General features: G+C 32.0%; 3 protein-coding genes, 1 long non-coding RNA gene and 4 pseudogenes across 9 annotated transcripts; 3 read left to right on the top strand and 5 right to left on the bottom strand.

Moving 5' to 3' along the window:
- Window positions 1-7,806: 7,806 nt before the first annotated feature.
- On the top strand, window positions 7,807-9,046 carry LOC146930679 (uncharacterized; annotated as a pseudogene).
- A 454-nt stretch (window positions 9,047-9,500) lies between these two features.
- Window positions 9,501-13,261, bottom strand: LOC146930678 (ubiquitin fusion degradation protein 1 B-like). Of its 2 annotated transcripts, XM_085702143.1 has the most exons (10): window positions 12,876-13,261; window positions 12,624-12,674; window positions 12,061-12,408; window positions 11,393-11,417; window positions 11,259-11,291; window positions 11,050-11,171; window positions 10,824-10,954; window positions 10,160-10,383; window positions 9,842-10,062; window positions 9,501-9,730 (listed from the first exon to the last, which is right to left on the bottom strand). In XM_085702143.1, exons 2-10 carry the CDS (start codon window positions 12,624-12,626, stop codon window positions 9,650-9,652), a joined length of 1,188 nt encoding a protein of 395 aa, XP_085558269.1. In that variant the 5' UTR covers window positions 12,627-12,674; window positions 12,876-13,261; the 3' UTR covers window positions 9,501-9,649. The 2 variants fall into 2 exon arrangements, with proteins under 2 accessions (XP_085558269.1, XP_085558270.1); XM_085702144.1 differs by lacking the exons at window positions 12,061-12,408; window positions 12,624-12,674; window positions 12,876-13,261 and having other exon boundaries at window positions 11,393-11,927.
- Window positions 13,262-24,792: 11,531 nt separating this feature from the next.
- LOC146930677 (scarecrow-like protein 30 pseudogene) lies at window positions 24,793-27,378 on the bottom strand (annotated as a pseudogene). The gene has a single exon (XR_015006444.1). The product of XR_015006444.1 is annotated as a scarecrow-like protein 30 pseudogene (transcript).
- Window positions 27,379-30,401: 3,023 nt separating this feature from the next.
- Window positions 30,402-32,934, top strand: LOC146930676 (scarecrow-like protein 14 pseudogene; annotated as a pseudogene). The gene has a single exon (XR_015006447.1). The product of XR_015006447.1 is annotated as a scarecrow-like protein 14 pseudogene (transcript).
- Window positions 32,935-35,792: 2,858 nt separating this feature from the next.
- Window positions 35,793-38,538, bottom strand: LOC146930675 (scarecrow-like protein 34). Of its 2 annotated transcripts, XM_085702142.1 has the most exons (3): window positions 38,469-38,538; window positions 38,186-38,315; window positions 35,793-38,152 (listed from the first exon to the last, which is right to left on the bottom strand). In XM_085702142.1, exons 2-3 carry the CDS (start codon window positions 38,300-38,302, stop codon window positions 36,095-36,097), a joined length of 2,175 nt encoding a protein of 724 aa, XP_085558268.1. In that variant the 5' UTR covers window positions 38,303-38,315; window positions 38,469-38,538; the 3' UTR covers window positions 35,793-36,094. The 2 variants fall into 2 exon arrangements, with proteins under 2 accessions (XP_085558268.1, XP_085558267.1); XM_085702141.1 differs by having other exon boundaries at window positions 35,793-38,315.
- A 2,271-nt stretch (window positions 38,539-40,809) lies between these two features.
- Window positions 40,810-43,316, bottom strand: LOC146930674 (scarecrow-like protein 14 pseudogene; annotated as a pseudogene). Its single transcript, XR_015006446.1, has one exon. The product of XR_015006446.1 is annotated as a scarecrow-like protein 14 pseudogene (transcript).
- A 3,978-nt stretch (window positions 43,317-47,294) lies between these two features.
- Window positions 47,295-49,294, top strand: LOC146930673 (uncharacterized). The gene is made up of 2 exons (XR_015006445.1): window positions 47,295-47,988; window positions 48,584-49,294. It is a non-coding gene; the product is annotated as an uncharacterized LOC146930673 (long non-coding RNA).
- Window positions 48,913-55,311, bottom strand: LOC146930672 (oxysterol-binding protein-related protein 3C-like). The gene is made up of 10 exons (XM_085702140.1): window positions 55,093-55,311; window positions 54,885-54,978; window positions 54,181-54,297; window positions 54,015-54,087; window positions 53,558-53,676; window positions 52,863-52,984; window positions 52,023-52,199; window positions 51,539-51,683; window positions 50,398-50,576; window positions 48,913-49,393 (listed from the first exon to the last, which is right to left on the bottom strand). The coding sequence occupies exons 1-10, from the start codon at window positions 55,191-55,193 to the stop codon at window positions 49,147-49,149; spliced, it is 1,374 nt and encodes a 457-aa protein (XP_085558266.1). The 5' UTR covers window positions 55,194-55,311; the 3' UTR covers window positions 48,913-49,146.
- Window positions 55,312-72,089: the final 16,778 nt, after the last annotated feature.

Raw genomic sequence — 72,089 nt, 5'->3', positions numbered from 1 at the left:
AGATATTTGTGACTTTCAAATGTAACAAACTCAACATACCATATTTATCTTTTTCAATGACAACAATAATATAACAAATATATAAAAATTCTTATCTTTTTTAATGACACCAGCAATATAACATTATAATTATTATAAGAAAATTTGTTTAAGGGTATAATTAGAATAATAAATAAGCCAGCCCAAAATCTTCCCAAAATGGGCTATTTTATTTATATATAGTATATATGATGAGATATCGATAACTTTGTCAAGGAGATATCGATAACTTGTTTTTTTTTTTTGACAAACCGATATTTTTTTTTCATGAAACAAACCGATAACTTGTTGTTATTATTTGTCAAAAAAAAATTATTTTTCTTTACTATATTTTCTTATAGAAAGCTTTCATTAAAAAATAAATACTTTTTTCAAAGATAAATAAATAAACACTTGATAGAAAATAAAGTATTAACAAGTAAAAAATTGAAATCTTTCAAAACAAAAAGTAAAAAATTAAAGATTAGTTTGAAAAAGTTAATTATCCAGAAATTTAAATTTGCAGTTAAAAGTACGTAAATTTACCTTAAAAGAATACTAGGATTTATCTTATAAAAATCCCGTTAAAAAAACAAAAAAATTGGCAAATAAGATTAAAATAAACTCTTTTGATAGTGTCTAATGTTGTGCCCATTTTAATGGATTAAAATAAACTCTTTTAATCGTGTGTATCTTATAAAAATCCCGTTAAAAAAACAAAAAAATTGGCAAATAAGATTAAAATAAACTCTTTTGATAGTGTCCAATGTTGTGCGCATTTTAATGGATTAAAATAAACTCTTTTAATCGTGTGCAGTGTGTATATGGTGCTTACCCTCCGGTTTACAATCTCGCAATCCGAAGTTTGGTCATTAGGTACGTAAAGTCGGACTAAAATTGTTTCAATCAAAAATCGAACTCGGGTACTTTTGAATAATTCATCCATCCTTTCGTGGAGCTCATCAACCACTTGAGTTGGTTATAATATATTGTTTTTTAAGATATACTAAAAACATGCATCCGCAATATTATAGAGAAAGAAGATCCCAACAAAATTCAAATCTTAGACCCATAACAATCACCATATATATTATTTGAGAATGCCACATATTATGTGAAAAATAAATTTTCATTTAAAATTTGCATAAAAGGATTTTATATAATTTAGTTAGTGTTTATTATATACTGGAATAACAAGTTAAGTTGAAAGTAGTGCCCTTCTGATTTGGTCCTAAGTCTGGCGGGCCGATCACTTTTGATTCGAGATCGGGAGTCAGTTCTTTGGCTCAAGTTTTGGTTTTGGGCTTTTTATGGTTTCTTTCGGTGGATCGGAGGCGGAGAGGTGAGGGCAGCTGTTTGATCCTTCGGATAGGAGCTTTTCGGATGTGACTCTGCTTTGGTTGCAGGACTGGGTGTTTATTTTTTAGGAGTGTTTTTTCTTTGGGGGTGAGTAGTGACGATGAGTGATATTGGATATCGGTGTAACAGTGGTTGCTTTTGTAAAGGGGTCTGTTTTCAGGGGTGTTTATTTTCAGGTGTTCCGTCTATATGTGGCACCTTTGTTTGTATTCTCAATTTCATCGATCACTGTTCGTCTTGAGCAGAGATCTGGCCGTTAAATAAAATTTGTTGTTTCAAAAAAAAAAAAGTTAAGTTGAAAGTAAAATAGAGCACACGCAGAGTTAGACTAAATATGTGTATATTAAAGTACTTTATATGTTATATTTATTTGTATTTTCACATAATATGCGTATAAATTTTATTTATATGTGATGTATATTGTTGTCACAACGTTCACAATAATGTATGAATTTTTTATTTGTTTTATGATTAAACTTTAATTTTTTTTTTTACTATTAATTTGATCGAAAAGAAAGTCGTTTAATATTTTTATGATGGGGTCCTTGCGGAGACAGTGGGATCTGCGGGGATGGGGATAGAATACTTTCCAAGACGATGAATGGAGACATAGATTGTGAATGTCTTAGATGGAATGGCAGGGCGTGAGAACTGAGAAGTCCTCCTCACTCCTTCCTCATTATGTTGAAATATTTAGGTGGAAGTTAATTAAGATGAATATACATATGTCATTTGAAAATTGGCTTATTTAGAATTATTCTATTTTATAATACATTGTAGTAGATAGACAAATAGATAAAGAGACAGGACATAGTCCCCGTGAGCTTAACACAGTTGTTAAGGACAATGCATAATATATGTAAGGTTTGTGGTTCGAATCCCGAACACCATCAAAAAAAGGGGAAATACTTCAGTGCCATAGCAAATGGTGCCATTGTGCCATAGAACCAATCACATTCTGCCACATATCCAAATCTTTTAAGATTCCCTTCACCTTTTGTGGTTTGTGTGGACAGAAATCAATGGCACCGTGCCATTATGGCACGGAAGTGCTGCCCCAAAAAAAGAGACAGGACATACAACCGGTCTAACAAGTGGATAGGTAAAACATTCTTGAGATGTATACAATTGTTTATTCTCTCTTTTGAGCCTAACTAAAATTAATGGGTATATAATTTAACGATATCTTTTTGGAGACTTTCTACTATGGACCCGATTCAACGATGGACCCTCTTATCTATAGTAAATTATAATAAGATATTACTTTTATTCCTCGTTTGTTAAAGGTAAAGATCCACACCTTTGAACTATTTTCTTAGAGTTTTACATCAGACAAACCCTAAACCATCCATCTTTTAAAGATAATGTGAAAATTAGTTCCAAAAAGTTCCATAAATTTATTTTATATTAATTAATTTTTTTGAAGGTTTATTATTTAATTATTATTAATAATTTGTTGGAGAAATTAAGATGAATAATATATTTTAAAGTGCAAGCAGCACATGTGCATAATATGTAAAACACAAAACTAAATACCTTATTGAGTTAAATTATGTTGAAATGGAATTAGACACTAAGGATAGAGAGAAGATAAGATATAAAGCTAGATAATGACATGATATGATATGAACATGATGAACTTTAATCTTTTCATGTGTTTGATGCACACATCATAACAAACAAATATCATTATTATATTATAATTAAATGAGAAAATTACTCTTGTAATTAATTAAATATTTTAAAAATGACATGTAACTGATTATAAATAAGTAAGGAATGACAACATTATAAAAATGATGAAATTCCCTCAAAAAAAATGATGAAATGTCATGGTAATAAATAAGGGATTTTCTAATCATATCAAGATGGTTTCTAACTCAGCCTCTTCTGAGGATAAACATCACGAAGGCAAGTCATAATATGATCGAAAAATGATTTATTTTATCTTATTTCTTTGGTGCATCAAACATGATATTTAAGCAGGATATGACAAATATATCATATCCCGTCTTTCTATCCAGGTCATCAAAGTAATATATGTGGTTTATTAAGATATTTATGCCAAACAAAAAATATTTGTAAAAACAGAAAGTAAAAATACATATGCCAAATAAAGTTTAATGAGATATTTATGTCAAATAAAGTAATACATGTAATTTTTTATATGATTAAAATTTATATGTATAGTTTGTTGAAATATTTATGTTTCATAAAAAAATAGGTTTTTAATTAAAAAATTGTTATTGTGTTAGTAGCACATAAGCACATGAAACAAAAACATAAAATTAACTAAATATGTATCCTTTCAATATCCTTCCTTCAAAAAAATGTATCCTTTCAATAATCATGCTTAGCCAAAGCACTTGATTAACTTCTATGAAGATATGATTCCAACAAACCTCACAATCACTTGCATAAGGTTAAAGTAAGAGAGACTAGGGGATAGCAAGGTGACTCACTAAGCAACTCTGACTTAAAGAGTGGATAGCAGTAAGATAGTCACTCTCAACAACAATGTGATCAAATCATAGAACAAAGATTTAACAAACATTATTCCTGTTGTAATTGAATTATTGCTATTATAATGAGATTTAATTGATTTTTAAGTTAAATAATATTATAAAAAAGATAAAAGTTAATTAAAATAGTTTAAATGGAGGGTATAGTTGGAAGAATGAAAAATCCTACTCAAAACCTCATATGCCCTCTATATATTTCTATAGATATATGAAGGGTATAATTGAAAGAATGAAAAATTCATACCAAAACCTCATATCCCTTTTATATATTGTTATAGGAGACTACCGTTCAGACGGGTAATCCGTGTCTGTCCGTCTGCTCTTTTTATTGCGCTAATGTGTATAAGTTAAGAACATTAACTTTGATGAAATTTTGATAAAAGTTATTTTGATTTTGATTAAAATTATAGGTATAGATAATATATATTTTCCACATGAGGGGAAACTTTGTGGAAAGATATTAGTAGAGCTAGATATGCAAAAGGGTCTCAGTGGGATCATCATGGGGGTGGGTGGTGGGTTTAAGATGTGTCTCTAACTGGTGGAAGAAGATAACCTTATTGAGAACATGTCAGCTTGAGTCTACTGATTGGTTCTTTGATAATATTGTCAGAAAGGTTAGTGATGACCGATCTACAAATTTTTTTGAAAGATCTCTGGTTGGATGATATTCCAATGAGAATTCGTTTCCCCAGAATGTTTCAAGTTTCTTTTAAAAAAAAAGCTTAAGTCATTGATATGACCGTGAGGAGGAATCTAATTTGGGTACGAGATCTTAAGTGGAGGAGGGATCATTTTGAGTGATTTTTGAAGAGCTTCTCCAAGCTTTAGAGAGTCCTACCTCTGAAGGTGTAGACTTTTGGGTCTTGAGCAAGGATTCATCAAGGGTGTGAGAGTCTTGGTATCCTCTAAAGGTGAATGTCTTCTCTTGACAGCTGCTTCAAGACAGGATTCCAACTCGACAGAGTCTCGTTTCAAGGAGAATTATATTTGATCACGGTGGTATTTAATGTGTTCTCTTGTCACCTTTTTGTTAGATACCATTTTTTAGACCAGGTGTGGTATCATGTGTTATGGCGGTTGGAGTGAGAGTTTGTTTTACCTTCAAATTTAGCTAGTTTTCTTAGTATTATGTTAGACCTAGGGGGGGGGGGGAAACTTGAGAGGTTAGATTTCTTATTAATCTGGAAAACGGTTGTATGGTCCTTGTGAAGATCCAGAAATGATAACATCTTTTGTGGGAAGGATAAGTTTGTGCTCCAGTTGGTCGAAAATTGTTAAATTCACCTCTTGAAAGTGGTTTTTAGGAAAACATTATGGTCCCACTTGTTTCTTCTATGAGTGGGATCATGAACCCATTATGTGTTGCCACCGATAGTGTCTTGTGAAGGATTTGTCTAGTCTTCTTCTTGGTCTATTATGGTAGGGTGTTCCTGATAGAATTTTGATTAAAATTATAGGTATAAATGTTTGTGATTAAAGCTATTATGATTTTCCTTAATTACTAACTAGTTACTTCCTGATTTTGGCAGGTATGCACCAATATTAGGTATGTTACCTCCCTAAGTACCTTTCTCTCAGGGTTCTGCTCTTATGGCTTGTTTCCCTAGTTACTAAATAATTACTTCATGATTAGACAGGTATAACCCAATATTAGGCATGTCACCTCCCTAAGTGCCTAGTTATCAAGGTTATGCTTCAGAGGAGACAAATATTACGCACTAGAGTAAAATTAAATAGCAATCGAGGAATAACTAAATAAAGACTTCAAATTAAATAAATATCCAACAAATAGAATAGAGGTTCTTAGAACCCTAGCTTAAAAAGATTTAGTTACACATGGCAACTAAAGACAAATTACAAAAGAAATAAAACATACCCTAGAGATTTGGAGTGAAGAGAGATAAACTCCTCCCTTGAAGCTCCTAGTGCTTATCTTACTCTTGAACCGCTTCATTTTGAATGAGAAATTATTAATGAAAGACTTGGTATTTATAGGGAGAGTTACCACCTGAAGATGGACTAAAAATCTAAGATTTTTCCACTTAAAAGTAGCAAAAATCAGTTCTGGCCCGTTTTCAGCAATGCTTAGGGCGCAAAAGCTATGCTTGGGGGAGCATGAGTGTGCAGAAAATACATGATCAGGGTGCCTGAGGCATGCTCGGGGCGCCTGAGTGTGCAGTCCGGTGCATGAATCTTAGTTTCTTCGTCCTTTTGGTTGTTTGCTTCCATATAAGATGTCATGGGACCTGGGAACAGAATTCCTCTCTCTGTAATATCTTTTGAGGCCTCTTGAATCGTCATTCTTGATCTTCCCAAAGTCTTCACAAGTCTTGCTTTGCCGATTTGCATGATTTCTTCGTGAATTACATCAAAACACCCTAAAATTGTTATGTTTCGGGAAGAATACAAATACATGACTCAAATATAGAAAACATTACAAATGTTCCGAAATCATAAGCAATTGCTCTAATACTCCTTTATTTTGGATGTAAAACCTACTGAAAAACATGCTAAGAATAACGTAAGATGATGTGCTATTAAGCCACACCTTGATATTCTTCATTCAAACCAATAAAAAAACTGGATTATTCTAACCAATGTGCATGTCCTATTCTGAAACTGGAATAAGACATATACATTGTGGCATAGGTCTATATTGATCTAATTCTTCCCATAATCCTCTTAAATCAATGAAATACTCTGTAATCTTGTGATTTCCTTGCTCCAAATTAGCAATTTCTTGCTGCAATTGTGCTACTCTAGTTCTATCTCCTCTCATAAAACAATCCTAAGATCATTCCACATATCAACAACATTTTCTATAAACACAACACTTTGAGCAATAGATGATGAAATAGAATTGATTATCCATGTATGAACAAGATTATTGCACCTTTCCCATGCAATCCGATTCAAATCATCTTCATCATGAACATGAATAGATTCATCTACAAACTTAAACTTGTTCTTCATTGCGAGCTCTCTTCGCATCTTCATGGACCACGAATGATAGTTATCTCCAGTCAATTGTGGCATAGCACTAACGGTAGTAGAATTTTCTGAAGGATGAACAAAATATGGATCAAGACTGTGATCTTGATTCTGCACATCATTATTGTTTTTCACCATGATACAAAACACTTTCAGAGAGAAAGAGTATGAATAACAAAGACAAAAAGATTCAGTGATGAATCAATCTAGAAAAATAGATTATGAACAAAATTGAAATGATAACGAATCAGAAGATGGACAAGAACAACGAAAGGATTGTTCAATCTTCACGAAGCGGAAGTAGAGCAGGACGAACTTGCTCTGATACCATCTAAAACTTAAGATGGTATCATGGACATCTTCATCGTGAACATGAATAGATCCATCTACAAACTTAAACTTGTTCTTCATTGCAAGCTCTCTTCGCATCTTCATGGACCACGAATGATAGTTATCTCCAGTCAATTGTGGCATAGCACTAACGATATTAGAATTTTTTGAAGGATGAACAAAATATGGATCAAGACTGTGATCTTGATTCTGCACATCGTTATTGTTTTTCACCATGATGCAAAACACTTTCAGAGAGATAGTATGAATAACAAAGACGAAAAGATTCAGTGATGAATCAATCCAGAAAAATAGATTATGAACAAAATCGAAACGATAACAAATCAGAAGATGGACAAGAACAACGAAAGGATTGTTCAATCTTCACGAAGCGGAAGCAGAGCAGGACGAACTTGCTCTTATACCATCTAAAAATTAAGATGGTAACGTGGCTAGTTTAAGGTGGGATATATTTAGGAAAGCAAAGGGCAAAAAGTGCACAAAGTGGTAACGTGGCTCAAGGGAAAAATAGTCAAAATCGCACAATTTCAAAACTTAAAAAGTGCAAAATTAAACATATAATATACTGAAACCGGATCCGTTCTCAAGGGCATTTAGCAAAGCTTTCCTTGTTGGAAAGTGGTAAGTTTTCTTTGTTATTTCTTTAACGTAATACCTAGTTGGGATTTGGGAAAAAGTTTATTACTCATATTACATATGTGTGATACCTATTTACTTGTTTCCCTTTTGCAGCTTTTTACCATTGCAGACCCGAGACATGCGGTTAGAGTGCTTAAAAGACTTGGATTTGAGGACTGTTTTGAAAGAATTATGAGCTTAGATACAACATTAACCCTCCTAATGACAAAGAATTATTGGACATTTACCGACGGTTTTTGTCGTTGCTATATGACAAATTTCTTGTAGTATACACACGCCGGCCTGATTCTGATATGGTGCTTCCAAAGACATCAGTTATCTGCAAACCCTTTAAAGATGCATTTGATAAGGCTTTCAAATTGGCAGATATTGACCCTCAAAGAACAGTAAGAACACATATTTCCCTTATTAATAGATTAACCTCTTGAAGATCTTGTTAATAGATTATCTCTTTCCAATTATAGTACACACTTTTCTTCGCGATCTTCCTTCTATATCTTTTACATTTAATGACTAATCTATTATAATTTAAACTCCAAAAGGATAGGGCATGATGCTAAACCTTAGTTATCAATTAGCAAACAGGTTATGCACGAGAAGACTATCAATATTATCATTGTTCTTGTTCTTTGATGACAGAATCCACAACTTACCTAAACGTTTTGGCCTCCATACAGTTGCGGTAAGTGGTCCCTATTGGTTACTGATGAATGAACAAATATTACTTGCAGTTGGTTTGAACACATCAATTTAAGTATTAAAATTGTAGTATCCTATACTAGAGTTTTCCATTTCTAGTTTTTATCCGTTTCTTATGATTCGAAAGTAATTAAGGTCAAAAACAATTATGAAATACAATTTGTCAAGTATGTGTGTGTGCGTTTTGTTTTCTTTCTGCAATCTGCATGTAACATAGCAGTACTTTGAAATACACACATCACATTACTATTAAAATAGCATACCATGCACTCTACAAAGTTAATTTATGTGTCAATTCTAATTGCCATATGGATGCATGTGGGGACATCCATGCGCGCACTACAAGAGTGGATCATGCATTAGAGAGTATCCATAATATCAGAGAGGCTTTTCCAAAGCTATGGGAAGTCGATTAGAAGCATGAAATCGTCTATTTTGCAATTGAAACAACAGTGAAAGCGTAGCTCAGAAGTTTATCCACTATGATATGTCAGTGAGTGGTGTCTTTTACACAACTGTATGTCTTATACAATCTGATTCCTTAAGCCATTCTTAATGAGGTTTCTTTTGCCTGATCTTGTATTACACTGACAGATTAACTTTCCTTTGCATCTATATATCTCTAAGTGTCAATTGAAACACAGAAAAGCAGTTGAAGTCAAAGTGTGTTCACCTTGTTTTCCCTTTAAAATTTGTTAGATCTGAATGTGAATCTTTTGTTCATTTTTCGCTCCTTCTTTTAGTGCAAATATTAAGTATTTCGAAAACAATGTGATTTAGTGTATCTCTTCTATATGGTTATTAATAATTCAAAGTGGAGTATGCACAATATTTAATTTTACTCACTAGTAGACAATGTAATGATGAGGTTCAAATAAAGGCAAATTAAATACAAAAAAGTCGTTAATTCATTGAATATTTGTTAAATGGGATATTTATAAACTTTCCAAAGCAATAGTCATAATCACCAACTTAAAAGAAAAACATGGATATACAAGAGTAACATACTTGTGCTCTAAGCCATGTAAACTAAAAGAAATTATTGAAAAAAAAAAACCTAACAAAGATCATCTTAATGAATACTTCTTTCCCGAGAAAGCTTGGAACTGTGGGGTATCTGTTTTCTTAGATGACTCTTGACTTGCACTCTTCAGAGAAGAGAAAAAATCAAATCATTAGATCATGTCCATAAACCATAAGCTGAATGTAATACAAGTTGCTCCAAAAAGTAAACAAAATTCACTATAGATGAAACTTACCTTTGGTTGTGTTTGAACATTGGATGCATTGGCATTTGACCCAAAAACAAGCTTCCCAGGAGTTCTAATGGAACTGTTGGTTTGATTTTCAGTTTGTTGTTGCTTTATAATTGGAGTAGAAGTTTGTTCAATTGATTGTGCCGACGGTTTACCATCCAAACGCCTTCCAGAACCACTAAACGGAATTAGTTTCGGAACCTTAGTTGGTGGTTCTTCTTCAACTGAAATGCAAACAAAATAGTCAATATTCTATTCACGTGAAAACAAACACGTGAAATTCTTCAAGCATATTCCAACAGATAATAAAAGAATCACAACCTTGTAGAGGTTTCTTATGAGACAAATCAGATGGCAAAGGCTTCTCAGGTTCTTTGTAATCAAGAGGTGGAGCAAAATCAACTTCACAGTCTGTTTCAATTATACTGATTGCGGGAGAAGGTTTCGTTTCAACCACATCAATGTAATATTTTTTATTGTTATATGGAATCATTATAGTGCGGCCGGTGGTTAAACATGAGTAACTCCTCAATGAAGTTTCTAACCTGCAAATCATACAGGGAAAAAGAAAGATATTATACACCGCAATAAGCAACTATTGAGTTCCTCAATGAAGTCTCTAATAATTAAGCTCTTATAGCATATACACATATCTTTGAAGTGTTTATGTATAAGCAACTATTTCTATACCAGAGGTAAATTAAATTCAAATTATATTTATATACGCAATAAGCTATTTTCATAAGCTATCTTGGAGAAAGCTTAAAGAAATAAGTTGAAAACAACTTATGAGCATGTTTTGAAATGTTTTTATAAGTTCTCTCAAACAGTTTCACAAGTACTTATGGTAGTAGATTTAGATAAACTCAAATAAATCAACTCAAGTAAACACTAAATTTCACAAGTACTTATGACAGTAGATTTAGATAAACTCAAATAAATCAACTCAAGTAAGCACTAAATATGATATTTTAGTTATTCGTACATGGCTTTTGGATTGGAGATATCCAAAAAATCTTTGCTGTGAGGCTGGAACTTCACAAACTTTCCTTTTACAAGACTTGTGCTTTTCAGAGAGACAAGGTCTCCTTCCTGTAGGAGCATATCTTCCATCATCTGAGGATTACAAAAATATTTTATAAATAAAAATGGTCAATCATTTACTAAAGAGAAATAAATATGAACAAAGAAAGAAAGGAAATCAGATATACCCAATTTGGTAAGAATACAATCCCCTCGTCAGCAGTGAATTCTAGGACTCCACAGTGAGTAGTTCTTTCAGCAGGAGTATTTCTCAGTTCAAATAACATTGGATATTCTATGTTCAAACGTGCTGAAAGATTTTAACAAGAATACTAATTTAGCATGGGAGGAAAAAATAATCAAATTATTGAAACCTAAATGACAAATATAAACTTACCAAGGCGATCTAGAGCTGAAGAGGGCATGATAACTGAATGGAAAAAGAATTTGCATTAGCTATCAAAATTTCACAATGTTTGATACCAATAAAAATACAGTGTAACCATCCATGTAAGGTGTTAGTGCACTTACTTTTATCACCGTTTTCCAGAATTGGCTGCAAAAAAGAAAAATCAGAAGTAAGAATCAGTGTTGAATTTTGAGGTTTGGAATAGCATCTACACATTAGATTGAAGATGTGTATAGTGTAGGACTATGTTTGTGACTGATCGACACTGACGCATATTGTTACATTGAATCACTTTCATTTTCTTAAATTATTTTATTAGTATCTATCTGTCAATATCAGTCTCATATTTGGTGTAGATATGTGTCGGTACTTCATAGTTTAGGAGTCACGTAAACCCATTTGGGTTGGTTTGGTGTTGTTGGCTTCAGACCTACAGTGTGTGCTCCTCTCAGTGTCTTATGCTCGACTCTCGTCGGTGTTAATTTAGGTGGGCTAGTTTAACTTCTTAAAAAAATAATAATAATTGGGAGTCACATACCAAGACTAAATTATAAGTTATGAGTATATAGAAAAAAAGTTGTCTAACCAATTTGTGTGCATATAAAGAATGTTCAAACATTAGAGTTATAAATCAAAATAATATGAATGTCTGGTATGTAACTGTAATGGGTTTTGCCAAAGATGTAAGAATAATGCAATTTGTTTGTTTTCTTTGATTGTCGGTGTAAAACAATTTGTGCATAAGAATTAAATTGGGTTAGAGAAGTTAGATATGCATTAGGTGACATACCCTATTCAGAGATGAGACAGAGAAACAACTGTAAACATGTTCAAAGATCTCATTGTGTCGTCTATTCCACTGATACTCATCAATATCATCATTCCACCCATGATGATCCTCAGGCAAATCCTGATTCCACTCACCCTCAGTTGAAACCTCAGTTGAAGCTTCAATCAACTCATCCTCATAATCATAATCATCATCATCCTCATCCTCATCCTCATCCTCATCCTCATAATGATAATGATCATCATCCTCATCCGATTCATCCTCAACTGACTCATCACTTAACATATCCTCGTCCTCATTCAACTGATCCTCGTGCAAATCCTCATTCTTCTGATCCTCATCTGAATTCTACAACAACAAAAAAAAGTTAACGCGACCAAATCATAATATCATAACCATATAAACAACATAGAGCAATTCTAGGTAGAACAACTACATAATAGTTTAACAAGAGATAATGCACATAATTTCATTAAAACCTGGTGAGATCAATATTCAATTTTCTGTTTATAAAACAACTAGGGGCATTGAAATTCAAAAATAAAAAAATAAATGTAACATACCATATTGAATGAGCCTTTGAGACTGTATAATATTAATAAGCGATTATATATCTGCACAACAATAAAATAAACAAATAAACAAAGGCGTGAAGTTAGTACTAAAACATAAAATAAAAATCAAAACGCTACGTGATGTTTAAATTAGTAGCATAGGTAAGACTCTCATAAAACTAAACATGAGGTTAACCTGTCACTAATCTCGACTTCTCTCCGAAAATAATTAATACCTTTCGTAAAATATTGAAAGCTTACCACGAGGGAGTTGATCTTTGGTCGGACCTCCTATGTTTCCAGTGGGTTACCGATTGCGGTGGGTTGCAGTAAGGGTTTGCGGCTGTTGATATTTTTAGGGTTTTGATATGAGTGGGAAGTCTCGATAAACTAGGTTTGTTCAAAATTTGCGGGCCTGGGTTGACTACTGATTTGGTTTTCTAATTTAACAACCAATTTAAAATATTTCCAATAACTTAGGTTTTTTTAAGGGATGGTTTTTTTTTTTTTTTTGTGAAATCTTTAAAAATAAAATTATCAGTATTAATGTATTGTTTTTGTTAAAAAAAATATATGTAAAATTTTGTTAAATATTTGCACGTTCGTTGTAGATTTTTTTTTTTGTGTGACTAAAAATAAATCAATATTCATTCATTCAAATTGAGAGAATACATCAATACAATAAAAATTTGCTAAAAAAATGGTGAATCTGCGAACAAACTCACATCTTCCATGTTAATAGCATAAAACGACAAAGTACAAAAATCTACAAATATGACTGTATTCAAGTCTCTGGAATAGTCATGTCTCTAGATCTACAACGTTGCAAAGTAATCGATTGAATCTGCATTGGATCAAAGTTGATCTGACAATATGAACCGAACAAACATCTGAACAAGATGGGAATGACAAATAACACCGCACAAAGACGACGAAATCATGAAAGAAAAAACAAACTAGATGTGAAAATAACTTCTTTAAATAAAAGGGAAGGAGAAAAACTATTTAAAGAGGTGATTTTGCCTCAAAAATTGACCTCTTTGTAGATGAAAGAGAAGAAACTATGGTTTTAGGCAACAGCTCAAAAGAGAGAGGAGTTTTTTTTTTTTTTTTTGCCCGTTGTAGATTTTATTGGTCTATATATGTTTTTTTGTCTATATATGTGAAAGTCGATATGATAACATTTTGAATGCTTATAACTATTTTAAAAATATCAATATTAATATAGTGTTTTTATTAAATATTTTTTATTTTATATGTAGAACATCGTGATATATTTCTTTCGCGCCTGTTGTGAATTTTATGTGTTTATATCTATGGGGGAAAATTTATGTACCGATATGAGAAAGACGTTATGATAAAATTTTGAAATTCATGAATATTTTTAAAATATCAACATTAATGTAGTGTTTCTAATAAAAAAATCATTTGATATGCAAAACACTTTTAAATATTTGCATTGCACTCGTTGCGGATTTTATGTGTATATATCTGTGAAAACAATTTTTATGTATTGATATGAGATAGTTTTGAAAGCTCATGACTATTTTCAACATATCAACACAATGGTAGCGTTTCTATTAATTTTTAGGCTAAATTACATTTTTAGTCCCTTAATTTAATTTTAGGTAACAATTTGGTCCTTTTATCTTTTTTCCATTTCAATTTTATCCTCTTGGTTCATTTGCATATGAATTTTCAAACTTCAAATTCAGCGCCGTTCCTATGAAATTGGAGGCTCGGTTCTCATAGTAAAAATAGACCCTAATAAAAAAACGAACAATTTTTTTAAAAGATTAATCTTCTATTTAAATTGAAAATAACACTCGTATAATGATTATTAGCCACCGAAATCAAAATTAACAATTATTTTTACTAAAGACGTGTTTTTTAACTTAGAAATAGAAACATAGAACATGATTTTTTTACTTAAAAATTGAAACATGAAACATGTTTATTTTTCTTTTTTGAGTGGAGGTGGGGATATTGAGCAATAATTTTTTTTCTTGAGGCTCATCACTTTGGGAGGCCCAACTCGGTTGAGCTATTTGCACTCCCCAAAGAACGGCCCTGGTCAAATTCATGGTTTTATTTTCTTATGACCTTTCAATCTTCAAATCTACGGTCTTCATCTATGTTTGCATAAGAATATTAGATCTGAAACTTGAAAAATTTTATGAAAATGGACCAAAAAGACAAAATTGAAATAAAAAAATATAAAGGACTAATCTGTTTCTTGAAATTAAGCTACAAACATAATTTTGCCTAATTTTTATTTTATTTTATATGCACCATAAGGAACAATAAGAACCTTGATAGTAAATGTAAGTTTGAAATGCACAAAAAAATAGCATAAGTTAGTGTGAGAAACAAAAATACAATAAGATGTAAAGAAAAGGGGCTCGGAGCACAAAGAAAAATAAAAGGAGGCGATCTTTTCAAGTAAGGTGATGGTGATTCACATCCACTCTCACCTCAAGTGAGGATTGAGTACTTTTAAAAAAATAGGGTTTCCTGCCAAAACAAAGTGCTGGTGATTCACACCAACTCTCACCCAAATATAGGTACCTGATTCTTAAAAAAAAACAAGAGCAAGCTATTGACATAAGGTGCTGGTGACTCGCCCTAACTCTCACCTCAAGAATGAAGCTTCTTTACTCTAACAAATAAGTTACTCTAACAAATAAGTGACTCTGAGGCTTCCATGCAATTGTACACATACATACATACATACATACATACATACATACATACATACATACATACATACATACATACATATATATATATATATATATATATATATATATATATATATATATATAAAATTTGTGTATGAATTGTACTGTCTATGGAATTGTCGTTTTGAATTACAGTAATAAATAGGTCGAAATTTTGGCTTGGAATCACATAACAGAACTTGTTGTCTGCATAATTAATCGCAACGATAGTTAACTGCCGTTTTTTTTTTTTTGAAACAAAGATAGCCTAGCAGTGAGCTTTAGCTATCCAAAATATATTAACCAAAGAGAAAGAGGACCATACAAAAAAGAAACGGGGGAACCAAACCAAAACCCCTTCGAAAGTTCACAAACCTAAAACAAGGCATCCCAAGCCTGTTTTGCACATAATACATTCTAAGCCAAATAGGAACCTCTAACCAAATGGTCAGATGACTGACAGTTAAGCCAAAATTAGCAATTGTATCAGCACAGCTATTACCCTCTCTAAAGACATGTGAAACTTGAAAATGCATACTGTTAATGATGAGGAGGCAATTGTTCCATCTATTTCTCAACCTCCAAGGGATCATACAATTGTTTTTGAAGGCTTTGACCACTAGAGCAAAATCAATTTCAAGCCACAGATAAATCCAATGATTTTGGGAAGCTAACTCAATTGCTCTCATGGTACCAATTAACTGTCGTTGAAACCGACAGCAATTAATTACCGATGAAGCCAACGGTAGTTAACTACTGATGAAGTTAAATTGGTAAACTCGTGGTGTTTATCGGAAAATTTTGATGTGGGAACAACAATTTTCTAACATTAAACTTAAGAAGACTTTGTTTCCTTTATTAAATCCAATCAACTAACTTAATTTAAAAAAAAATAACTTCAAATTAAATAGAGTTCAAAACACTTCAGGATACGAAGAGTGGGATGGAGCTAGAAGGGGGACCAGCAGAGGCCATATTCCTATTTAACTGTTGATTTGGTATTTTAGAGTATGATTTATCAATTATACCATTTATCAATTACTATTATCTTTTTCAATAAAACTAATTAATGATGTATATTTGGAAAACTAATGTTTGTTTTTTTAAACAAAGTTTGTTTCTTGTTATCTTAAAATTTAAACAAAATTTTGTTACCTATAATAATGGTTCCATGAATAGTTAAAATTCTATAAATAAGATGAGTAGTAATTATTAAAAATTTCAAGTGCAAAGTAAAAAAAACAGATCTGAGAGAAAAAGAAAATAAAAGTGAAAATTAATTTTTTCGTAGCTTTTGATTAAGGTGAAGTTGGAATAATTTTTATATTGACTTTAATTAATTAAAGAGATGTGCGCAATATTTAGAAAATTGACAATTGTTTGTCATGAGAGCGTGTGAAAAAAAATAGGAATTTGTTGGAGAAAAAAATAGTAACCAACAAATGTTTTTTTTTTACCAATATAACTAACAAATGTTTGTTACGAGAGAAAAGTAACCTATTAAATTTATTGGAAATAGAAAGTGTGCAAAAAAATATGAATATATTGGTGGATTAAAATGAGGGTATAATAGAAACAAAATATACAAAAATACGTTTCGCTATTTTGGTGTTAATATTCCAAAACAACAATTAAAAAGGAACAGAGGTAGTATTAACTAAAATCTGTAACACTTAACAAACTAGATTTTTTTTTTCCTGCAATTTATAGAAGAATCAAAATCCCTAACTAGAATTCCAGTTTAAGATTCCCCCTTGCAATTCTGGTTAGAAATATCAAATCATTACCTACGATTTTGTATATTCATCCTCAACAACTACCAACGATTCACCGGTCACGATTGCATCCTCCTACGTTTGCATTTTCGTTGCTTCATTTTTTTTATTCTATGCTATTCAAAGATCGTCTTAGTCTGGTCATTCTCTGACAAACCTCAAGGTATTCAACTTTCTTATATCCTTAATTTCTTATAATCTAGATGTCTAATAATTTTGAATCTATCTTATATTTTTTTTTTAAATATCTTAAATATATTGTGCATTTGAAATTTATTTTTTCTTCACTAAATTATACTTTCAACTCGGTCTCCCCTAAACTAAATTCCTGGCATCGTCCATGGAAGAGTATAACATCAAAATAAAAAAGTTTGAGGCATATACAAGACCTAGTTATATCAATCCAGTATCTAAAACAAAAACTCAAATACATAAAGAAAGAAAAGAAGATAATATTGCAAATGCATAAACTGATATAAACTTGTATATAAAGTACATAAATAAGAACATATCCGATCTTAATTCAACTTAAAAGTATGATATGATGGTTTAAACCTACTTAAATCCAAGATTAGTATACCCTTACTCAGCACTTTACAGTTTACCAATTCACACAAAATTTAGCAGTTAACCACTGTTACTTCAACACAGCATCTCTAGCACAATTCACCGTCACGGTTTCATGAGAAAGGTTCTTCAATCTGGTTAGTAAGGGAGCAGGCCAAATTTGTCTGGTATGAATTCAAGGTCAAAGATGGTAACAACCCTGGTCAGGTCCAAATGCAAATAAATAGTTTCACAATAATGTTGTGTTATTATAAAAGATAATAATTTTTGTTATATTTGTTATATTTATTGCTGTCATTAAAAAAGATAAATATAATTTTTTGAATTTGCTACATTTAAAAGTCACGAATATCTACTATACTTATAATTTTAATATATACTCCCTCCGTTCCTTTTAAGTGTATTTTTAGGGGGAATTTTTCGTTCATATTTAACTATCTTTTTGGTATTTTAAGGGTACAATTTATCAATTATACCCTTTGTCATTTACTCTTATCTTTTTCAATAAAACTGATTAATGATATCTATTTGGAAAACTAAAGTTTGTTTTTTTTATTAAAAAGAGTTTGTTACTTTTTTTTTTTTTGAAAGGAAGAGTTTGTTACTTGTTATCTTCAAATTTAAACAAAATTTTGTTACAAACAATGATCCAAGAAGAGTTAAAATTATATAAATAAGATGAGTAACAATTGTTAAAAATTTCAAGTGCAAAGTAAAAGAACATATTTGAGAGAAGAAAAATAGAAAACTCCATGAATGTTCAAAAGGAATAAAAAGTGGAAGATTCATTGGAATGGCTGATGAGAGGTGAAGAGGGAGAAATAGTTGAAAATGTGCACAATATTTAAAAAATTAACAATTGTTTGTTATGAGAGAGAGAGAGAGAGAGAGAGAGAGAGAGAGCAAAAAATAGGAATTTATTAGAGAAAAAGATAATAAGCAACCATTGTTTGTTACGAGAGAAAGATAACATATTAATTTTATTGAAAAGATAAAGTGTGTGCAAAAAAATAAGAATTTATTGGTGTAATAAAACGAGTGTATAATAGGAAGAAAATATGCAAAAATACACATCACTAATTTGGTGTTAATTTTCTAAAAAGACGCTTAAAAAGGAACGGATGGAGTATCAAAAAATTTATATAATATATCGTTTGTAATTTACACGCAAATTTTTTATAAAATATTCCATAAAAAAATCCTTAAAAAAATCGTTGATAATCGACACGCGTTGGGGAAATAAAAAAAAGCGGAAAGACAGACACGTGAATGTCTGTCTTTTCGCAATAAAGATTTGGGCTGACATTTTAATTATTTCAAATATATTCTAAAATAATTTTTTTATATTAATGTCATATTGTTGATGTTATTAAAAAAAAAGATAAGAATTTAGATTATATTGTAAATTATTGTTGTGATTGAAAAACATAAACCTGATTGTTATTAAAAAAGGTAAAAATTTAAATTATATTGCAAACTATTGTTGTGATTGAAAAAGATAAACATCATTTATTGGTTTTGTTACAATTTGAAAGTCTCAAATATTTGTACTTTTTAAAAAGGAAATATTTGTACTTATAATTTTAGTCAAAATCAATCTCTAAATCATTGTTTGGTCTCTTTCAAAAAACCAAGAAGAGATGTGATAGATTGGAATGCTCTTAGATCAGCGAAGTGTCAAGCAAAGTAGGTTGAGTTCTTTGATTGTTAGCAGAAGTCATGCTAGAGGGCTAACTATGTTTCAACCCCTGAGTATTTTGTATCCAATTTTTTTTCTTCTTTTGCTCTATTAACCTTAAATTATTTTAAATTTATCAATTTGTTACCATCGTTTTTATATTTTGTGTACTGAGCTTCAGCATTATGCTAGATGTAGATAAAAATTTAATGTTAATTGTCTATCAAGATTCTATTGCCATGCCTAATTAGTCGTTTCATTAAAGTAATAAAATATAATTAATCTGTTAGTTTCTTCTAATTTTATTTAGAAAGAATAAATTTTGTTTGGAAAAACAACTGACATCTTTATTATTTTCTAAATTGAGCATTATATTAAAATAAAACAAATTTTCAAATTATTGTAGGACATAATTTGTGAATGATACAATCTTCTTTGTTTCTAAACTCCAACAGTCCAGCCTATTTTATTTTCAATTAAAATATGAAATGGAGGAAGGATGTGTCGTTGTTAATGAAGCTTTCAGTATATATAATATGTCTAAAGGTCAAACTCTGACCCATACATATTGTAATGCATTATCCTATGAATTGAGTTCTCCGCAGTATTTAAGAACAAAGCGAGTATTAAAGACACCATTATAGTTAAATATCAATAATTGGAATATGGTGTTTAGGGTCATCAAATCGTCGAATTAAGTGACGTATATGTTGGATTGAGATAGGCATGCCCCTATGTTAGATTTAGTGTGAAAGATTTGTGTTTACGTCTGAAATTCTCCAAACTCTACGCTTTAGGAAAGTTATGTGTCACAGGACTTCTCAGTTAGAGAGACACAAAAACACATTCAACCTAATGACTTATCCAGTTTCAATTGTGATAAAGTCTTGACTCATGATTCTTTTTTTTTTTTTTTGACTCATGATTCTTTTTTTTTTTTCAACATAAGTATGACTAATAGGACACAAGGAAAGTTATCTCACAAGACATTCCAACTAGTTAGAGATCCACACCAATCCAACTAGTTAGAGATCCACACCAATCCAACTAGTTAGAGATCCACATTCAGTGGTATGATTAAGTCTCACTTAAGACTCATTTATAACCGATTTTATCTTTCCTTAAAAAAGTGTCTTGATACAGTTATTTTAGAAGTTTTTATTTTTTCCTATCTTTGGGAAAAAGAATATGGCTTTTCCAAATAAAATGCAACAATAGGAAACACATATTTTGTCAAGGAGGACACTATTGGCAAGTATGGATAAAATGATAAAACAAAATAATTAAATAAATGGTAAAATTATTAAAAAAAATGTAAAACCAAAATACAATATTTTTATATAAGGTCAAAATAAGTCATCGTGAGCTTAGTTCAGTTGATATAGACAGTGCATAATATATGCAAGGTCCGGGGTTCAAACCTCGGCCACCAAAAAAAAATATATATAAGGTCAAAATAAGGTTTTTCACAGTGTCTAATATTGTTGTGCATTGTTGCTATCTTAATAGGATTTACCTAATTTTTTTATTGATAATTTAAATATAAATGATAAAATAGTTTAAATAAAGGGGTAGAATATTAAAGGAAAAGCCTAGTCCAAAATTGTATATCCCTTTTACGTATACTAATGTTCAGACGGGCACTCCGTGCGTTAATATTTTTATGAAATTAGTTAGATTGTAATTAAAATTATATGTGTAGATTTTTTTGAAGGTGAAAATTATATGCATAGATGTTTGTGATTTCAAACTTTAACAACACGTTTATCTTCTTAAATCACCAACAACATAATAAATATAATATAAAATTTTGTTCAAAAAAATATAATATAAAATTTAATTTTTTTTCATTGACATCAACAAAACAATACAGCATTATTATAGTTAAATTTATTTACGGGTATGATTGGAATAATAAATAATCTCACCCAAAATCTCCTCTTTTATTTAAACATTGTTATAGATAATAATATTGTTTCTATTGTAGTCAAAGTCAAATGGTTCCTATTTTAATGGAATTTAATTTTTTTAATTAATAATTTAAGTAATATTATTTTTTAAGGAATTTAAGCTAAGTAATATTATAAAAAGGATAAAATAGTAAATAAAATACTTTAAATAAAGGGTAAAATTGGAAAGATAAAAATTTAACCCCAATCTTTCTTTATATATGGTATATTGGTGTATATATATATATATATATATATATATATATATAGTGAGCGTCTCTTTTTTTTTTTGGTAATGGTCGGGGTTTGAACCCCGAACCTTGCATATTTTATGCATTGTCCCAACCAACTGAGCTAAGCTCACGAGGACACCAGTGAGCGTCTCTCTCCACACACACCATATACTTTAATTAATTTAATATCTATATTATTTATTCATATTATGGTTGAGGGCTAAGAATGCCACTTTTGTATCTCGTTGTCAGCAGTGGCGGTCGAACCCGTTGTCTTGTTTGGGTATCGGCTAATGTCTGATTTATGTTTTTGTTATTATCAGACAGACACTTTGTATTTTGAGCGACCCCTTTAATACGTCTTGTGCTAAAGAGGCGTCTTTGATAGTGTGTGTGTGTGTACCATTTTTGCTTCTTCAAAAAAAAAAATCTATATTATTTAAAATTATTTGAATTTGTAAAAAAAAATAAAGTAAAAAAGTTCATCCAAAATAGATAGTTGGTTGTTAAACCTATTTAATTATGGTGTAGATTTGAATTTGAAATCGAAAAAAGAGTTTAGTTAATAAGGGTAAAATAGGAATAATGAAAAAGTCATTCTAAAATCTTTTATTTCTTTTTTATTGTGTTAACGCTTGCAAATTCAGTTATGTTCAGTATTTTATGAATAGTATTTTATATGAAATTTGTTATTACGTTAACTCATGTAAACTCGTTATTTTATTTGAAATTGACTATTAATCGTATTTTATATGAAATTTTGATTAAAATTATGAGTTTAATGGTGGTGGATCAACAGTCCAAAATAATTTGGCACACACAACCAATCAAAATATTTAGAACTATCACATCAACAAATGTTTTTTATTTATGTGCCGCTTTTGAATGTTTTGATTTGTTGTATGTGCAAAGTTGTTTTGGATTGTCGACGCACCACAATTAAACTCTAAAATTATAAGTATAAATATTTGTTTTGTCAAAAAAAAAGAATAAATATTTGTGACTTTTGAATTGTAACAAATTCAACAAACTATAGATATTTTTTTCAATGATACCGATAATATAACAAATATAATATAAATTCTTAACTTTTTCAGTAACACCAACAATATAACATAAATATATAAAAAAAATTAAAACTGAATTTTTTTATGGTGTCCGGAGATTGAACCACGGACCTTGCATATATTATGCATTGTCTTTACTAGCTAAACTAAGCTTACGGAATCTATGCATAATTGAAATAATAAAAAAGTCTGCCCAAAATCTCATATATATTTTTTAAAGAATCTCATATCAGTTTTATATTTAGTATAAGATATTGGCATAGATATATATATGTATAAATTACGAAAGAAAATGAGTTATGTTCAATGTGATCTTGATCATCCGGATTAAGTTAATCAAATCAGTTAGAATAATTGACAATAAGTTGCTTGTCTGATTCATGCTTTTCAGTTCAAGATCATCAGCATGTACATTAGTCACCTAATCTACATTTTTTAAAATTTGTTGTTATGCTTTTAAAATAACAGAGGTTAGGTTTGTTCTCATCTTTGACCTTTTGCTCTTTTATTTTTATCTGATCCCAAAAGGTCTCCGATATAAATCGGTCCTTTTTATAAGAAACAAACAAATATTTATAGTAAATATTTTATCCGATTCTTTTTATAAGAAACAAATGAATTAATAAAAGTTAATATATTTGGTTTATAATATAGATTGAATATATCAATATTTGTTAACCCATTATTCTCTTACAAAAAGGATTAGAGAGAGTAGATCATTTTCTTATACAAACCAACATCTTTTAATTATTTAACTAATGTCCTAAAAACAATTCTCAACATTTTTAATCCTTATTTTTTGAAGTTAAGTTAAATTCAAAAAAAAAAAATTCAAAGCCTAAGATTTTGTTTGGATGGATGTTTACCATGAACTGTGGATCACTTTAATGAGATAGTAAGGTTCTCTTTGAAAAAATAATTGTAGATCGCTAATAAACTAGCTTATAGTTAGCTTATAAGAGCATCCACAATGGTAATACACTAATAGGGACTCATTAAATGGACTCCACGTGTACATGTCACTTATTTATAATTTTTAATGAAAGTATATATTAAGGATTCAATGACTCCAATGACAATACACTGATAAGGACTTCAATTAAAAGTACTTAAATATGTCTCACTAATTTAAATAGGTCCCACTAGTAAGGACTCCAATTTAAAGTACTTAAATTACTACTTCTTTTGCAAGGGAGACCAACTAGTACATATTTTATTACTTCTTTTAAACGTGAGACCCGTTAGTTGCCCAGGAGAGAGAGTCCTAATATAATTGTCCATTGTTTAATAGGAACTCAATTTTTCTTCCTCCAATGAGGGGTCTTTAGCGGGGAGTGGTCCTTGTTAAGTAAAGACTCCCCCTTGTTTATAGTTTATATTGGATAAACTACTTGATTGAATTTATAGTTTTTGGCTACGTTACACTTTATCGAGATTATAAATATGAAATGACAAAAATGAATATATGTTTATTTAATAGTTAATTTTTTCAAGTAAGATGACAAGTAAAATTGAGAGAAAAAATGGAAAGCATTAAACTATAAGTTTTAAGATAAGCTTAGGAGAGCATTAAACTATAAGTTTTAGGATAAGCTATAAGCTTGTGAGAAAAAATGTCATATAACAGTCCTTTTAAGCTTAAAATCTGGCACAGAGCCTAAGTATTGAAGAATAATACTATAGCAAGTGTTGACTTCTCAAGTTTGTTTATATACATTTCTCTGAGAAAGTGCACCTATATATAATTACATATTGTTAATCAATCAGTGAATTAAGTAGAATTATTTGACCATTCTAGTTTTAGCCAGACAAAACCAGGACCAGATGCACCTGATACTTAACTGCCAAGAAATTTCTCTTAAATAATAGAATATGAAATCTGAACAACATTAAACCTTAGAAGACTTTTGCTTCCTTTATTAAATCCACTCAACTAACTTCATTTTTTTTTAAGAGTAATGATATTTTGACATCCATTTGATGACAACTTTGTTGACAACCTTGTTTTTCTCACTTCTTATTGGTCAAAAACAATGGAGAGAGAAAAAGGAAGAGAGAGGATAACAACATCATGTGAGTATGAGAGAGAAAGTTGTCCAAAAGTTGTCAAAAAATGGTTGTCAAAATATCATTTCTCTTTTTTTAAAAAGAACTAACATCAAATTAAATAGAGTCTAAAAGACAAACACTTCAGGAAGAGTATAACATCAAAATAGAAAAGTTCGAGGCATATACAAGACCTAGTTATACAAGCTAGTTAGCTACAGGAAATCAATCCAGTATCTAAAATAAAAACCTAAATGCATAAAGAAAGAAAAGAAGATAATATTGCAACTGCATAAGCTGATATAAACTTATATATAAAGTACATAAATAAGAATATATCCAATCTTAACCCAACTTTAAAGTATAATAGGATGGTTTAAACCTGCTTAAATCCAAGATTAGTATACCCTTATTCAGTACTTTACAGTTTACCAGCTCACACAAATTAGTAAAGAAAAGAAATTCCCTACAGAAGAGTGCTATGACTATAGTCTATATAATTTGATTAAGCAGGAACCCAGCAAGAAACAGCTAGCAGAATACGCCCTTTCCAACCCTGCAGAACCCACTTCCCATCCTCATCAACTACAAAATCTTTCGGATACTCCTTCTTCACCATTTCTTTCACTCTTTCCACCAGTTCTGGAGCCAATGGAAGTTGTTTGAACCTTGCTCTCTTGTTCCTAACCTGCCACTGCTTGTAAGTCTCTGGCCTTTCAACCCTCTCTGCTCCTTCACAAGCTATCACATTTACTGCATCCCTTCCGAATAACCCTTTCTCAATCATCAGCCTATATTGATCATCTTCACGCGGCACCGTAGCTTCAAGCATATCAAACAATGATGAGAAATGGAATAGTGCTTCCCTGAACCTAGTAAGAAAAAAGGGTGCGTTATAAGTTCCATTCACTACACCATGTATGAAAATGTTTGGATTAATCCTCCTGATCAACCTCAACACAGCATCTCTAGGACAATTCGCCGTCACCGTTTCATCAGAAACATTCTTCAATCTGTGTAAGCAGTTAACCACTGTTACTTCTTCTCTATCAATCTTGAGATCCTCAAGTCTTATAGTGTCCCATTTCTGAGCAAGGCAATTGTACTCAAATGGAACTCCAAACCTCTTGCAGTACTTCACAAGTCGCCGGCCTGTCTCTTCAACCCTTTCTGCAGGCCTAAATCCTGGCTGAGGAAGATCAATTCCTGTAATACGAAGCCTTGGTGGCCCACCGGATCTCTCTGAAAGACGCTGGATGAGACAAGGCCACTGAAAGCCATAGAAAATACCAAAGTCAATAATGTGGAGGCTGCTTTTATTTTCTACCAGCTTCAGAATAGTTCTGTTGGCCAAGAAATTCGACATCCTTTGAAATGGAGAAGCTGTGATATAAACTTTATGAGCTCTCAACATATCTGCAGCAGACGACGACTGAAGGAGTTTATACATCGGTGTACCAGCAGATAATCGCGCCTCAAGTCCATCAGCAAAGTAATGAGCTAAACGCTGAAGTCCATCGCCACTTGGCGAAGAATGCTGCCTAATCTGCTTCAGTATATCATTTGCATTCCTTTGATCATAGCTACCAACAGCTTGTGCACATTGAGATAACAAAGTCCATAAATCTACCGTAGTACTTAGTTTTTTCCCCTTACTGGAACCTTTCTTCGATCGCGATGTCTTTCCATTAGATCTTCCTGAACCAGAAATCTGTGATTGCGACGACTCAGAATTATCACAAAAAATCGACGGACTTTTACCATCCTTACAAAGAAGAACATCATCAAACATTTCTGATAACTCTGTATCATCATAGTAAACAGCTGAAACCTTGTTACTTCTCAGATCTTCTTCATGTGAAATACCAATACCATTATCATTCATCAGATAACCTCTCTTCTCCCCTAATCCTCTAGAACCCAAAACAAAACTACCCTCTTCATTCAGCTTCCAAACATCACTCGGAAAACTGAAAAAACCTCGCTGATCTCTAACCGGATCATGAGGAATTTTATCAAACACCTCGTATGCATTATTTTCCGGAGAATCGCAATCAACAACGGAATTATCAGTATTATAACTACAATTACTATAACTCTCAGAACTAGAACTAGTTCCAGTTCCGGATCCCAGAACATCATAAAACGATTTTTCAGCAGCTTGAAGCTTCAAACAATCTTGCAACATACAAGGTTTTGTCTCCAAATCTTCTTCATCCATAAGAATATCACTAATATACCTAAGAATAGGGTTTGAATATTTACTACTCTCAGAAGATTCAACGTTTGAGGTTATTCCAGAAGAAGGAACAGAATCACTTGAAGGTGATATTGAATTTGAATCTTCGAATTTAAACGCGTTTTCTGGGTTTTGGTTTGAAAAAACAGACACGGGTATGTTTCCAAACATGCATCCGTTAACAGAACCTGGAAAATTTTCTACGACTGTTTCTGTAGAAAACATGTTTGTTGCAAAGGTTTGAATCTGAACAAGAAATTAAGGTTTTGGAATAGATCTAGCGATTAAGGTAATGATTTTTTTTTTAATAAAGGGACTAGAAAAAATAAAAAATAAAAAGTGATGATAATTAGAATATTTGTGGATATGTACGAAATATGAATGAATGAAAATGAAGATGAAAATGAAAGGAGAAAAAGAGAAGAAAGTGTACAAAGTTTTGTGGTCAACGCAAGTTGGAAGTGATGAGAAGAGTAAACGGTGGAAGCTTGGAGAAGAAGTGTTATCTTTTGATTTTATAAATGAGATTACAGAAAAACAGAGAAAAGGGGAAAATTTATGTGACTTGGAGGAAGTTTCTGGGAAGATGATTAAGCCCTTTATTTATGAGGTGGCATTCTGAAGATATTGTTAATAATAAGTGTTTTAAAAAGGTGATTCTGACATTAAATCATGTTTATTAATTAGGCTTAAGGGTAAAATATGATTTTCGTCCCTGTAATTATAAGTTATTTGAATTTTCGTTCCTGAGCTTACAATTTTCGTCCCTGAGCTTACTAATCCTCCTATTTCGTCCTATAAAAATTAATCACTTGAAATTTCGTCCCTCTCCCCTTTTAATCACTGCCACGTCAGCAAATTACCAAAATGACATTGGAATTGACGAAAATACCCCTGGCTTATTTTTTTTGTTTTTTTTCCTTCAAAAATTTTTTCCCCAGTTTTTTCCCGAATTTTTTTTTACGATTTTTTCTCCAAAAAATTTCAGTTTTAATTTTAACATTTTTTTTCCCGAAATTTTTAATTATTTTTTCAGATTTTTTTAATTTAAAAAAAGAAATTTCGAAATTTTTTTAAGGAAAAAAAATAAGTCAGGGGTATTTTCGTCAATTCCCCATGCCATTTTGGTAAATTGCTGACGTGGCAGTGATTAAAAGGGGAGATGGACGAAATTTCAAGTGATTAACTTTTACAGGGACGAAATGGGAGGATTAGTAAGCTCAGAGACGAAAATTCAAATGGTCTATAATTGCAGGGACGAAAAACATATTTTATCCTATCCTTTAGTTTTGATTTTTTTTTTTACCAAACATCCTTTAATTTGCTTTATGTGGCATTTCATATGCATGTCACGGATTAGCTAGAAACTATCAGACAACTTCGTAGTTGAATACTTGAATCTAGTCAAAAGAAAAACTTCATAATAGAAAATTCATCCACTTGAAGTTCAACACCATTCTTTACATTTTAAATAATGTTTGAAACAGTCCAGATGCATTCCCCCCAGTTATAGTTTATGAAAGCAGTGAGCATTCATTTTTGTATTGTTTATTTCTGAGACCTTAAGGAGAAGCAGACTCGCAGATCCTAAGTCAATACCACTAGGTCAACCCAAGTGGATTTAATAAACTATTAATTTTTATTATTTAAAATATTACAATCTTCAAATTAATTTTTTTTAGAGAATCTTCAATTTAATTCTTAAAAAATATCAACATAATAAGATTCTATTAAATATAAAATCTGTCAATTTTGGTCATTGATATTAAAATATTAGAGACTAACAAGTCGGATTTTCATTAATTTTAAGAACTGAATAGATGAATTTCATATCATTTAAGGAGTGTAATTGTATATTATTATACCACTTGTAAGTTTTCTACTACATATCCGTATTATTATTATTGGGGAATTAATCACTTTAGTCCCTGAATAGGAAAGGAGTAGTCACTTTAGTCCCTGAATGCAGAGAAATTGCAAAACAGTCCCTGAATGTAGACTCTGTTGGTCAATTTCAGGGACTAAAGTGACTAACGGAGTCTACATTTAGGGACTAAATTGACTAATAGAGTCTGCATTCAGGGACTAAATTGACTAACAGAGTCTACATTCAGGGACTATTTTGCAATTTATCTGCATTCAGGGACTAAAGTGACGACTCATTTCCTATTCAGGGACTAAAGTGACTGATTCCCCTATTATTATTATTATTATTATTATTATTATTATTATTATTATTATTATTATTATTATTATAGTCTCTTTCCCTTCTTCCCGTAACAGTGATATGGAGGATAGATATGTCAAGTGGAATCACCACAACCACTCTAAAGTTATTCTCAACATTGATGGGAGTTGTCTTCGACTCTTCGTTCCCCCATTAGAGCTGGCTTTGGTGGAGTCCTTAGAAATGATGCAGGGTTTTATTTGTCTGAAGTTTCTGGCTCTATGCGGAACTTTATGCCATCTACCAAGGTATTGTGGACCTTATATGTTATTCTAATTCCTTATGCATCAACATCATCACCGACCCCTTCTTGAAGTTCCATGTTTACGCCGTTTTAATTCAAGATGTTTGATGGTCAGGATAGGATATAGACAAGATATGATATAAAGTTGGATAGAGATAGGATATGATAAGGACATGATAAACATTAATCATATCATGTGTTTGATGCACACATGATAACAAACAGGATATCATTATAATTAAATGAAAAAATTGTTCTCATAATTAATTAAATATTGTAAAAATGGCATGTTATTAATTATTATAGAAAATATATGCTATCGTTATTTTAAAAATGACAGAATATCAAGATAATAAATAAAGAATGATCTTCTAATCCCATCATGATAATTTCTAACCGAGCCTATACTCAGGATAGAAATTACAAAGGAAAGTCAGGATAGGAAAATGATTTATTTTATCCTATACCTTTGGTGCATCAAACATGAGATTTCAGCAGAATATGATTAATGTATCATATCTTGTCTCCTTATCCTGACCATCAAACGCACCCTAAAGAGTTGTATTAATGTATTATTCTCCGAGTCACGTAAGAGACATGCTAACAAGTACGTTATGGACACTTGTTAACCCTTTCCTTTTCGTAATATTAAAGAATCTAAAATTAAAAGTTGTGTTGAAAGTACTCATTTTTTAGACTTTTAAAGCATAGAGTACACAAGTTTCAATGAATTATTACTATTTTAGATCCGTAACAAATGTTCATGGGACATCTGTTAACATTTTTCACTTTTGTAATTATATTTGTATTACTGGTACAAAGTTTCTAATATTGTTTAAGACTAATCTTCATCGGAAAACATCTAGACATATAAGGTGGTATATTCCATCCCAACTAAAAATTTTACATTGATCGAATCGTTAATCACTTGCTTAAGGTGTTCAAGTCTCTTAGCACTTACCCCAATATATCATAGGTTTTAGAGAGACATAATATAAATACATAATATATAAAATGATTAAATCTAAATCACACTTAATCGGATCAATTTACTAGTCATAGTCATAGAGTCCTCCATGTGAAAGCATACCAAGTTCATTTTACTAGTCCTAGGACTACTATATAATTATGTTGTCAAAGGGGATGCTTCTCTATGATAAATGAATCCATTCCTCTTACGTAACTTCATTTTCTGCTTCCTTCTGAGTTCTTCCAAGTTCCATGTCTTCAAACCACCAATAATTCATGGTCAGTTATATTCAATTCAATTCATATCTTATTATTATTATTATTATTATTATTATTATTACACTATTATTCTTATAGTTTATCTTTCCTCAACAAAGAGAAAATAACGATGGATCCAAACTGTGATGAGTTTCAACAATATGAGAACCCTATAGAAGGTTATATGGCTTCAGTGACAGATTCTTCCATGGAAGACACTGATTTTTCAGAAACCATAAAGTTCATAACTCAAATCCTCATGGAAGAAAACGTTGACCAGAGACCTTTTTATGACCCACTTAGCTTACAAATCACAGAAAAATCATTCCATGATGCTCTTTCCCCTAATGGCACAACCAGCACCAGTAGCAATAATAATAGTACCACTAGCATCGACGATTCTTGCAAGTCTAAACCATTTTCACCTGATACTCCTGTTTCTGATCTTGTTAATCATGGTTTTCAGTTTAATTCCTGTGCTTCAAGTAGTGTTAGTGATGGACTCGTAAATTTCGATTCATCTATTACCAATATGTTGGCACAGAACATTTTCAGTAATGCAGATTCTATTTCCCAATTCAACAAAGGTTTTGAAGAAGCTAACAAGTTTCTTCCTCCTCAGACTCAACTCTTGAAAGGTTTAGAATCACCCAATTTCAATATGATGAAGAGTAGAAAGAATCATGAGCGCGAAGAAGAAGAAGGGAGAAGTAACAAGCAATCGGCTATTAGTGTTGTTGATGAGGATGAATTATCAGAAATGTTTGATAAAGCTTTGCTTAATGTGGAGCGTGAATTTTTGCAGAATGAGAAACCACCTTCATCAAACGAAGGAAAGGTTCGTCCAAAGAAACGTGATAGCAAAAACAAAACGATAGATTTAAGGAATCTTCTGCTTATGTGTTCACAAGCTATGTATGCCAATGACAATAGAAATGCTAATGGTCTTTTAAAGCAGATTAGGCAACATTCTTCACCCTTTGGCGATGCATCACAAAGGGTGGCTCATTACTTTGCCGATGGCCTTGAGGCTCGCCTTGTAGGCGATAGAGCTGGTGCGCAAACATTCTATTCCTCGCCTAGCACCAAGAGAATCACTGCTGCTGAGTTTTTGAAAGCATATCAAGTTCATTTTACTAGCCCTCCATTCAAGAAATTTGCATATTTGTTTGCAAATGAAATGATTATGAAAGTTGCTGCAAAAGCTGAAACCCTTCATATCATTGATTTTGGTATCCTTTATGGTTTTCAGTGGCCAGTGCTTATTAAGTTTCTATCAAATAGAGAAGGTGGACCGCCAAAATTGAGGATCACTGGGATAGAGTTCCCCTTACCAGGCTTTCGCCCGACAGAAGGAATCGAGGAGACCGGTCATCGACTTGCTAACTATTGCAAGCGTTTCAATGTTCCGTTCGAGTACAATGCCCTAGCGTCGCGGAAATGGGAAACAATTCGAGTTGAAGATCTTAAAATCAAGAGCAACGAGGTAGTTGCTGTGAACTGTGTGGGGAGGTTTAAGAATTTACTAGATGAGAGTATTGAAGTTAATAGTCCTAGAAACGCAGTTCTGCATTTGATTGGGAAGATAAGTCCGGATATTTTCGCTCTGTCTATTATTAATGGATCATATAATTCACCTTTCTTTGCTACACGGTTTAAGGAGGCACTGTTTAATTTTTCTGCTATTTATGATATGTTGGACGCCGTCTTACCGAAGGGAAGTGAATGGAGGAGGATGCTTGAGAGGGAAATTATGGGTAGGGAAGTTATGAATGTTGTAGCATGTGAAGGTTTAGAAAGAGTTGAGAGGCCTGAAACATATAGACAATGGCAGCTTAGGAATACAAGAGCTGGTTTCAAGCAGCTTCCATTGGACTCACAATTAATGGAGAAATTTAGGACTAAGTTAAAGCAATGGTACCATAGAGATTTTGTATTTGATGAAGACAGCAATTGGATGCTTCAAGGTTGGAAAGGTCGTATTTTATATGCTTCAACTTGTTGGGTGCCGGCATAATCAATTCATATCTTACTACACTTAGTGTGTGAGTTTGATATTTGTACAAGACTTACATGGTGCCAGTCAGCTTTAAATGCTCGTTTATAGCAAGAATTTGGGACTCACTCCTCATTTTTTCTAACTTTTCGACATTTGTGATTTGATTTCTCTCTTATATCTAGTTAAAATGTAGAAGGTTTAGAAACAATTCTTGGATTTCAGCATGTGTAATTAGATTTCAGCATGTGTAACTGGACTTTTAGCTTAGATCCATGTGATTTCTACTGTATATTGTGTTCACTGTATTTGGTTTTGGTTGAATTTGGATTAATACATGCTTTTGATTCTAGTCTTGATGGTCTTTTGCGATTCATCATCATTAGTGGTGTTCAAGGGATAAGTTAGATTTGTCGTGGTCCTAATTCTAAATGTCCATGCGAGTGATTTTCAAAATAACGCAATCATATGAGACCCGTTGAAAGACCCAGAATCAAGTATATGATGCAAAAACACATGAAAATGAGAAAAGTACAGCGCTGAGCGCTTGACAGTGGGTTCTAGGCGCCCTGCCTCTGTTTGAGGGCGGTAGGGGCCCTGGTTCTGCAACATGGAGCACTATGCGCCCTGCCTATGTGCAACCTGCAGCACTAGGTGACCTTATGAGTGCTAGGTGCTTGTTTGCCATGAAGAATCTCGTGCAGAACCGGTTTTCTCATGTCTGAGTCCCAATGATTGCATCTCTTCATATATTTAATTAACATGTGTTGCTTCATGAATCATGATCATTATTTGTCTGAACAAACGCAACTCTTGTTTCAAAAATCTGATCATATATGATTGTTACCTGGGTTAAAGGTTACTTTTCATGTGTTAAACGATCTGTCTTGTATTGTAAATACATGGTCCTTATACATCATAAAGTGCACTAATTAGGAAAATTACACAGCCATTTTCTCACACATTTTCTCACTCTAAATCACTCTTCCCTTCTCTAATGCATGAGTGAAATGTAAGAAACATAATTCCGTAAACTACTATTAAGAGATAAGCTTGGTATGTGTTGTCAAAGTATTCTGAAGGAGATTCAGTGGTCATTCTATTTGCATCCAATATATAAATATTGGTGTGGAAATACACCCTTTGGTGTTCCCAAGTGCATCCTTCATCTTCTTCTTCATTGTTTAAGTGTGTTGCAGCATTTTCCCTAACAACAAAATTTCTAACAGTTTCAATTTTTAGATTAGACCCTAATGATTCAGAATTGATCATAAACTTTGTTCCTGTATAAATTGACACTGATAATTCAGACACAATGCAATGAACTCGTACCTTTGGACCTTGACGCTACCAAAACACATACCTATGTTCCTTCAACTTTTTGAAAGCAATCTAGAGTATTTTCTCCCATTAGTCCTGCCAGTTTCTTTCCCTTTTTTCCTTCAGACAAACTTGATTCTGCAGTTTCTATCTTCTCAATGACTCAAACAAAACTGAATGAAGATGTTTCTGGAAGTAATTGGTAATCTATGAAGCAATCACAATCTTAGTAAATGGAATGAATCAATTTCAGCAATACAAAAAATAAATATATAGTTAATAGAAATGATTCTTAGGTATACCTGCCTAGAATCACTCTGCTAAGCACAAGAAAAAGACAGTTTGGTCAGCATGTCATAATCTTTGATTCAGATGAGATGCTGAATTGGTTATCATACAACCCTTCACATCTCCATTGTAACTTCCATTTCCTCAAACCAAAGAATATGGAGTTTTGTAAAGAGCTATCACTGTGTTGTTTTTCCTGTCCACCACGCCATAAAATAGAACCGCGCAGTGGAAAACTTTAGAGGGCTTCGAGTTGAAGAAAAGTGTCTCAAATTTCAGACCAAATATTCATCTGCTTCTTCTAGGGTTTTTATTTTTCGCTTTTAATTTGATGAACACTATAATTATTGATTTTATTTTATTTATGAATACACAGATAGTTAAATATCACTGTGTTGCTCATTTTGTGATGATAACACTGAGACCATGTTTCATTGTTTGATGTCTTGTCAGCGTGCTGTAGATATTTGGCAAGGTTGTGGCATTATGAAAATCTTTTAAAACTCTGTGGTGGTGATAATATGTCAAGCATGTTGTCCTTATTGATCAAGGATTTTGGTATTCCTGCCCCCTCCCTCACTGTGTGGAGTATATGCGTAACAAGAAATAAATAAATTCATTTTCGATGGCACTCAGCCGATGAGACATACTATCATAGCCTCCATTTTTTGCCAGTTTCATATAGCTCACCAGGTGTTTGGTAGTGCATTTGTACCCTCATCTCGTCCAGTTAGTGAAGTCTGTTGGTCAAGTGGTGTTCATCAGGATGCCACGATTCTGAACGTTTATGGCAGTGCTTTGTCCAACCGCTGTCAAGCAGACTTTGGAGGTGTCATTCAAAAACATGATGACAGTTTTCATTTTGGCTTCTATGGTCCAGTGTGTTTCATGTAGAAACTCAACTCTTGTGGTGGATATTAAACTTTGCCAGCAAGCGAGGCTAAGGAGGGTAGTTTGCCATTCAAACTCACTTCATGTAGTGCAATTGGTTGCTAAAGGAAATGCTCATTTTCACAATTATGCCAAACCTGTTGGCGATCATTCGTAATTATATGAAGAACTGGGATTTTTTCTCTACATCATACTCTTCGGAAAGGCGATGCTTATGCGGATATTCTTGCTAAGTTGGGATCAAATTTCTCGGACCCGCTGATAGTGATAAATGAACCTTTATCTAGTCTATTCTTAATGGTGTTTGCTGATGCTCCAGGGGTGTCCATAAGGACCTAGTTTCTAGTTTTTCCGATGTTTGCTTATGTTTTTCTCTTCCGATTAGTGGGTGTATCTAACGTTTCACAATTTCCTATAAGGGTATATTTGTAAAAACATTCAAAAAGTTGCAATAATTAATAACTACATTGGTTTTGATGTTTTTTTTTTTGTTTTTCTTCTTATACTAAGGACCGGAGGGGGATAAAATATCCCTTAAAAGTACACTAAATTAGGGTTCATCACTTTGTGACTGCAATTTATTATGGAAGAAAACAAAATTATGGACTGGAAGGAGAGTGTGACGAGAGCCAACTACTAGTCTGTTGCGTGTGCAGGGCCGGGAAAGACATTGCCTTATGTCAAATGCATATAGTACAGCCAACAGAATAATTGGCAAGAAAGAAAACAATCAAAATTATGTGAATAAGGCCATAACATGATGTAACTATCTCAAAGGTACTTAGAAAAACAAGCTTATTTTACATAAAAGAAACAAGCTTCTAAAGAGCTAGCAAAATAAGTTAACCATTACAACATACATGCTGAAATAGTATCTCAAGTAACCTCCTCCTAGTATTACTACCACTACTACAACTCAAAACTTTAACAAAGGGAAAGTATAGAGTAAAAAGCTACAGCTGATTCTTATAATCACACTCACACTATAAGTCTGGTATTGTGATGTGAGTTGATTATGCTGGCACCCAACATGTGGAAGCATATAAAATGCGTCCTTTCCAACCTTGAAGCATCCAATTGTTGTCTACATCAAAAACAAAGTCTTTGTGGTAACATTGCTGTAACTTGGTCCTAAATTTGTCCATTAATTCCGAATTCAATGGAAGCTGTTTGAAATCAGCTCTTGTATTCCTAACCTGCCACTGTTTATATGTCTCGGGCCTCTCAACTCTCTCTAAACCTTCACAAGCTACAACGTTCATAGCTTCTCTACCGATACTTTCCCTCTCCATCAGCATCCTGTATTTGTTTTCGCGTGGTATCACAGTGTCAAACATATCATAAAGAGCAGAAAAATGAAACAGCGCCTCCCTAAACCGTGTAGCAAAGAATGGCGAATTATATGATCCATTAACAATTGACTGAACAAAAATAGCAGGATTTATCTTTCTGATTAAATGCAGAACCGCATTTCTAGGACTGTTCGCTTCAATACTTTCATCCAATAAATTCTTAAATCTCATCAAAGAGTTCACAACAACAACCTCATTGCTCTTGATTTTAAGATCCTCAACTCGAATTGTTTCCCAATAACGCGATGGTATGGCATTAAACTCAAAGGGAACATGGAAGCGCTTGCAATAGTCGGCAAGACGACGACCAGTTTCTTCGATTCTTTCCATTGGACGAAAACCAGGTAAAGGGAACTCTATCCCGGTGATCTTCAGGTTTGGAGGTCCACCTTCTCTATCTGATAAAAACTTTATAAGTATTGGCCACTGAAAACCATATAGGATACCAAAATCAATGATATGGAGGGTTTCAGCATTTGCAGAAGCTTTCATAATCATTTTATTTGCAAAGAAGTATGCAAACTTTTTGAAAGGACTAGTAGATAGATGAACTTGATATGCTTTCAAAAACTCAGCAGTAGAGATCCTCTTGGTGTTCGGAGAGGAATGGAATGTTTGTGCTCCAGTACCATCGCCGACAAGGCGTGCCTCAAGGCCATTGGCAAAGTAATGAGCCAACCTCTGTGGTCCATCCCCAGAGGGTGAAGAATGTTGCCTAATCTGCTTCAGTAGCTCATTAGCATTCCTGTTGTCATTGGCATATACAGATTGTGAACACATAAGCAGAAGATTCCTCAAATCTATTGTTTCATTCTTCTTGCCTTGTTTCTTACGACGAGTCTTCCCTCCATTTGATGGAGGTGACTCCTCCGTTTTCACTTGTCCATTCTGCAAGGAATCATTTTCATTGCATAATGGCAAATGTCCGACATCAAGCAAAACCTTATCAAACATCTCTGATAATTCATCCTCGTCAATAGCACTAATAGCTGATTGCTTGCTACTTCTCCAAGCTTCTTCTTCTTGTTCTTTACTAAAACTTTCTTCGCGCTTGTGATTCTTTCTACCCTTCAACACAAACGGATTCTCTTCCTCCCTAACCATATCCAAATTGGATGATTCAAAACCAGTCAAGAGTTGAGGCTGCGGAGGAAGAAACTTGTTGCCTTCTTCTAAACTTTTCTTGAATAGGGAAACAGAATCTACATCACTGAAAATGTTTTGTGCCATCTGTGTAATAGAAGAATCCAAATCTCTGAGTCCATCACTAACACCAGTAGAATGAGGTTGAGAAATAGCAGGGGAATTAAACTGAAAAACATGATTAACATGATCAGAAACAGGAGTATCAGGTGAAAGGGGTTTTAACTCTCGAGAATCCTCGACGCTGCTATTGCTGTTGCTGTTGCTGCTGGTTGTGCCATCAGAGTTATGAATATCTAAGGGGTGTTGATTAGGAGAAAGAGGTTTATTTGTGTGTAAAAGAGCATCATAGAATGATTTTTCAGTCATTTGTAAGCTAAGTGGGTCATAGAACGGTCTCTGATCAACATTTTCTTCCATCAGGATTTGGTTTATGAACTTACCAGTATCTGAAAAATCAGTGTCTTCGAGGGAAGGATCCGTCGCCGAGGCCATATAACCTTCTATAGGGAAGGTAGTGGCTGCAAAGCCAAGTGGATCAGCACCAAGAAAGCTATCATATTGATTTGGATCAGCCTCAAGGAAGCTATCATATTCATTTGGATCAGCATCAAGGAAGCTATCATATTGATTTGGATCAAACTCAGAGACCACTGTACTCCCTTCTTCACCAAAGTGGTAGTAACCGTTTGTGAAATCACTAGCTTGAGGAAAGTTTGGATCCATAATTCTGTTTTTTCTGTATTTTAAGAATGATTTACCAACACTCAAATCACTATTGTTGAGGAAAAACTAATGAAAAACAAAGCATGAACATAATAAATAAAATGGAACAGTGAGAATACAGTAATATGAAATGGTTTCATATAAGTAAGATATGAAATGAACTTACCTGAATTGTTGCTAGATTCAAGAGAAGGGTTGGATTGAAGTTTGGAGATGCAACATAAAGATGCTCACTTAGGTTGTGATGTGTTACTTATATTTTTATAGAGAAGCAGCCACTTTGACTAAAGAACATAGGCTCTTTGACTAAAGCATATAATAATGCAAAGTAATATTTAGGATATTTAGGATGGATAATACATGAACCTACGAAGAAGCCTCATGCTGGCACTGTTACCAAAAGAAAATGATAAAACATGGGTGGACAATACATCGTGATACTAAACTTTTTGACCAATACATAGACATAATAATATAATAATACAAATGAAAATTGTAGTCTTGGTCAGGTGAATTTAGACGTGATGCACAAACAATGTAGAGTGTCATGGCTTTTATTTTATGGTTAGTATTGCTTGTTTGCCAAGCTCAAACTTTTTACGTTCTTCCGTTGTCAAAGAGTGAGAAAAGTCTCCAATATTTGTTAGATTTATTTGAAGGGAACATCTAGATACCCCGACCAATTAAATGGTTTTGCACACAGTTATTTATAAGTAAATGTCTTTTCTTTGAATCCATAACGTATTTATAAACATGTATTCAGAAACAAAATTCCATCATCTTTGAGATAAGAAGAAGAAGAAAAGAAAGAAAGAAAAAAGTAGTCTCGTAAGCTCTCGCATACGCAAGATCCAGGGGTTCCACCATATTTGATGTATTGTACGCAGTCTTACTCTATTTTTACACAAGACGTTTTCAGGACTTGAATCCGTTTCATGACAACAACTTTACCGTTGTTTCAAGGCTCCCATCTTTGAGAATTAAGGTAATTTTTTTTTTAAGTATATTTAGTAATAACAAACTTTGAAACTATTTGTTAAATATGGTTGGTAAGAGTGATAAAAGATTCAGACAGCTTAAACAAGTAGTGGGATATGGGAGTTTGCAGTTCAATTTAAATCATTTTGAGACAAAATGTCGTCCAATCCAACGAAATTTATTTCAAACTATCGGATGAAGAAAATATGAACAAGTTCAAGTTTACCTTGGACCTCTAAAGATGTTACTGTCTGCAACTCTTCAATAATGCTAGTTGCAAAATGAAGTACTGCAAAGAGTCAAATATGTATCATGCCGGTAATTTTAGGGTCCGTTTGGTTCGAGAGTTTTGGAGGGGAGGGGAGGGGAGGGGAGGGGAGATTTTTAATTTGACGTGTTTGGTTCTATTTTTAGAAGGGGAGGGGAGGGGAGATGAGCAAATTTTATTACACTGTCAAAATTATCCTTATATTAATTTAAAATCTCAATATTATCCTCGTAACAACATTTATTATTATTATGTTATATTATCTTTGAAACAACTTTTACTATTATTAGGTTATCTTATAACAACTTTTATTCCATATTATTAACAATATTTTGTTGTAACAACTTGTATTCTATATTATTAACAATTTTTCCTTGTAACTTTCATTACTCCTTGTAACAACCCTATTATTAATCCATTATTCCTTCGTCTACATCATGTTGTTATCGATTACATCGTTATTGTTTCGTTACTTTATTATCCTGTTTAATTAAGTTTAAGGGTAAAACAGTAAAATAATTTTAAAATCCCTCCCCTCCCCTTGTGAACCGAACACACTTTTAATTAAAATATCTCCCCTCCCCTCCCCTCCGTTAAAATTCCTCCCCTCCCCTCCCCTCCTAATTCTCGAACCAAACGGACCCTTAAGTCCGTGATATAAATTCTGATATTTAATTATAGGTTCAAGATGGAAGATTTTTGCATAAAGAAGGAATGAAAGTTGGAGAATAGGGGATGCCAACAGTACAGAAGCACAAAAATGGTAGAAGTTATTGATGACACTTATGAATAGAGTGGTATGTAACTGTTATCCAGCAATAATTGTCTAACCAAACAATATATTACAGCTTACAATAATCAATTTGCAATCACCGTGAAAAGCTAGGAACATTGGCTTCACTTGAAATAGATTTTGGGTTGATGGAATGAAGCACAAACAAAGACATTGACGCCAGACACACATGGGCACTTTTATTTATTTTTGGGTAGATAATTCAAACACCTTTAAGAAAAGAAAGCTCACGTTTGACCTATACTTGGTAGAAAACATATCATGGTATTGGTAGCTCAATTTCAGACCCTAAATGTTACCCCCTCCGTCTCACAATAGGTTTCTATTTTGAGTTTTACACAGTTATTAAGGAAATGATTAGTAGTATTGATTTTAATGGTAAAATATGTTTAATTTACTAAAACATCATTATTAATTAGTTAGTAAAGTAGTTAGATGATTGAAATGCAATAAATAAGGGTATGTTAGTGGAAAAGAATAATAAATGTTGTATTGGTATTATAAAAGGGACAAGTAATTTGAGACAACAAAAAATAATAAAGAGGACACTTATTGTGAGACGGGGGAAGTACTCACGATTCTGCTGCATCCTTATGAGCGACTACCCAACAAAAGAAAAAGTTCAGCTAATATGCATCTAAATACGTCATTTACATAGCCTTAGTTATATCATACACAAACTTAACCAAATAAAAAAATTATGGCTACTGAAACTGAACTGTTCTATACCATTCCATCGACAGGTGCCAGCTTCTAGAATATGTCACCCATAGTCCTATGCAGATTCCTTGAGCAGATCATTGCCAAGTCCTATGCAGGTACCCAACAGGAGGAAGCGTAAATTATTCGACCCTTCCATCCTTGCAGCATGCAGTTTCCATCTTCAACCAGCATGAAATCACTATGATACACATCTTTCAACTTGCATCTTAACTTGTTAATGAGATGTTTATCCAAGGGGAGTTGCTTAAATCCAGCCCTTATATTCCGAACCTTCCATTTCCTGTATGTCTCTGGCCTCTCGACCCTCTGAGAACCTTCACAAGCTATAATATTCATTACTTCCCTCCCCCAGAACTCTTTCTCAAACATCAACCTCGTTTGATCTTCACGAGCAACATTGATGTCAAGCACATCAAACATTGTAGAGTAATTGAAAAGAGCCTCCTTGAACCGTGTCGCAAAGAATGGGGCATTGTAGCTCCCATTGACAGTAGTATGTATAAAGATATTGGGATTTGCGTCCCTAATTAATTTCAAAACAGCATCCCTGGGACTATTCAACACAACTGTCTCGTCAAGTAAATTTTTAAGCCGACAAACAGAATTCACCACAAGAAGTTCAGTTTTCTTTATCTTCAAGTCCTCAACTTTGATGGTTTCCCATTTCTGTGCAATAGCATTGAACTCAAATGGAACATTAAAACGTTCACAATACCTTGCTAGGCGAAGCCCTGTCTCCTGGACTCTCTCGGCAGGCCTGAAGCCAGGTTGGGGGAGTTCTATCCCTGTCAAGAGCAGCTTAGGTGGTCCCCCAGGTCGTTTTGATAAACGATAAATAAGGGCAGGCCATTGAAAGCCGTAACGGATGCCAAAATCTACAATGTGGAGAGTTTCTACTTCCTTCGCTAGATTCAAAATTGTATGGTTCGCGAAAATGAATGCAAGTTTCTTGAATGGACAGGCTTCAATATACATTTGGTACGCTTTCACCATGTCGGCAGCAGAGTTTCTTTTGGAGTATAAAGCAGTATAAATCTGAGTTCCAGTCCCAGCCATGCGTGCTTCAAGAGCATTCGCAAAGCAATGTGCCAGCCTCTGAGATCCATCACCCAGTGGAGAAGAATATTGCCTTATCTGCCTCAATAACTCATTAGCATTTGCACGATCATCAGAAGAAACATATTGTGCACATAGAACCAACATTGTCCTCAGATCCACAACACCCTTCTTGTTGCCTTGTTTCTTACCACGGCTTTTTCCACCACCAGAATTATTTGCTTCTTCTTTCTGCTGCACACTCGTATCCGACCCATTAGCCTTTTCTTCCTTTCTGCACCCCGTTCCAAGCAGCACCTTATCAAACAGCTCCGATAGCTCACTGTCATCATCAGTATAAACAGCTGATTGTTTGTTACTTCTCTCATCTTGTAAACTCAATTCATCTCCCCGCTCGTGATTCTTCCTCCCCCTCGACTCAGCTGAAAAATGTTCTCTTTCATTGCTCTCCCTCTCAACCACTACCTCCTGAACCTCCCTTCTAAAAGAAGGAACAAAAGGGTTATTTTCCAAATCAACAACCAAGGAATTCACTTTAGGAAGAAACTTATTAGCTTCCTCGACACCCCTCTCAAATTGCAATACAGACTCATTCTTACTAAGCAAGTTTGAATCAGGAAATCCATCCCTAAATCCACCACCGGTTACACCGAAATCGCTACTGCTATTACTACTACTACCATTCATTGAACTAGCTTGAAAAACAAAATCAACAGGAAAATGGGTTTGCAATATAGAAGGATTATGCTCAGAAACATCAAAATTACTCAAATATGATTCAACCTCAACAGAATTACTACTACTGTTAAAACTATCATCAGGGCTTTGTACAGAAGAAGGGTAAGTCTCACCAATGACTTCATAGAAAGATTTTTCAGCAGCTTGTAAAGCCAATGAATCATGAAACATACATGGTTTCATATCCATGTCTTCTTCCATAAGCATTTGGTTAATGTAACGAAGAACAGTGGAAGAGAAATCAATTTCATCCAAAGGTGAATCTTCTTCTTCTGTAGCATTGTTTGGAGCTGGTTGAAGAAAAGGGTTATCCATAAATCCAAAGGTGTGATCCATCTATGAAAGCCTAAGGTTCAGTGATTTGGGGATAATGTTTGATAATTGAAGATCTTGAAGAGGTGATTAGAATGAAGTGGAAGAAGAAAGAAAGGAGGTTTAATTAACAAAAATGATTGAGTGAATGTTTCTGATAGAGAAGATGTGAGATATTATTTTTATTTTTTGTTAACCCTTCCTTGAAGTATTTCTCGTAATTTAGAGTTTGATCGGAATGTAATTAAAATTTGATAAAAATAATTTTATTGAACAATTCATTTTTTGATCTTGTTAATTTGTGTCATTAGGACACATGTTAAGGGTTCTAATAATAGGAAGTACTTATTGAGAAAAATTAACTCACATAAGAAAAATAAAAATACAATTTAGTATTTCTTTTATTTTTTATTAAGAAAATTAATCATTTGATTTGGTTTGAGATATTATATTGGGTTGTGTTCCCCGGGACATTGGTTAAGGTATCTAAAAAAAGAAATATTAAATAAAAAAGACACTTTTTTGATTTTTGAAATCTTGATTACACAACTTTTAATGCAAAAGCTTCTACATTTGCTTCCTTAACCAGTGTCTCGGGGCACCGATTAACATTTTCCTATTATATTTTGTAACCAAAAAAAAGATAGTATATATTATTTGATTCCGTTATCTTGGTGGAGATGGCATTAATAAGAGTCAGAGAGAACGGTGACAGATCACAGAATTTTGTTGTGACCTGTGGTCAATCTTCAATTTCAACGTGGTTTGTTCAATCAAGACTCCATGATCTTCATAGTCTGTCTTCATTCATTGGTCTATCATATAGTACCGCCTAGAGTGCATTAATTATGACCGGTAATTTGGATTTTTTATAGGTGTTGTTTTTTTTTTTTGGACAAATGCCTTAAGATTTTCAAAATAAAAACAATCGTTGAATTTTACTTAGAAAAAATTGCATTTTAAGACTCCCTTCCGTCTTGTGTATCCAGTATAAGTACCCCATTTAATTTTATTTTTACCCTTAAATATAAACCTCTTTTTAAATTACCACACGCATTAATTATTTTTTCTTAAATATATCTCTTATTATTAGTACCATTAATTCTAAAATTACAATAGATTTTTATGATAAAAATTTTACTTTGAGTTTCTTAAAGACACTTATTAGCATTTTCTTTTTTTATCATGTGCCTTAAAATCATAAGGTAGCAAGACTCTTCTCTATTATCTTCATTTCGTAACTATAAGAGTAATTACTTGGTTAATAATTGTTTATGTGAAAGTTAATGTTTATGTGAAAGTTTATTGCTAAGTCGATAGATCTAAATTTTCCGCTCTATAATTAAAGTTCGTAGGTGTATTATTCAATCTTGGTTTGAAACAAAATTGTTGATTCTTTTAAGGAAAAATTACACTCATCTCCCCTGAAGTTTCTTTAAATAACACACAAACCCCCTCTAGTTTAGAACTCAACATTGACCTCCCTTATTTGTTTCTCTAATTAACACATACCTCCCTTATTTGTTGACGGCGTTAATAATCAGTTGACATTATAGTTCTTGGCTACTGTGGAAATTTGTGGAATACAAATTGAGGAAGGGTCAACTCCTAATCAATTTTCACCCACCGCCCTTTTTTTATAGTGAGAAAAAATATTACACTACTCATGTTATCCAAAATATTATATTTCTTTTCTATTTGTTTTTTAATCATTTAACATCCTAGCATATATACTTTTTTTTTGAACAAACTAAATTGAGATATATATTAAAGACAAGGTTAATTTACCGTGCACAAGACATGCAAAAGGTAAACCAACCTACCAAAATACAACAGAGAGGTGCTAAACTAGAGGAGCACCAACATAGAGTTAAAGCACATTACACGATAACACTCATGCAAGGGAGTGGGTGTTTCCACCAATCATGATAATCATATACAAAAGCCATCTGTGATGATTTCAGCCACATGAAAGAATTCAGTTTCACTTTTTCAGCTAAAGTAGAAAGGTCACAACATGTATCTTGGAAAACACGGTTATTTCTTTCCTTCCAAATAGCCCAAACCGAAGCAAACCAAATTACTGTCAAGAAATGGTGAGTGGCTCTAGGGAGTCCAGCCAAATTAGTGAATTGGATTAAATGCTGCCAAACGTCACCTGGAAACACCACAGATAAACCTAACCAATGCAAAATATGATCCCAAAGCGAGCTAAAAATAGTACATCTAAAAAATAAGTGAGCTGCAGTTTCCCGTTCACCACAACCGGACACACAAGCCGAGTCCGCTAGCACGAGAACGCGCCGTTGCACTAGGTTGTCTCTAGTAGGAAGTCTGTTCCGAAGGAGACGCCACACAAACACAGACACTTTTGACGGTATATTCTTGTGCCATACATCATCTACCAATGTCCTATCCACAAAGTTACCATTGCTGTTCAGAAAGCGGTAAGCTTCCCGCACCGTGTAACCATGGGAAGGATCTAATAACCACCTCCAAGAATCAGACACATTATCCTGCAAAACAATGTTAGAAAATAACAGAGAACATTCCCTCACACTAGGGATTAGAGAATCAGTACTGCTCTGTGACTCAGAGTAATAATGTTGAAAATGGAGAAGATAAATCTTCTAGGTGGAAAGTAGATAAATCTGGACAAAGATTATAAGTTAATTGCAAAATAACCCTTTCCCATTCTTCTTCACCAACGTGGAGTAGGAATGAATCGTAGATCTTGAACAAGGTAGAAAAAGATTATAAGGATTGATAGAGTTGTGCTGCAGTGGAATAATAATAGACCAGAATTGTTCAAAAAGAAGAAGCTAACGTTTTAAGCTAACGGTGTTATATTATAGGGGAGGTGACTGTTTTTTAGAAACTAGAGGGGGTGTGTTTGTTGTTTAAAGAAACCTTAAGGGAGGTGAGTGTAATTTACCCTTATTTTTAATTCATGAATATCACTCCCCATAATTTTAGTTTATGTTGGTTGTGATAAGATTGAGAATCCAACTGAATTTCCTATCTTTCCTTCGTTAGTGGATTTATTTCTTTTTGAACTTATCTGATTAGTTTGTTACTTGAGCTGATCTGTGAGTTGCTTAATTTTTAAGTTTACTTAATTCTTAAGTTTCTCCAAATTAGTTACAAACTCTCCCTATAAAAGGAGAGCTCACCTAGTTCAAAAATAACACCAAAGAGTTTCATTGAGTTGTCGGGAACTCTTTCTCTCTTCTCCCTTTCTTGACTTGTGTTGACGAGTCTTTCTTCTCTTCATCTCCTTTTTCTGTCCCTTCGGATTTAAGAGTGTTCCTAAGACCATAGTCCCTTTTCGGTTTAATGTCCCTTTGGAATTAAGAATGGTCTTAAAAACATAGTCCCTTCGATAATATAAGTCCCTTCGAAATAAAGAGTACTATTAAGATCATAGTCCCTTTTTGGAATAATAATGTCCCGTCGGAATTAAGAATGAATGATCTTAACGGTATATAAAACATTTCAATATTTTTCTATTTTAGGAGAAATGGTGGTACCGCACAGTTGTAGCTGAGCTTGTTTTATCCTGGAGGCGGCGTGGTTGATGGTCTGCCTTGCACAATTTTGGACAGTGCCACGAAACGTCTCAAAGAGAGCGACCTGGTCGTGACTCAACCTAGTAACAACTTCAGTAGATAATAGAATTTGGAAATTCAATTATAACAGTTTGGAAATCCAAAAACAACAACTTATCCAGGAACAAAGTTTATGATCAATTCTGAATCATTAGATACATTGCGTAGGCCGAGTTTCACTGCACGATTATTTTGTAATTTTCCTTTGTTTGTCCTTTGGATCAATTCGATTATATCCTTCATAAACACAAACGTAATTACACTATTACATAAACACAAATGGCTTAGCAAACATTTATGATTGGTGCCGAGACAAACTTACTTATCTCTTGAACACCAGTCACCGCTAGTAATAATAACAGTAAATACTTAAAATACCAGTAATACTAGAATCATGTATTTATCTGAATGGCAGATTATAATGAGCTAAGTAGGGCGCCGAGTGTAGCGTTCATAGAAGATGATAAAGAATTGTACATTGTTGAAAATTTTGATCCCGATGAGAGGGTTGGTGCTGGTCCTGGTCCTGGTGTGAAGGTTGAAGTGGATGATAGTCCCATTGATCTTTCGGCGCCATAGATTAGATATATATCATTAGTTTAGTTGAAATGTATATCATTAGGTGAAATGTGTAATGATATAAATTCAACTCTTTTTTGATATAATATTTAAGTTAATTGTCTTTTATACAAACATATATATAGTGATTTATTGAAGAAAAAAATGATAAAAACCACAATAACATGCAAATCTGTTTCAGTTATGTGCACTAGTGCAATCCGGAATGTCCCGAGGGTAAAATTGGAAAAAAATAAGGCGCGCGAGGAAAGGCATAGGGTGGGAAAAGTAAATCTCTAATTTTTTTTATAGTGCCTTATTTTATTTTATTTTGGGGCCCAAAATTTAATTGTTTTCATCAGCCTTTCCAAGACTAAAACCGGGCCTACAAATTGTTTGAGACTGGTTTAATGAGTGAGATGATGACATGATTGGTGCTTAGTTTGACGAAAACAAAAGAAAACAAGTATGAGCTGAATTTTAAGACTTTCATTTTCCTCTTTTTTGCTTCAAACCGATGCCAATCAGAGGTAGTCACTGTCCCTCACTGAATTGAGGAAAGACCGTAAACTGCTACTTCCAATAAGTATCATGTGTTTTGTCGTTAAAATTTTGAACCATTTTCAAGTGTTTGATCCATTATATACTCTAGGTAGGGATGGGAATAGGCCAGGCCAGGCCAGGCTTTGATAGGCCTGAGCCTGGCCTACGAAAAAATTTACAGGCCTAAGCCTGGCCTATGGCCTATCATAGGCCGTTTTTCTTGGCCTGGCCTGGCCTATTTAAAAGCCTGGACTGGCCTGAAAGCCTACTTACAGGCCTACTTTATATTAAGGCCATCAAATAGTTCATTTAGCCTACTAAATAAGCTAAACAAGCCTTAAAGCCTACTTAAAAGCCTATTTAACTACAAGTAAATTTTAACTAGATTAAAGCCTACTTAAAAGTCTATAACAACAAAGCCTATTATGGGACTACTAGATAGAGAAAAAGATATTTATATTTTTAATATATGCAATTATTTTAATATAAAAAAACATTTTTTAATAAATAGTATTAATAGGCCAGCCTATTAGGCTTAACAGGCTTTTCTGGAAGCCTAAGCCTGGCCTATTTAACTAAACAGGCTTTTTAAAAAGCCTAAGCCTAGGCCTATCTACTAAACAGGCCAGGTCAGGCCAGGCCAAAACAGGCCAGGCCGTAGGCCCCTGTAGGCCGGCCTGGCCTATTCCCAACCCTAACTCTAGGTACCAAAATGATCCACAATTTTGACTTGAACAGCATTACCTAAGAGTCAACAGAAATCCTCATATTCAGAAAATCCAATGCGACATGTCATATACAAAGGATATAAGGATCTTGTTCAAAAAAAAAACAAAGGATACAAGGACTGTAACACCAATGTGGAACATCTTTTAGCCAAACGCAAATCTTTTTCAATTGCATATTTAGGTAAACCAAGGGTCGTTGATTACCCTCTCTTTTGCATCGAACAAACTATTAAGAAGATCCTTCACAATCTTGCATGTAGCAACACACAAAAAAAAAAAAAAAAAAAATACTAGGCAAAAATATATGATCTAAAAACAATGTTTTCACTTGTTGAAAAACAGCACAGGATATATACAATTTCAAGGTAACCAGTACAGGCACTGCCAATGCAACATATTCCTTATCACAATCAAAATACTAAAATAGGCAGAATGTGAATAGTAGATACAATGTACACAGGACAAGAGTTAGATTTCTTCCAATGCATCAGTAAAAAGTTCAATGCAGCATCTAAAAATAAAAGTACATTGAAAATACTTCATTCCGTGGCCAAGTCAGCAAACTGCCATGGATTGAACTCAATTGATTTCACATCAACATTATCAATACTGCCAGAGTTATCTGCAGCAGCCCGGTATTCCGCATATTTACCATTATATTGGTAGATTTCCAAATCACCCCAAGGAGTCGATGTCACTTCTTCAGTCAACTCAAACCATCTTGGTGCGAATTTTTGCCCCTTTTCTTCCCTGGCTCTCTTTTCAGCACGCTGCCTCTCCTCCAAACTGAAAAGAAGAAGAAAACAAAATTAACACAGCAATCTCACAGCATCTCTCTGGTGAATCTCAAATCCATTTTATATTTAAGGGAGGTGGTTGACGGTGAGACAGGCCAATCTCAAGGGGGGAAAGAGATCAATACAGAAGGTAACAGGTTACATGACTCTACCAATTTGATCATCCAAAACTAAACCTGCTAGGATACTGAAACAGAAAGAAAACAGAATCCCAAAAATAGCATTCCAAATGACAGAATGAAATAGTATGGTATTCTTCAATCAGAAGTAACTGATAAACTGGTCCAAAGCCAGGACTCCTCAGAGAATGATTGTCTTATGTCACAGTTCAAAATAGGAAGTTATCCCACTCCTCTATTTCCACCCTCCTATAATTACTCTCTCTGTTAGGAACCTGATTCACATGATAGCAATTTACAAGGAAATTAGATCAACAAAGGAAAAACAAGAGGCAAGATGCCACTGTCGGTAACAAACTCATACTCTCCAAGATACCCCTCACTCTCCTCCAAGTTCCTATATAACATAACACATCACACAATCCATATGCTCCATCACTCCCTGCCACGTCAGCATTCTCAACTGTGTCCTCCTATCATAGAATATCCACATAATGGGTTTAGACAGTTGCTGTGCAAATTTACTACTATCACTCTCACACGAGTACTTCCGTATCTCCTAATAGAATGATAACAGCATAACAGAATGATAACAGCCTGTCTAGTCGCACATTTCTTCTCTCTCGAATTTAACCATCCACACTCTAGGCTTCTCAGTCTCATCTTCTGAAACACAGGCCCTAACAGAACCCCAACCCATCCAGAAGGAACTACAACCCACCTCGGCCAAGTTATTTCAACAAACAGAATAGTTATAGAATGCAACATTGAACATGTTAAACTGTTACAAAATTTTATATAAACATTGCTTAAACAATGCTCAAATATATATTTTTGGGCACAAGGAGACAGAAAGGGAACAAAAGAAATGAACCTGCTTTTTTCTGTCCCGGATTTTGACAGATCACCCATCTCTAGTGCATATCTATCTGGGCGTAGACGGGAGTCTGATGCCAACAACTTTGTAGGGGCAGTGTCAAAGCTGTTTAATTTATGAGCAAAATGTGTGTACTGGAATTTATCATTTGGTGGAACATCAGCAATATGCCAAACCTGCATGACAAAATCACTGCTGAAATGCCAATGACAATGATAAGAAACTTTGAGGTCTTAATGTCGTTACCAATCAATATATCGGTAAAGTATAAGAGTGAGGTTACTTTTTTTTGTTTATCACATAGCATGTCAAATTCTTGATTGCGATGGCTATAACTTCAAATTGAAGATTTTCAAAGAATGCTAAATTTGGATCATAAGAGTGTGTGCATGTAAGCAAGATATGGCCAAAAGATGCCTAATTACATCCTTGTCTTCTTCCATCACATCATGAAGTTCATCCAAACGATTATTGTTTCAAAGACAAGTTCAAAATCACGAGCAGAAATTCAGTTGTCTTAAAATGATAAGAGCAAAGTAATACATTATTCAGAAAAAATTTTGATTTGATATACTAGAATAAAGGTAATGGCTTAAAATTTATATAGTGTCATTGTAAAGAGTTTTTACACTGTCAATCAATCATAGTCGTCAAATCGTTAAAAAAAAAATTACTTTAATTGTAATTACTTCTGAAGTCATATATTTGATTGGTTGTGACATTGTGTGAAAATCAAACTCTACATATAAACTAATTAAGTAGAAATATTTGAAAAATTGTAGAGGTGTCCTCACTCCCATGCTTGCTGGGAAGGTGGAAGAAAAGATGAAGTTTGTTCTTTTCTTGTAAAGGTCGTGGTGGCTGAGCAGGGACCAAGGGGCTGATGGATGGAGGACATTCAAATCGGTCACCATGTATTATCGTCTTGTGAAAATTCCATAACTGGAAAGAGGCTATGGCAAAAAAACGTCACTCTCTAAAACTTAAGCATGACTAGATGGGCAATGATTTTTTCATTAAAGAGCAAGAGCAAGACCGAGAAAATGGAAAGATGCTTAACGTTAAAGCTAAGTTACTGTGAACTTTAACTGCATATAACTCTCAAGATCAATTTGAAGACTAATGAAGAAAATATCACCTCTTTCAAATCTGTGTTAGGAAGAGGCTCTCCTTCTGAATCACAAGGTTGATAATTCATTGACTGATTCCACTTCCCAGTCATCAAAATTTTGGGCTCTTCAGAAGAATTGTAAACATAACCATCCACTTCGTAGCGACCAGCACTACATAAGATGAGGAAACAGGTAGAGCTTAATTAAAGGCCGTAGATAAGTGATACTGATATTAGACTATTAGTAAGATACCTAAACAACCAATGGGGAAAGATGAAGGTAAAACATAGTCATCATAAATGAAGGGGAACAAGTTCAGAGCCACTCAATTGTTGTCAAATCAAAATATCAGGTGAAACAGGAATAATAATTTTCATTTCAATATACATCAAGTCAATTGATATACTAACAAACTGCTCAAAGGATGAAACCTAAATCCTAATAAAGAACAGGTATAAACAAATGTGTCTTTTTTTAAAAACAAAAATTCGAACTGGAAATGTTACTGACCCAAACCATCCACATTGTTGAAAGTAGAGTACGGCTTTGTCACCAGTTGTCAAATTTGTCATTATCATTTCCCCAGGTGAATCAATCCAAGTCCGGCCAAAAATCAGGTTATTAACCTTTGTAGGAGGTGGCACCAGATCCAAGACTACACCATGCTTCTTAAGGGTCACACGCGTTCTGCAAACAATAATCCACAAAAACATTATTCCTCCTTAAATAGGAAACAGCAACAAGCTTATCAAAATGATAAGAGAGAGTTAAATCAAGTATTACTATTAATTAATCATATATATAATATAACCATGAATAACTTTAAGATTGAATCTCATGCAACAGCTCTTCAAGACCCTAAAATCTATATTGGCATTTGGCGACCTTTAATGGAGATCTTAAGAGAGCATTATAATTATATTGAAATACACATGTCATGTAGTTATCAAATATCACTATATTTGTCTCCTCTTCTTTAAAACACTATGTGGTTATCAAATATCACTATGTGCTCGTTTGGTTTAGTGGTGGTTTATATAGAATCACGGTGAATTTTCACGTTTACACAAAAGCTTGCTTTTATAGCTACATGATTTCCATGTCCAGCTTGCCTCGGGACGTGATATTTGTAGTGTAAAAGCTAATCCAAACACATACTATATGTGTCTCCTCGGCTTTAAAACACTAAAGAGACTAGATCAGATGGAAATTGTTTCAATTAGGGTGTGACAGGTGAAAGCAGCAATAAATAAGTGTGTGAACTTGAAAGAATACAAATAGTATTGGTAACAATAGGAGAAAAACAATATAACAAATAAAATCTACTAAACAAATGCAATATATTATCACCTTCCAACAGGGTACACATCAACAGAATTCCCCAAAAACTTAGTTTTTAACTTTGAAGTCACGTCATATGTAAAATGTTCATTCTCGGCATGCCCAGCACTCATTGGGGGGTGATGACTAACCTGAAATTCAAAATAACTTTTTGATATACAGAGATAAAAAAAAGAAAGGAAATAATATCAGTTTGTTTTGACAAAACAAAATTTGAAAGCATGAGAAGTTAATATTTCTTCCAACGGCTAGCATATGTATCACACATGGGGGGCGAGAGAGAGAGAGAGAGAGAGAGAGAGAGATCCATTGATCCCAAGTGTAAGCCTAGACATATTGATATTTACATCTCTTGATAACATTTTTTTATAAATGATGAATGTTATCAATCCAACCATTGGAATTAACAATTATCATGAAGTAAATCATTCAAGTCTGCAAAATTCAAAATAATTTTATATTTCATCACACCAGCACCGCTTTATTTAAATATAGATATTAAGTTAACTATGTGTGCGCGTATTGCTAGAATCTAGATTATGTACCTACAAATGTCTAAATTAAATATATTTTGAATATACCTTGCCATCCATATAATATAACACCATTCTATGGCCATATGACTTAATTTTGTATTAAACAAAAAGATTGGTTGTGAAATTGAACAAGACACACATACACACACAGAGAAATTGAAAAGATACCTGTTCCGCAAGAAATGTAATTCCATTATGGTTAGTCAATTCATAAGTCTCTCCAAGGATAGGATTAAAAGGTTTCCAAGTTCGTTGGTATGCAAAGTACACAGATATAGCCCACGATGCTGCAATCATCATTATGTAATTTAAATTAAATAGTGAAGAAATAGTAATAAGAAACAAACGCCTGATATTTATAGTTACTTCAATGCAATAAGAAACAAACGCTTGATATTTATAGTTACTTCAATGCAATAAGAAAAATAAAAACCATTACAAAAAGCATCAGTTGAAGATAAATGAGGCTGGTCATGCAAATACTTCAACAAAACTAGTTCTGATGATTCATATGCTTCTTATTTGTTAATCATTTATCCTTAAAACTATTTCTCTAAGATGACTTTTCAATTCAACTAGAAAAGAAAATTATATATGATAAAAACAAGGGAGAAAAATAACTCACATGCATACACCAACTGCATGTATGGATCCTCTGATTGATCTGCTTGATCTAACAAGTGGGAGTACTCCATCAACTAGTTCAAACAAATTTAAAGTTACAATATCAGTCAACTATCAATACAAATTAGCAAATCATTAACAACAAAAAAACTTAAAATCTAGCAGACCTCGGCCATTTTCTGAAGCATAGTCATTGGTTCAAATATAATAACCGGCAGCGTCACCAGTGACGTTACATCTACGCCAATATAATTCTGCATCATCTTCCAGTAACCATCTCTCTCCTGTATATATAAAACCCAAAAGGAGAAAAAGGGATAATTATTTTCAGACTACAAGCATGTATATGAGTGAGGGTTACACCAAATAAAGAAAAGGTGGCATAAGATAAAGAGTTTAATGGCTATGCACTGACAGTGTAAAATAGTTTTGCACCGTCATCCAGTGGGAACCTGTCATCTTGCCATGTAGGCCTATTTTGTAACTGTCCTTTAAAAATAACTACATACTCTATTCTTACTAGACGCCAGTGTAAAACTAGTTTATACTGACTGATGATGGATACCTTTTTGAAATAACTACCACATACTCTATTCTTACAAGACTTCAGTGTAAAACTAGTTTATGCTAACAATGGATGTTTTCTAAAATAACTACCACATACTCTATTGTTATTTCTTCATGTCATGCCATTAAAGTGGAACTAGGGTGTAGTCAAGTGATTTCGCGAAATACACGGTTGCTATTGGATGATAGTGTAAAAATATTTTACACTGGCAGTGCGTATCCTATTTTCTCAACATATCTTAGCATCTTTCCTTATCTTTAACAATGAATAAAAGTTGAAAACAATAGAAACAAAATTAAGCACCTCGGGTTTCCATCTTCCCCTTTGAACTTCATCATCTACATCATCTTTACCACCATCTGGGTTTATAACTTCTACACCTTCATATCCAAGAAGCCTAAAACCAAATATAAAAAAAATAAAAAAAAAAACACATAAATAACAACAATTAATAATATAAATCATAAAAAATTGAAGGGGTTTTGGAGGTGAATTAAGGAAGGGGTGTTACCCGTTAACAGATCGGGTCATAGCGTTGCTGAAGACGGAAAAACGGGAAGACATCGCGGAGAAGAAGCCTTTGCTTTCATTCTCCTTCTGCGGAGTACCCATTTTTATCTTTCTCTCTGAAACTGAGAAACCCTAATTCACGTTGCTGAAGACGATGAGAATGAGCTCGGCGAATCCAAATCAAAACTGAAATGGAGATGGATAGAGAGTGGTGTGTAGTGTTTTCTAGATCATTTCATTTTTAAGTTTATCTTCACAAATAGTTAAATTTATTTAAGTTTACTCTTGGGTTAATTAATTTTATCCTTATTTATTGTTAATTTGGATAGATTAATTTAACTTCTTCAAGACAAAAAATGAAAAATTTTGTTTTTATTTCTTAAACAAATAAATTTTTTAGTTTCTATCGACATTTTTATCCTTAAAAATGCTAAAAAAATATTACAATGATTAAAAAATATAATTTTTGTAAAGACTAAAAAAGAATACAGACAATTTACTTAAGAGTAATGATATTTTGATATCCATTTGATGACAACTTTATTGACAACTTTATTTTTCTCACTTATTATTGGTCAAAAACAATGGAGAGAAAAAAAGGAAGAGAGAGGATAACAACATCATGTGAGTATGAGAGAAAAAGTTGTCCAAAAATTGTCAAAAAGTGGTTGTCAAAATATCATTTCTCTTTACTTAATTAATCCTAAGAAAAATAGAGCCTCATCTTTACGTTTAAAAGAAAGTAAATGTGATTATTTTTATATTTATAAATGTTAAGTCTAAAGTTTTTTTCCCTTTCAAATAGAAAGTCTAAAGATTTTTCCTTCTTTGAATTTTTTTTTGTGGTGGTCGGGGTTTGAACCCCGGACCTTGCATATTTTATGCATTGTTCATACCAACTGAGCTTTATGCATTGTCCATACCAACTGAGCTAAGCTCACGAGGACTTTCCTTCTTTGAATTAGCGGATCATCTTCTCACCCTAAAATTTTTGATTTTATCAAAAAATGTAGCCATAAAGTGGAATTGTGCAATGATATTTATTTTTTTTAGGGAAAGAATTGTGCAATGATATTGATGAGTTCTCTATAAAAGAAAAATATGGATAAATTTGTAATTTTCCTCTAAAAAAATATGAATTTGTTGTTTTCTTGAGGAGCATTGTAATTGAAAGAAAAATTCACATGGTCGTGTTTAATTTTTTTTTTTTTTAAGAAACATGGTTGTGTTTAATAGAATAACAAGTATTTAAAAAAGTATTTAGAATTATTTTTCCTCAAAAACAAATATTTAAATTATTTTGTGAAAAAATTTATATGTATTAATAGTGTAAAAGAGTTTTACATTGTGGTATCAATATATTATATCATACCAACTAATTTTAAAATATTTTTTCTGAGTTTGTTAAACATTTTACGCAAACAGTAGTACAACAAAAAAGGATAATTTAGTGTTTAATTTTTGGCTTAAATATGAAAATAGTCCCCGCAAATATCTGACATTTTGGTTTTAGTCCCTGTAAAAAAAAAATTGGTTTTAGTCCCTGCAAATATAAAAAATTTGGTTTTGGTCCTTGGTATTTTGTTTTAGTCCTTGTAAAATTGATTCATAATGGATTTGGTCCTTGTAATATGTAGAATATTTGATTTTAGTCCCTCAAAATGAATATTATAGGGACCAATTTCAATATGAAATGATTTTACAAGGATTAAAACAAAATACCAATGACCAAAACCAAATCTTTATCTTTATTATAAACATTTGCCTTAATTTTTTTTGAAAAGTACACATGGCATCTTCAAATTTCTCTTCTCATTTAATGCTTTTTCATCAACCAATCAAAATAGATCATGACTCATTTATTTTTTATTAGCCAATCAAAATGGATCATGACTCATTTATTTTTCATTAGCCAATCAAAATTGATCATGACATGATTTTTTTCCTATATATAGACAAATTGTTTTTCATTATTTTCATCTACCTCTTCCTCCCATAAGAAAACCACTCTCAACCACATTATCTTTTCTTTTATTTGTTTATTCCCTATTTTTTATTGTTTTATTGTTTGGTTAACATTTCTTATTGTTATGTTACTTTTTATTGTGGTTTTGTGTGTGAAGAATATTGTGATTTCTTATATTGTTGTTTTCTTATTCAAAATTGGTGTTTATATGTTCTTTGTCTTTGACCGAATTCATATTTTTGACTTGGAAGTCTATCAAGAGAAAAGAAGAAATGCATCACATATCAATTAGAATATATATGAAGTATTTATTTTTATGTAGTATTTTTTTTTTTTGGAAATGATGTTTATCAATTTTATTGATTATTGATATTTTATTGTTATAGAGCTATGATCAAGGTCATGTATAACATAAAGTTTTTGCCTTTTTCCAAACATCTTGCCTTGAACTTGAGGAATCCATGTTTCGTCTATCAATATACGTATGCTTGAACATGGTACCTAAAAAACTAAGCAAGTAGAAAATCTATACCCATCATTTTTTTTAGATAACTGAGGAGATGGGAGGTCAAATTGAAAACACACAAACTCATGGAGATGTGAGCAAATGAGAGAAAGAGGACCAAAACTTAGACTTGATGGCAGTATGGTCATCACGTGACCACTTTAACTTAATCAATATCATCATTGGATTAAAATCAATCAATGGCTAAACTTTGGCATCAAATTAACTTTGACATTTTAATGTCATTTAATTCTAACTCATTTTTATACATTGATTGATGGTATTTCTGTGATAAAAAAAATTATGTCACTATTCCCTACTTCAAAAAAAAAAATATGCCACTATTCCCTCAGAAAATATCATGTCACTATGCGCATGTTTAAAGGGACTTTTATCGATTGTTTTTTATTTTTCAATATACACCGTGTTTTAGTTTTTTCATTATTGTTTGGAGCATTGTTTTCTAAATTTGTATTTCCAAGAAATCATATAATTCCATAAAAAAGAAGTATATCATATAATTTAATTATTACTAATATTAATTGTAATAATCTATCTCTAAAAAAAAAAAACTGATGTGATTTTTTGTTTGCAAGGCTTGGAAATGAAACGAAAAAAAGAGAAGAAAATGACTAAAATCTCAAGAAGGTTCATGTTGCATCAGCGTGAACCAAATGGTAAATATCAAAAGAAGTGCAAAACATAAATCAATAGCTAATGTAATTTAGCAAGATTTAAAATTTTCATTTTTAATTACTTCTTTTTTTGTTTTTTGTTTTTTTGTTTTTTTGGTCTTACTTCTTTTTTGTTTTTCTTACTCATATTACTTTAGTAATTTTTATGAACATTCAAAATCAAATCGAGAAAGAGAAGATTTTCACGTGCCAAAGCAATTGTCCTTTTTTACGGTGCAAATTTTATAATTTTTTGTCAATCATTTCTATACATACTAACAATTCAATAAATAATCTTAAACAAAATAAATAAATAAATATATATATATATATATATATATATATTCTATGTTGAATCTCTATAATAAATAAAAGCCATGCACAACAAAAATAAATCAAAATAGACGAATAATTACTGATTTAATTTGTACTAGAAAAAAACTGATTATGATTTTATTACACTGTTTCAACTCTATTTTATTACTCAATTATAACTAATCATTGTATTTTATTCATGATTTTTTTAATCTGTGAAATAATATCCGAAGTAAATAGAAAATCATTTTTACATATTAAACCAAACCCGACAAAAAAAATTATCAATTTTTCAACTAAAATTTAATATCCTACGAAAAATTTTAAAAAATAATTTTCCAAAAATTTGTTTTAATTTTTGAAAAATAAATCAAGGTAGGCATATTTTCCAATCAAACTTATTAGGTCATAATTTGTTAAAAAATTGAACATGAAAAAGTTTTGGTTAAGCAATGTCCATTTAATCATACATTATCACTGCCAGAATTTTTTTTTGAATGAAAATGATATGCATTGATTTTAGTTGATTACGTAATATGCATGGTCAAAGATAATTCATAACACATTTACCTTCAATTCCTTAATGGTGATCATCATTTACCTTCAATTCCTTTTTCCTCTAAAAAAATAATTCGTTCAATTCCTTCAACATGATAAATGGATGATTTGCGTTTTTAATGCTTTGTTTAATGTTCAATAATCTGCTAGCATTTTTCTCTATATATAGTCGATCCATCTTACATCATTTTCACTTGCTTATTCATTTTGTACAATCTTATTACCTTTAAAAAAATTGCAATGGTATCATACACATGCTCCATTTCCGTTGTTTCTAAATATGAATCAACCATTAACGTTAGAAAAAAATTAATCAACAACATGTTTGACTTCTCTTGCTTGAAACGTAAATTTTATAACATCAAATAAAATGTATAATTAAATTAAATGAAGGATTAAATGATAATGAAAATTCATGAATGAGTTTGAATGAAAAATAACCGTTAAAATAAAGCTTATAAAAAAAATATCCAAATAAGAACATTTACATTGGACAAATCCTTTTGCTTAGTAATATTTGATTTTTGGTACATTTTACTTAGTATTTTAATCTCAACAAGAGTGCACCAAATATCCTATGCAAATCTTCTTTCATTTTTAATTTCACTAACAATCACATTTGGATTGAATCCATGTGAGATGCACCAAAATATAAAGTTTTTTTTAGTTGTTTTTCTTTAAAAAATTGTAAACAAATAAAAAAAATAGCTTCATTTTTTTCAATTAAATCTCTAGATTAAATTAGGAAAGTATCTTAATGATTTTTTTTAAAAACGGTATCCGACTCAATGATCGATTAATCCCGGTAACCACTCTCATATCCACTAGAGGGGGCCATTTAAAGGCAATGCAAACTTTGCACACGCTAGCCTACTCAAATTTGCATAAGTGGATTCGAATTTGATACCTTGACATGATTGCATTTCAAGGTGTAAAGCATACATCACTGGTTCGACAAAATTGTTTAAAATGTTCTTGCTAAATTGTGCCTTGAAGACATAAGTTAAGAAGGTATAATCAAACAAATTAACTTTGTATTGAAAAATAAAATTTCGAACTTTCAAACTAAAAAAAAATACACAACTTCCAAGATTTCATTTCTATGTTTAATTTCTTTATTTGTACTATAAGGACATCTCTATCTCTATCTCTATCTCTATTATATACGAATCTCTTCTTAAAAATCAATTGTACACATTGCATCGTCATATTCTAATGACCATTAAAATCTAATTCGCCCCATAAAAAATTTACACATGAGATTTATTTGACAAGGCAATGTGTCTATGTAAACATGCATTAATATTTTTTATTAGTTACCTTATTTATAAGCGGAAAGTTGTAAAAGTCATATAATGACAAAAAACTAATTGAATTTTTTTATCACTTATTAATCATGTTTTAAAGACAACCATCAAATTATCATCATTGTTTGATTTCGCAACCAATCAAATTTATATGCGGAAAGTTGTAAAAGTCTTATAATGACAAAAAAACTAACTGAATTTTTGATCACTTATTAATCATGTTTCAAAGGCAACCATCAAATTATCATCATTGTTTGATTTCTCAACCAATCAAATGAAGTCATGTACTCTTTGCCTTAATTTTCTACCAATTAGAGTAACTAAATCATCATAAGTTTCAATCATACACGTATTTGTTAACAAGTAAGTCAAATATATATATATATATATATATATATATATATATATATATATATATATATATATGGTACAACAAATACAACTGTTTTTCCGCTCAACTTTCAACTAGCATGTTGACGTGACAATTTTTCTTGAGCTTTAATTTTTATTTTTTTCGTTTCTCAAATCTAAAACATACCATTGATTTCATTACAAGGACCATTGAATTGCTTCTAAAATAGAAGGACCATTGAATACAAGTATATGATATAACATAATGAGTATGTGTAACATCCCAATTTGTGTATTAAAAATTTAAAACTTTTTCAACTCAAATGGAGTTTTACTTTAAGATTGCAACTTAAAACTTCATATAAATAACTTTGAATAACATTATTTATAAGAAAGATTTACAAAATATTTACATTTACATAAAAGACGCCTTTAAAAATACAGCGCGGATAATGAGACCCTAAACTAGACTCTACTGTGATCTGGCCTCTGATCATACTTTGAAAATTACTTATACCTGAAAAATAGAAAGAAACATGGGGTGAGAGTATGAGTATATGTCATTGAAAGGACCTTTGAATTGCTTCTAAATTTGAATTAATTCAGATTATTTCTGGTCAATTTGTTTTGATAAAAGAAAATAGATTCTAAAAATATGTCAGATTATATAGTTGATTTAATTATAATGCTATGAATAATATCATTTTATTTTTCTACAAAAGAGGCAAGAATTTAATGAAATATCAATTGTCTAATTCAATGTATTTATTGGTTTTCTTTGATTGTGTTTTTCCAATGATGTTAAAGGTTCTTGGTACAAACTCGAATGAAGAAGAAAAAAATTAATTTTGTTTTGAGAAAGAAAGAAAAATTAATCTAACAACTAATTACTAAAATTTGCCATTAAAAAAGTCTTTGTTTGATAGGATATCTTTTTTCTTAATTAAATATGATCAATAAAATCTTATGTCTTTCATTTTAAACAGTATTCTAGCCATTTTTTAAATTAAAAATAGAAAATAATTGATATTTTAAGGATCTTTTCGAACAAGTTTTCTTAAGATAAAAATTTATGGAGAAAAAACGTAAAAAAAAACTAGGAGACGTAAACCTAATATGATAAAAAAATTATAGGGACATAAATCGAATCCAAGAAAAGAGCTAACATGAACTAAGTTGTATAATCACAGTAGGTTAAGAACAACCACATTATTTGATACTACATCTTCGTCCAAATCCTTAAGACATCGAATCCAAGAAAAGAGCTAATTAACATGAACTAAGTTGTATAATCACAGTAGGTTAAGAACAACCACATTCAATATGGAACTTTAACTCACATATGATACATTAACATCACTCTATTTAGTGTGATTTAATGGATGAAGGTTTATGTTCATTTCTTTCATGAGAAAGGAGAAGTAAATTAGGAAATGAAATATGATAAAAAAAAAATTGAACATGAGAGAAATGATAATGGATGTCTCCACAATCAAAACAATACATCATAGAGTTCAAAGCTATGAGAAAGCCTACAATGAGTTGGATCATTACATTTGTCTAGGAGAAATCCCACAAATGAGATTGACACCACGTCTTCGTTCAAAACCTTAAGACATCAGGTATATTGGACATCTCACTTTTATGTTGCTCAATATTTGCTTTTGCGTCTAATGTAAAAGGTTAACTCACACATGTCACATTAACTTCTTCTCTCTAAGTGTGGGAATTTTGATGTCTATGATTTGACGAAATATCCAAATAAGGTTGAAGACACAACCTGTAAAAAGGTGGCACTTTTATAGAGGAAATTTTTTACTCATTTCTTTCATGAATGGAGCATAGGTAAAATAGAAAAAAAAAACAGATGAAAAAGAAATTTAAACATAAGAGAAATGATAAAGAAAAATAACGAGTTTTTGATAATTTATGAGTTTGTTGATGGAGTTAGAAATTATTGGGTAATTTTTCTACCTAATATTAGAATCATTAAGAAAATGTCACACAAATTTAAAATGTCTAATATAATAAACATGTATTTTGTCAACTCAGCATAACACATCCACATTTTTTCTTTTGCAGATCCTCCAAAGACCTAAAGTGAAGGAATTTAAAATATTGCTTTCACCAAAAAATAATTCCATTAAAGTGAATGACATCAGAAGTTTAAAATGTAATATAAATTTTTTAACACAAATGACACCTAAAAATTAACAAAAACAAATCATCGTAATGTTCAGACTAAAAGAAATCACACAAATGAGATTGTCACCACATTTTTATCCAAAATCTTTAGATACATGTATATAAGTCATTTCACTTATATGTTATTCATCATCTACTCTTCCATCTATTGTAAAATTTTAACTCATGTTAAACACATTAACATCTCTCTCTCTCTCTCTCTCTCTCTCTCTCTCTCTCTCTCTCTCTCTCTCCCCCCCCCCTCCCTCCCTCCCTCTCCAGTGTGCGACTCTGTGTCCGTGATTATGTGACATACTACATAGTCAAATAAGGTCACACGGAGGCACACCATGGTAAAAAAAAAAAAGGTGAATTGATGTAATTTAATGGATTGGGGTTTATGTTCCTATCTTTCATGAGAATAAAGATAGAAAAATTAGAAAAGAAAGAAGATCATGAAAAATAAATTTGAGATTAAGAAATATGATAGTGCTACAAAAAATAAGAATTGTGTGTTTTGTCCATGAGGTTATAACAAATAGAGTGAGTTTATAGTAATTTTATCGGTTTGTTGAAGGAGTTTGAGATATTTGAGTAATTAATTTACCAAAAAATTAAACTCAATTAAAAATACGCCACAACATTTAAAAATGTCCAATAAACACATATTTTGTCAACTCAGCATAACACATCAACGTTTTTCTATCGCGTAATCCCAACGAAGACCAAAACTGAAGGAAGTTGAAATAATAGAGATTGATTATAAAATATTACACGAAAGCGAACAATATAAAAAACTTCAATTTAATATAAAAATTATACAAACAACGTTGAAAAAACTAACAAAATAATTCATCAAAATGTTTAGAGTTTCAAGGCCTCCTACAATGAGTTAGATCATCACAAAGCACACAACTGAGATTGACACCACGTCATCACCCAAAACCTTAAAGTATTATGTATATTGGACATCTCACTTATATGTTTTTCAAGATCTACTTGCATCTATTGTGGAACTTTAAGTCACAATTGGCACTTTAACATATCTCCCATAAGTGTGAGACTCTTGCGTATGAGTTCTGGTGACATAGCCAAATAAAGTCAACCAGAGACACAACATGGTAAAAAATGTGGGTTGATAGTGGTTTGATGGATGGAGGTTTATGACCCTCTTTCATAAAAAAGAGAAAGAAAATTAAAAAAAGAAAGAATATAAAAAAGAAATTTAAAGATAATAGAAATGATAAGGGAAAAAAGTAGTGTGTGTTTTGTCCATTGAAGTGTTAGGAATAGAGCGAGTTACTGATAATTTCATGGGATAGTTGAAGGAGTTGAAGATTTATGAGTAATTATTTCACGCATGTAATTTGTTAACTTGACATAACACGTCTACATTTTTCTATTACCAGATTCCACCAAAGACCAAAAGTGGAGGTATTTAAAATAGTAGAGATTGGATAATTTTTTTTCTTTCATGAAAGTGAACATCTAAAAACTTATATTTAATATAATAAAATTAAACTAATGACAACCAAAAACTAAAGAGGAATGCTAGCAACACTCTCTTTTGAGTGCTCTCTTTAGCACTCACTCTTTTATTGGATGAAATCAATGTGTGTCCCACCACTTTATGTGGGTTCCATTTTCAAAGTGTAGGTCCTATATTGATTTCACCCAATAAAAGAGTGAGTGGTAGAGAGAGTGCTTAAAAGAGAGTGTTGCTAGCATCCCTCAAAACTAAAAAAATAGTGCATCATAGTGTTTGGAGTTTTGAGTGAGCTTATAATGGATTGATCATCACATTTGACCAAGAGAAACCCCAAAAATAAGATTGACACCACATCTTCACCAAAAACCTGAAAGACATTATGTATATTGGTCATCACACATTCATGTTTCTCAATATATGCTTTTGCTTCCAATGTAGAAGTTTAACTTACACATGACACATCAACATATCTCTATTATGTGTGAGACAATCCGTATTTCTGATCTGGTGAGAGAGCCAAATAAGATCAGAGGCATAACATGTTAAAAAATGTGGGTTGGTTGTGGTTTTATAGAGAAATGTCTATGTTCCTTTTTTTTCTTGAGAAAGGAGAAAGTATATTAGAAAAAGAAAGAAGACGAAAAAGGAATTTGAACATGAGAGAAATGAAAAGGGAAACAAGTAAGGAGTGATTGTTTTTCTCTAAGAGTATAAAGTATATAACGAGTTACCGGTAATTCTATACATTTAATGAAGGAGATAAGAATTGATGTATAATGAACATGTATGTATTTTTTATCTCACCAGAACACATCTACATTTTACTATTGTAAGATCTTACCAAAGATCAAAAGTGAATGAATCGGATATAACAAAGGTTGAATAATTTTTTGACATTTGAAAACTAAAATTTAAGATAAAAAATTAAACAAAACGATATTAAAAAACTAACAAATAAAATTATCACAACGATGGAACTTTTGTGAGAGTCTAAATTGAGTTGTATGATCACATTAGGCTAAGAGCAATCACACGAGTGAGATTAAAATCACACCTTCATCCAAAGTCTCAAGGCATTACGACATCGATCATATTAATTTATATGTTGCTCACATCTACTCTTTCATACAATGTGAAATTTTAACTTACACTTAACACATTAACATCTCTCCATTAAGTGTCAGACTCTCCGTGTTCGTGATCCACCACCTTGAACACTCCCGTTCCCCTACAACGTTGAACCAGGATATCATACCACAATTGGACTTTCTGGATGAGTCAACGCTAATGTGGATCGACACATCGGAGAAAGGGCAACCACACAGCGAAAATGAGACTACAATTTCATCAAAAAATTTAAGGCTTAAGTATGAGTTTTTCACTCTGTTGATGTTCAACCTGCACTCTTTCATCTAATGTTGAACTTTAACCAACTTTTGCTACATCACAATATTATCTCCCTTAAGTTTGACGAAATTCTAGCCCGTGCTTGGCACGGGTGTCCATGCTAGTTATATACATTTGCCTTAATTTTTTTTGAAGAGTACATGTGGCATCTTCACATTCTTCATCTCATTTAATGCTTTGTTATCATCCAATCAAATTGAATTATGACTCATTCATTTTTTTATTAGCCAATCAAGATGAACCATGACTAATTTAGTTTTCATCAACCAATCAAAATTGATCATGCCTTGATTTTTTCCCTATATATTGACAATTTGTTTTTCATTATTTTCATGTGTCTCTTTCCCCATAATTTTTATTTTGTAATAACAAGTATTTTATGTGTTTTAAAAGCATAGAAGTTTAACCATTTGGTTGTAGATTATAGGGTTGATTTTCTTTTTTATTTGTATCTAATTGTTAATTGTTGATGCTACTTTCTCAGGGTCCCATTGGAGAGCATGTGTCTACATTCTACGACTTCAAGACGTTCAACATCAACAATATAATTTTTAGTCAAGACAATGTTTTGTATTTGATATAGAATCAAGATGTTAGAGTTTAGATACCTTAGGTTGATTGAATATTTTTAATGAATTGATATGTCGAAAAACTAATCTCAATAAATTGATTTAGTCTTTATCTATAATTATTTTATGAACTTTTGTCTTACACAAATGATATATTACACATGAACTCTTATTTGATGAATCATAATTGATGCTTTTAAACACATCTCCAGACATGTCCAGATATGTTAAACATCATCCTAAAGGTTGCATACAATTGGTTCACATCATCTAATTTGGACAAATCTTTTCTTATAAGAAGACATCTAAACTTCATCATGTTTTACTATGACGGATTTTCACTTAACATAGTTTCTTCAATAGAATGTATCAAAAGCTTCAATCAACCATTGATCAATAATCATGATTTATTTTTTTATTTTTTTGACAATATAGGACATGATCCTTTAATTGTCATTTCATCTCATTTATTTGACAATCAATATATGACTTTTTTTCTCCTTTGATTTGTCAATTAGATAGTTACTATTAAATAATTTTTTTTCAGGGACTATTAAAAATATTGTAAATTTTGCTATCTACACTGTATTATAAATAACCTCCATTTGCACGGATTTTCACTTAACATAGTTTCTTCAATAGAATGTATCAAAACCTTCAATCAACCATTGATCAATAATCATGGTTTATTTTTTATTTTTTTGACAATATAGGACATGATCCTTTAAGTGTCATTTCATCTCATTTATTTGACAATCAATATATGACTTTTTTTCTCCTTTGATTTGTCAATTAGATAGTTACTATTAAATAATTTTTTTCAGGGACTATTAAAAATATTGTTAATTTTGCTATCTACACTGTATTATAAATAACCTCCATTTGCAAGCAATTCCACGCACAATTTCAATAAAAAAATTGTATTCTTTTCAATCTTTTGTCTCAATGTCGTGTCTTTTTTCTTTTTGTTTTCTTTTTTTTCTTTCTAAGTTTCACGTATTTGGTATTATTAACAAGTCAAAATGAATTATATTAACACGGAAGTTTCATATATTTGTATACTTAATAATTTTATATAGTTCACAAATATTCTTTTTTTCCTTTTATTAAGGATAATAATGATAAAACAATTTAAGAGTAATTAATATGTCATTTAATTTAAATTAGAATGATTTCTTAAAGGTTAAAATGTCCCATTTAATTATTAAGAATGAAAATACCTCATTTGATGGATGAGAAGGAAAAAAGAAAACAAATTAAATAATAGCGTTAATTATAACCCTTAATTAAAGGAAATAACTAAACCAAAAAAAGATGGAAACAAACAAATATTGAAGTATATTATATCAAATAAATGAAAGATATTTAAAATTCAAAAAGTTCAATTTTTCTATCCGTATAAAAAAACTGAATTATTTGAATCTTTTAACTTTTTTTTATTAATGTTTTACATTCATTTCTTTTGAGGTACTATTTAATTTACAAACAAAAAAATTTGTCAATAGTTTTGAAATATTATATTTTTATAATTTATAATAATTATATTTTATGCGTCATTTTAATTGGGTTGATCCTATAAATATTAAATTGTGTCGTTTAATAGGCCAGACATTTTTTTTAAAGAGGTCAACCAAAAAATTAAAATGTTCTTTAAATAATATCCTTAATTGTAGCCATTAATTAAACAAAATAAAAAATTTAAATTATATCGCAAAGAAAGAATGATGTGCTATCGAAATTCAAATAATTGAGATTACTTAGAAAAAAACTATTGAATATTTTAAGTTTTTTTAAATAAACAAAAAACAAAAATATTTTTTGTTTTTTGGGAATATTTCATGTATTTGAAAAAATTATCATTAAATTTTCAAAAAAACAAATCTCTAAATTTCAAATACTTTAATTTGAATAATTTGACATATTTAATATTTTCTTTTTTTGTGAATTTTTTCATTTTATTAAGTATAATCATGATAAAATAAATTAAGAGTCATTAATGTGGTCATGTAAATTAAAATGATTCTATTAAATGTCTCATTTATTGGATCAGATAAAAAAAAATGTTATTTAAATGATATCATTATATGGTAACATCTTTTGATTCACTATTTTTTCTATTAGTACTAATAATAGCATTCCTAATCAAGGTTGACTCAACTAATAATGAGTTGACTCAATCTTATGGGTGTGGATTCAATCCCCGCTACTAGCGTAATAATCTCTTTGACAGGGGATCTCTAGGTAACTTTGTAAGTGTTCATTGAGTCATGAGACATGTCCTGACCTTGATGTGTTCTCCAGAGTCTAACTCACCTAAATATTTTATAATAAAAAAAAACACAATTTTGTTTAAATTGTAAATTGTAGATTCCGATAGTAGTCGTTGAAAAGCCTCAATCTTTTTATGAAAAATTAAAGTTTGTTCGGCGTATTCTAAATGAACTTTTTTTAAAGAAATAACAATAACAAACACAATATAAAAGGAGAATTGAATGATATCAAAAATTAAATTTTAGCTATAATTCAGTGATTTTTCAAATTCAATTTTACGAATTTTCGACAATGTTTATCTTAATTTTTTTTAAATTATGTCATGTCTTTTAATAACAAATGCACGTAAATGTGTTTTAATACAAAAAAAAACTATTTAATACATTTACGTCTAATTTTAAAAAAGAAAAATGTAACGAGATATCACTAATGATCATTGCACCATAATGATTCTTGGGGTACAACATTTATGGTGAGAGAGTGTTCATTTTGTCCAATGTAGGAAAGACCTTAGACCATCCACATGGAGCACCTATTTTAGGTGCTTAAGTGGGTCATATATATATACACATCATCAATTTTACAATTTTTAAATATTAAAACCGAATAAGCACTCAATCTCGCCAATCGAGCACCTCACAAAAAAATGACCAAATTAGTCACACCAATAACTCTAAATCGTTAAATTTCAACAATTTTTTTATACAATTTATTTAGGTAGGGCCTCAAAAAAGTGAAGAGAGAGAGAGAGAGAGAGAGAGAGAGAGAGAGAGAGAGAGAGAGAGAGAGAGAGAGGGGGTGCTTCCATAGCCACCCTTCTCTACAAGCATCATATTTATTTGCTCCATAATTTGGTGCTTATTTAGTATGGTGCTAAATAGATGAAGTACCCACCATTGTGGATAGTCTTAGAGATAAAAGAGCACTCAAAAATATATTTACCTATCTCCAAGGATACTAACAGAGCTCGAAACTCTGAATCTTGAAATTCAAAGTTTGTCCTTCTACTGCTAGGTTAAACCCTTAAGTTGGAAAATTGCCGTGAACTTGAAAATGAATTTTTGTTTCAAATTAATCATGAAAAATGAAATATCCCTTATACTTAAACCATCTCTAATCTTGATTTTTTTTACTGAATGAATGTGTTGGTTTAATCATTCATGCTAATTGGGATTTCTTGGTCAAACATATTGTCTGAAAGTTGTTGGTAATTTTATGGTTTTTTTAAGGAGTTAAAAAAATGACACCACATAATGAACGAAAATCTAAGCGTGTTTGTTTCAAGGTAAGAAATTACATTCCTTGAAATGATATTCCTAGGAATGATATTTCTAGGAATAGCATTCCAACTCATGTGTTTGTTAAAAATTTAGATTTCATAGAAGTGTTTTAGAAATTATTTAGTTAAAAAGATAAAAAATGAAAATAAATGTGAGTGGTAGTGGGAAGTTATGGCAAGCTGAGTTCTATTCTCATGAGAACGTTATGTGCAAATAACATTCCAGGGAACAAATTTTCAAAACTTGAAACAAACATGCGAATGTTGCATTTCCAATGTCACATTCCCGGGAATCATATTACAAACCTTGAAACAAACACACCCTAAGTCATCAGGTATATTGGTCATCTGGCATATATGTTGTTTAACATCTACTTTTGCATCCAATGTGGAACTTTAACTCACATTTGATATATTAACATATCTCCCTTAACTGTGAGACTCTTTACGACCCTGATATAGAGAAATAACAATATAATGTTAGACGGATGCACGACATGCTAAAAAAGGTAGGTTGGTGGCGGTTTCATGCAAATGGTTTTTTTCCCTTTCTTTCATGGGAAACAAAGGATTAAGCAAATGAAATCCAAAAACGAAGAAAACAGTTCATCATAATGTAACGACTTTCGCGGGAGCGTAAACTGAGTTGCATAATCACATTAGACTAAGAGAAACTACTCAAGCAAGATTAACATCACATCTTCATTCAAATCCTAAAGGCATTGGATTTATGGATCATCTCACTTATATGTTTGTCACTCTATTCTCTTGCATCCAATCTGAAAGTTTAACTCATATAAGACATATTAACATCTTTCCCTCTAAGTGTGAGACTCTTCCCTTCTGTGATTTGGTAACAAAGCCAAATAAAATTAGATGAAGGCATATCCTGGTAAAGAAGGTGGGTTGGTGGTGATTTAATGGAGGTCGTTTATGTTCCTTTCTTTCATGAGAAGTTATGAAATAAATTAGAAAAGGAGAGAAGATAAAAAAATAATTTGAACATGAGAGAAATGATAAGGAAAATAAGGAGTGTGTGCTTTTCTATGAGCGTGTAAGGAATAGAGTGAATTGCCTATAATTTTACTGGTTTGATTAAGGAGTTGGAGATTTTTGAGTAAATATTTAACCAAAAAATTAGACTAACTAAAAAAACACAACATTATTTTAAAATTTCTAATAAGCATTTATTTTGTCAATTCAACAACACGCATATGCTTATTTCCTTTGTCAAATTCACCAAAGAATAAAAGTGAGGGAATTTGAAGTAGTTGAGGTTGAATAAAAAAATATAGCATGAAAGAGAATAACATCCAATAACTAAATTTTAAGATAATAAAAAATAAACAATTGACAACCAAAAACTAACAAAATAAATTACCATAATGTTGGGATTTCAAGGTGATTTTTTACCGGGTTAGATGATCGTATTAGGTCAATAGCAACCATACAAATGATATTGACACCACAACTTCACATGAAACCTTAAGACATTAGTCATTTTGGTCATCTGACTTATATGTTGCTGAAAATCTACTCTTCCATCCAATGTATAACGTTAACTCACATTTGACACATTAACATATCCTAATCAATTGTGCATCTATCTACGTCCGTAATTATGTTACGTAGTCAAATAAGGTCAAAATTAGACACAACATGTTCAAACAAGTTGAATGATGGTGATTTCATGAAGGAAGGTTTATATTCCTTTCATCTACTAGAATAGAGAAAGGAAACTAGAAAGAAAAATAAAACAAATATCAAAGAAAAAAAATTAACATGAGAGAAAAATTAAGGTGAAAAATATGTACTGTGTGTTTTACCCGTGAGAGTACATAAAATATATTGAATTATCGGTAATTATGTGGTTTTGTTGAAGGAGTTGAAAATTTTTGGGTAATTATTACCAAAAAATTAGACTTAATTAAAAAAACGTTGTATCATTTTAAAATTTCTAATAAACATGTATTTTGTAAACTCATCATAGCACATGTGCATTTTCCATTGTCACACCCCATCATAGACCATATGTGAAGGAGTTTGAAAAAATAGAGGTTGAATAGAAGAATAGAATGAAAGCGATTGACATCCACAAATGAAGTTTTACCCAAAAAAACGGT

This window comes from Medicago sativa, chromosome 4 (genome assembly GCF_051527215.1).
Source record: "Medicago sativa cultivar Bolivia chromosome 4, Bolivia_mono, whole genome shotgun sequence".
Classification (NCBI taxonomy): Eukaryota; Viridiplantae; Streptophyta; class Magnoliopsida; order Fabales; family Fabaceae; genus Medicago; species Medicago sativa.
This window is presented reverse-complemented; position numbering and strand designations above follow the sequence as displayed.

Excerpts from the sequence above, each read along its gene's own strand:
- LOC146930675 (XM_085702141.1), bottom strand. The coding sequence starts at position 38,302 with ATGGATCCAAACTTTCCTCAAGCTAGTGATTTCACAAACGGTTACTAC.
- LOC146930678 (XM_085702143.1), bottom strand. Across the intron at positions 11,418-12,060 it reads CTGTCTCATCTCTGAATAGG|CCAATTCTGGAAAACGGTGA; the intron begins GTATGTCACCTA and ends TCTTTTTTGCAG. Across the intron at positions 11,172-11,258 it reads TTCAGCTCTAGATCGCCTTG|CACGTTTGAACATAGAATAT; the intron begins GTAAGTTTATAT and ends AAAATCTTTCAG.
- LOC146930672 (XM_085702140.1), bottom strand. The coding sequence starts at position 55,193 with ATGGGTACTCCGCAGAAGGAGAATGAAAGCAAAGGCTTCTTCTCCGCG. Across the intron at positions 54,298-54,884 it reads GGGGAAGATGGAAACCCGAG|GAGAGAGATGGTTACTGGAA; the intron begins GTGCTTAATTTT and ends TTATATATACAG. Across the intron at positions 52,200-52,862 it reads GATGTGTACCCTGTTGGAAG|AACGCGTGTGACCCTTAAGA; the intron begins GTGATAATATAT and ends TATTGTTTGCAG.